At 39.3% G+C, this 72,089-nt stretch overlaps 1 long non-coding RNA gene across 1 annotated transcript; it reads right to left on the bottom strand.

Moving 5' to 3' along the window:
• Positions 1–15,861: 15,861 nt before the first annotated feature.
• LOC148126025 (uncharacterized) lies at positions 15,862–71,511 on the bottom strand. The gene is made up of 4 exons (XR_015742546.1): positions 71,459–71,511; positions 44,038–44,093; positions 23,899–23,930; positions 15,862–16,152 (listed from the first exon to the last, which is right to left on the bottom strand). It is a non-coding gene; the product is annotated as an uncharacterized LOC148126025 (long non-coding RNA).
• Positions 71,512–72,089: the final 578 nt, after the last annotated feature.

Here is a 72,089-nt window from a genome sequence, read left to right as displayed (position 1 = left end):
CCTGTTATTCCTGTTTGGAGTCTACAACATCATGTAAAACAATAACACTAAATAAACCTAATATCATGGTGATAATTCATCTGTTTGTCTCTTTCACTGCTCATTCTTCAACTCCTCCACTTGCTGCACCCAGAACAAAACATTTGGCATGTGCTAATTCTCACCTTCAAGTTTGATCACTGGTATTCAAATAAATCTTGTTGATTTCCCAATAATAGCAAGCGGGGAAAAAACTTGGAGAGAAGATTTATATACAGAAAATTCCAACAGGACCCCAATATTTGTGGGTCTTCTCTATTGGTTCCGAGTGGAACATTTCCAATCTTTATGAAATTCATATTTTAACTTCGGGATGATTAATTTTGGGAGACTAGACTAGACTAGAATACTTTATTGGCCAAGTGTGATTGGACACACAAGGAATTTGTCTTGGTGTAAATACTCTCTGTATACATAAAGAAAAGAAATACAGGCAGGCAAAGAAGATTCAGAATGGACAAGGATATAACAGCAGAGAGCAAACAGCAACATCATCTGCCATCTCACAATGATAAATCTTTCATGACTGCATCCTGCTCTACCCCAAACTATCCCTGTTTTAGATAATAGCCAAGAAGAGAAGAGGAATGATAAATCCTATTTTAAATAGTGCTTCTTAAAAAAAGACATGTAAAGAAATCTATGTTATACCAAGACCTGTTCTTACATCTCTCCATATATTTTACTTCTTGCAAATGGTTTTGCTTACATCTCATCAATGTACAACTTTATACATTGTCATTTGTTCTTGATGCTTCTCCTCTTTCTCTCTCCTTTTGAGGATCTCATCAATTCCAACCACCTGAACCAATTCTCTGCTTTCTTTGATTATGATAAGAGTTCACTGGAGTTGGGTGGCTAACAAATTAAAATAAATAAATACATATTTTTTTGCAGCTTTCTTTAAAATTGGTCATATTTTTTTCTTATGCTCGATATACAATATTGTATTCTCCTTCATAATTCTATTCTATTATTGTGTCAGATGGCTGCTGTCCATCAGCCTAGTACTGGGTGGCAAACTCTCTCTTAAAGAAGAAACAGTTTTATGATCTCCCACCTGACTGCTGTGACCATTTTGCACCATATTTTGCCAAAGGTTTTTTTTTTTTTAAGAAGGCTGTTGAGATGGTGGTGGATCAACTTCCCAGCACCTTAAAAGTAAATGGATTATCTAGACTCTTTCCAATCAGAGTTCAGGTTGGTTTTGGGATGAAGATGGCATTGGTAACCCTTCTGGATGACCTGTGTCATGGCATAGATGGAAGAAGTGTGGCCTCTTGGCCCTATTAGACCTCCCAGTGATTTTTTTATTCCATTGACCATGGTATCATTCTGGACTGTCTAAAAGATATGGGCACAGTTCATGGATTAACAGAAGCTCTAGATGCAAGTTAGGAATCTTTTAGAGCCCAGCCTAAAAATTGCTTGAGGCTTTGGGAAAATGTTGCTCTAAGACTTAGTTTTAATCTTTAAACATAATCTAACAGGGATGAAATAGAATCATATTTATCACCCCATTCCTTGACTTCAACACGTTCTTTTGATCTTCTCTAGAGGCTCTATATTCATACCAAAGCTGTTAGTGCATCGGCTAAACCCGTATGACCTACACTCTGCCTATTCAATCTGTTCATTAAATTTCTTCCATCCCACTGAGTTTGTTCCCTTGTGTGGACTCAAGAACCGCAGTCACAGCTAGAAGTGAAATCTGAGCCTTCCCGCTTCCAGTCTTGTTCTTCTAGTTGATTCCTTTTCAAAATACATAGAGCTTTTCATTCTCACATTTCAGCTACTGACTTGTTTCATGTTGGTCTGATTATATCAACAGGAAACAGGGTAAGATGCTAAAATCCCAAGCCCATGTCTCATATTGTTATCCGATCTCCAATCATTTTCAGCTTTCAGCTCGAGGCGCATGTAGCGAAGACTGGTCATCTCATGTCAACAAGGTCAAGCTGCCTCTCCAAATAACTATGTTACAAGTAACAAGCAATGCCTATATTGCTAAAGCTCAGAAGCCAAAATAAATAAATAAATAACCCACTTTTATTTTGCTAGAATCTCAAAGGCCAATTATTTACTAGGGCCTGGCAGAGCTGGTATCTCCTTGCTATGTTGGTGTTTAGAATTAATTCCCAGGTTTCTCATCCAACATGGCTGTTCAACAGGTTAAAAACAAACTTATGCAGGTGGAAAGGAGGCAATGCTGACATCTGCAGGGAGGGGAATCACACACTGAAGGGCCCAGAAAGGACAAAGTATACTTCTGAAGTGGGGATGTGATATTCTGGAAGTTGAATTCCACAAGTCTTAAAGTGCTCAAGATTGGAGACCGTTGGTATAAAGGATATTCAAAAACATTCTTTTGCTATCTTACTATTTAATAAGTACAAACACATTATTTCTTATAGGTGTTCTTCATAAAAACATAGCCAATACACACTTCTTTTTTTAAAAAAAATATTCATACATTTACCTGCTTATATGTTTTCTTTAGCATATATGTGTTTAGTAAACAGTGTATTGTCTGGGTCATTTTACATATACATAATAATAATAGTAAATATATTCTTTGCTTGTATATAATGGTATTCTTCCAACTTCTACTTTCTACTCTTCTTTTTTCATAAGCAGTTTTGTCAGTTTCATCAAATTGGATGAGAAATGACAGCACCAAAATGTATGTGTTCTTATGTCCAGCACAAGCACATAGTTTGGTGCCATGTTTGAGGCACCATGCTAGAAAGCAGGAGATCGTGAGGTTCAAGTCCTGCCTTATTTGTGAAACCAGGTGGGTGACCTGGGGCCTGTCACTCTCTCTCAGTCCAACTCACCTCACAGGGTTGTTATTGTAGGGAAAATAGGAGGGGGAAAGTGTGCTGGATATGTTCACTGTCTTGAGTTACTTATAAAATAAACAAGTAAGTAAGTAAATAAATGAAATATACAGTAATCAGCTGGGGCAGCCTTCAGTACTTGAAACCATTTATCTGAGTAACAGGCTCACAGACCATAGAGGCTGCCATATTCTGCATAATGATAGAGTTGGACCAGATATCACTCCACTTGCACACCCAGCCTATGTTTTTCATTCTGTTCAACATAACTTTTGACAGGCAGCTTCAGACTGTGTTCTACCTTATTTATGTTCAAAACACAAAGGAATTGTCCAGTAGTGGTATTCTACTGGTTCGGCCCAGTTCAGGCGAACTGGTAATAAAAAATGTTACTGTTTGGCTGAACTGGTAGTAAAAAAACAGCTACTGGCTCAGCCAAACTGATATTTCTTTCTTTTTCCTCCCGATGATCAGCTGTTCCAATGATCAGCTGTGCCGGGATCCCCCTCGCTGTCTTACTACTTTGCCCAGGAGGCTTCCCTGAGGCTCAGGAGGCAAAAAAAATGGAGCACGGGGGGCGGGGGGTGTGCTGCAAAAAAAGAAGCCATGCCCACCCAGTCACATGGCCATGCCCACTTAGCCACACACCCTTAGGCATGCCCACAGAACCGGTAGTAAAAGTATTTGCATCCCATCCTTGGAATTGTCCCTTTGAGTGGAGTATGCCTTCAAAATACAAGAGTAGCTTCTCATCATCTTCAAATAAAGCACTGTCCTTGATAATATTCCACAGATTGTGCTTCAGTCTCCACCAAAAAGTTTATGGGAATTTCCAAGGGGAAGAGAGTTCAATGCATAATGTAACTGGGCAAAAATACAATAAAAAAACAACCAAGTAGGCTTTACAGTTTTCTCAAATATTGAAATGACTAAGCACTGAGGCATTCACAGTGTTCTGAGCCCCAAATGACCCTAGATGTTTCTAAGTGTCTACGTGCAACAGGCACTCTGGGTTGTTTGCCTTTGTTTCTTTTTCCTAAGAATCACACTCCTATATAATTCTGTTTTTCTTACAAGCTGTGTTCCATTTGTGCACATACATGCACAAACACTCAACGACAGCAGGCTTAGGAAAAGAGCTGGTGGGTAAATTGGAAGATACTCCAGGAAACGGAACAAGAGGTGACAAATAATTTCATCTGAGTAAAGTCATTTCTTTTCTGGTCTGATATTTTCCATAAGGAGCTATGGTTCCTGGTATAAAATTACCTACAAACATCAGCATGGAAAGAGCAAAATGGTTTTTATAAAATGAGGACACCACTTAGATAGCAAAAATAAAAGGAGTCCCTGCAGATTTTACTCCGCTACTCATTGCCTATTATAGTGAGCAGTGCTCATCTCTGTTTCAAGGCCATTGAACCAGTGCTATCCAAAGTCATTTCTGCAGTCAAGTGGCCAGCATGATGTCATGGAGCACTGTTAGCTTTGCACCAAAGTGGGTACCTATTTACCTACTTGCATTTGTATGCTTTCAAACTGCTAGTTTGGTAGGAGTTAAGGCAAGGACGGGAGCACATCCTGACACATGGTGCTTGCGTCTCAAACCTGGGCTGATGGCTTTCCAGTCTTAAACACTGAGTTACTGCACTGCCCCTTTTAGATATGAGTCAATGTCTATTCAGTCGCTTTTTCCAATTTGGAAAACGATGGTTAATCTCTGAGGGAGAACTGGCCATGCCAATATAAGGGAGAGGCAAAAAGAAGAAATGGGATCAAGGAAAGCTCAGAAGTGCAAGTGTAAAACATTTGGTCATGTTCCAATTCTTATGGACAAGAACTGAATTTGAAAATAGTATTTTTCCCTTATAAAATCAAGTGCACGTGCAATTATGGCATCCTGCAAAAATGGTTGTTTGTTCTCAGAGATCTTCTCTTGCAGCTGTTTATAATTTTGGTGGACAAAAATTAGTTCCATAAAAGTGTTTGGGGGTTTGTTTGTTTTTTGTTTTTTTTCCCCTTTTAAAACCTCTTGTCAAACTCAGCCTTTTCATAGGAGACTTTGTTTATTCCACTTGCTTTCATCTTCTATGACCTAAGTCTAAGGATGTATGAATGGATTTGCTGAATCACTTAATTAAAATCAAATCTTATACCTGAATGAGATGCTAAGTTTAAATTAAATGTGTGAAAACATTAGTTCCAAGGACAGCTTTCTTCTCAGACTCATTATTACCATTAGAAAGGCCATTTTTATTAGACTTGTTTATATGTGTGTAGGTGTGTGCATGTGTGACACTGTTCCTGTTTGTATTCCAAGTCCCTGTCTTGACTGAACACACACTCACACAATATCTTATATAGCCTGTAGTAACAACTGTTGTTTGTAAAGGCTGGGGCATATTGTTCTATAGCAGATAAATTAGATTACTTCTTAGTTGATTCATTAGATTAGTTTTAATCAATTACTTCATAGGCTAATTGACTAGTTCTCCTGAGCTCAGTAAGGGCTTTAATTTCCCATTATTGAAACCTATTTTTTATTTAATTTATAACTTTGCATACAAATATATTAATATAGCTGAATGGCAAAAAAAGATGCTTAGATCATAGGTGGTAAGCATGTAAATTGTACCAGGCACCATTCTGGGGATGCGGGGGGAACCCCCCCTTTTCTCCTGTGTTATAAGAAAGGGATGTGGCCTGTTGTGCCAATTAATCATATTAATAAAATATTCTTTTAAAAATGATCTGATTAATCAAAGATACCTTTTAGTTTATTTGCTTCTTTGGTAAATCTAAATATAGTACGGTGGAATGACTTGCCTTCAGAAGTTATGGGTGCTTCAACACTGGATGATTTTAAGAAGAGATTGAATAACCATTTGTCTGAAATGGTATAGGGTTTCCTGCTTCAACAGGGGGATGGACTAGAACAGGGGTCTCCAACCTTGACCGCTTTAAGACTTGTGGACTTCAACTTCCAGAGTTCTTCAGTCAGCTTTGCTGGCAAAGCTGACTGAAGAACTCTGGAAGTTGAAGTCCACAAGTCTTAAAGCGGTCAAGGTTGGAGACCCCTGAACTAGAAGACCTCATAGGTCCCTTCCAATTCTGTTCTGTTATTCTGATTACTTGCAAGGTCTCTTCATCCCCCATAATCTGTTTTCAGCTTTGCTATGTTTTGAATTTTCATTCCATAATCCGCGTTCAGCATGGCCAAGATTAATGAAAACTCCAGTACATATAGAAGCTGCCAAGTTGAGAAATCTGTTTTAGGTGTTTAATTTTCTAGAATAAGTATATATTCTTCTCTTTTTCTAATAAACTGCTCCATATGCCATGGCTCTCACTATTGTTTTTAAAGTGCACTGACTTTTATTTTCTATAAAGAAGCCGACATTGTTGAGAATTTCAGCATTTTAGAAAACAACAATTTTCCAAATCATGATTTTTTCACTGAGTTTCATCATTTTATCATTTAGCAGACTCTGCCAGCCTGCTCTTTTTTCTGGGCATTTTGCATAGTTGACTTTAGGATTCAGATTTAAGGTTCTGTTCCTTCATTCAATATATTAAAGTGATATTGAAAATAAATTCAAACAGCCTAAATCAAGGTTCTCCAAAGTGGTCAATATTGTCCCGTAGGGTCAATGGGACCGAGCAAGGGATTGTAGTAGTAGTTATTAATAGTATTAGGTAAAATGGCATTTATTAAATTATTTTCATATAATAAATATTTGAGGGTTGATGAATTACCTGAAACTTCATGAAGGGTTTAGGGACCCTTGGCTTAAATCAGGGGTGTCAAACTCAAGTCCTGGGGCCTAGATACAGCCTGTGGAGTGCTTAGATTTGGCCAGTGGTACCGCCTTGGAAACAGCCCACGGTGCCTCTGACAGTGAAAACAAAACTCGAGAGGGCTGCTTCCTGAGCTCCATTTTCACTGACAGAGGGTTGCAGAAGGCCACTGCAGCCAAAAACAGAGCTCAGGAGCCCATTTTCTCTGGCAGAGTGCTTGGGCTACACCACAGGCGCCCCCGGCATGAGTGACGTTGAGCTGGCCATACCCACACTGGCCACGCCCACCCCAGCCTTCCGAAGTCAATTATAACCCTGATGCGGTCCTCAATGAAATCGAGCCACTCAATGAAATCGAGTGGCTTAAATGAATAAAAGACATGGTCATTGGTGGGATTCAATTTTTTTTACTACCGGTTCTCCGAGCGCAGCTTGGTGGGCGTGGCTTGATGGGCGTGGCAGGGGAAGGATACTGCAAAATCCCATTCCTTCCCCACCACACTAACCTGCTTTCCAGCTCTGTTCTCCTGTGTAGGGCAATAAAAGAAGACCCTGGGACTCAGGAGGCAGAGAATAGATGAGAATGGGGCCAGTCAGAGGTGGGATTCCAAACTACTCAAAATTTCCGCTACTGGTTCTCCAGAACTGGTCAGAACCTGCTGAATACCACTTCTGGGTATGGTGTAATTGTATGCTTGAATTTAATAGGTTTTATTCCAAGCAAGTTAGTATAAGATTGCAATATCAGATTTCAGGAGCAAAATTATGAATGTCAGAAAAGAAAAAAAAATTAATCTTTGTTGGGTGGAAGATGATACTCTGTTAGCATTTGTTATTAAGACAAATCAAAACACAAGCAACAAGTCCGGATGGTTAAACATTACAATCAGTCTAACTTCTATTGTAACACAGTGAGCTTTCATGCAACTTAAAAAGACTCATATGCATATTTGGTATATGATGAACATGGGGATATTCCAATCAAGAATCATTTAAGTTTTTTTTCCCTATAGCTCCCAAAATGCAACATTTTGAGGAACCCAGCTTGTAAATCTGGGGAATTCTAGGAGGAAATATGAGACCAGTCATAACATGGCAAGAAGTTCTCCTTTGGGATATGGTGATAGCTACAAGGAAGGGCGAAATTCTGCTTGCTATCTTTCTAGGTGCAAAGAAATACATTGGGTTGGGTGGACCTGAACCTTAATTGGGTGGAACTGAACCTTAATTTGATTCGGGAACATGAAGCAAGAACTTTCTGAACCACTTAATGACACATTACTCCGAAGTGATGTACTTACACAGAGAGGTGAAGGATAAAGCAGAGGAGAGCTTGTACTTTCCCTTCTCCCAGTTCTACATCACTCACGTCACTTGGCAGAGATAAAGCATCCACGGGCAGACATCTGTTTCATGCTCACAGAGCAAACCACCCCTACACCAACGCTCATTCCATGAAAGAGGGATGAACCCACATTCCTGTACTAGCTAACTGCGAGGGAAAAAGAAGAAGAAGAAAGAAAATGACACACAGTTTCATTGTGGCTGATGAACGCTTTGGGCATGAGGAACACAGGCATGCAAATCAGACCAACTAATCTGAGCTGGAAGCAGGAGAAGTGACATTCCCAGGAACCATAGAAGGCTGCTGCTAGTCATTCATGGACAGAGGAAAAGAGTGGTGGATGGGAATTCCCCCGTCCAGGCTTAAATATCCTTAGCATTTCCTGACCGCTAAACCTCACACAGCACCCATATCTGCCCCATCCCATCCTCTCCCTGGAGGCCAGACTTGCTTTCAACTCAAGACACATGCTAGTTCAGCGTTGGCAATCTGGTCCTTGCTCCAGTGATTTCATTCTTGTATTATATACTTTTATTTTAAAAGAACCCAGATTTTTTTTTTCTGCAAATGCCCCTGGGACAGACACAGGCACTGTTATGTATTCTTAGAGAATCTAAACGGCAAGCAGCTGTAGACCAATGTTTTGTTTGGATGGATGCCCAGTGGCTGAAAACCAAAAGTTACTGGGGGCAGAGGTGTAAAAAGTATCCCCGTGGGGTCTAGAAAGAATGGCATGGAATGACTTTATTAGTTTGCCTTCTGGTAAATGGTACACGATTGATCAGGGTCTACTGCAGCAGACATTTGGGGTGTGTGTGTGAGTGTGTGTGGAAAAAGCACCTTTCCTCACCAGGATGTCTCCTTTGTGAGTGGGACACCATGGAAGTAAACCTCACTTACAATCATTCAGTTAATGACTGTTCAAAGATATGATAGCCCTGAAAAAAAAGTGATCAATGACCAGTCCTTGAATTTATGACCATCACAACATCCATGCAGTCATGTGATCAAAAATTGGGTGCTTGGCAACTGGCATATATTTAGGATGGTTGCAGCTTCCCAGGGTTATGTGATTGCCATTTATGCCTTTCTCAGGGGGGGCTTCTAAGAATCAGTGTCAATGGGGGGGGGGCAGATTCATTTAACAACAAAGGCCTTAAAATTGGGTATGACTTACTTAACGGCTGTATTGCTTAGTGATGGAAGCTCTGGTACCAATTGTGGTTTTGAGTTAAGGGCTACCTACATAAGCGAAAAGTGCCCACAAGGTTAAAAAAAAAAAGCTCTCTTCCAGAGGTGAGTTTGTTCCAAGTTGTTCCATCTCAAATTTCAGGTGATGCTGTCTTTACATAGCTGAAGCAATACAAGGTGAATTTCCATCTATTTTACCCTTCCTTCCATGTAACCAAAGCTTAGAATAGTCAGGGAGATTTCATGCATATGAATATTTTATCACACCATGTTCCAAAATTGGAGGGGCTGCCACAGGGTCAAGCTATTTTCTAAAGTACCCAAAGGCCGGACAAGGAATAATGGATGGAAACTGAACAAGGAGAGATTTAACCTGGAAATAAGGAGAAACTTTCTGACAGCGAGAACAATCAACCAATGGAACAGTTTTCCCTCGGAAGTTGTGGGAGCACCATCACTTGAGACTTTCAAGGAGAGATTGGACTGCCATTTGTCAGAAATGGTGTAGGGTCTCCTGCTTGGGTGTGGGGTTGGACTAGATGACCTACAAGGTCCCTTCCAACTCTGTTAATCTAATCTAAACAAAACCTGGTTGAGTGTGGAGGGACATTTTTCCTTTTCGGAAATATGTCCTCTTGAGTTTCTGGTCGTGCAGCAGGCATGAATTCAGGGGACAGGGTGTGATGTGATGTAAGACTCTGTTAGTAAGGTTGGGCTCTAGGGACAAGGTGAGAATTCTGCTTATATACTCTCCTACCTGCTGCAAGCTGGCTTCCCTACCCAAACAATTGGAACTTATCGCATGGGTGGTTCTCAGGGATCAATCTGCTTGCTCTGGGAGAAGGGTGGGAGGCAGCTCAGGAGTTCATGGATATCTTGACAGACATGGATCTGTCCCACGTTGTGAAAGACCAAACCTGATGGATGCCAGAGGCCATATACTAGAGTTGGGTTTTCTCTTGGGGCTGTGGCAACATTAACTTCTGCTCCTTGAATTGGATCACTCCCTAATTGTTCCAATGCCACAAGCCTGTTTGATTGGTCCACCCCAGATTTTAATAGAGCTATCTGGTTTCCACAGAGCAATTTGGGAATTTCTCAAGCAGAAGGTAGGCGGTTCCTCTGAGGGCTTAACCATCTGCTGGAATAAGGAGCCTTGGACTTGATAACCCAGGGGACTCTTTGGTTTCCTCAGGGGTTTCAGGGAATAAAGCAAACCAAGAGGTGCCTTGATCAGAGTGAATCTGATCAAGTAAGAGCTCAGGTCCAATGCTGATAAGAACAGCGGGATATCAATGTTTCTCTGCTTTGATCTGACTGGACTCATAAACTGCTGTCCAGGGCGCTCAGTGCTTTCAGTACCATCAATAAATGAGTCATATTCTACTGAGTAAGAACAGACAGAAATATCATCTTAGGGACTATTGTGAGGAATTTTCCAGGCCACTGGAAGACAAAGATTCTCAGACTTGCTTGGAGCCTAGATGCCACCTATACAGATCCAGAGAATATGACTGGAGGTTCCATCATGCAGTGTTATCTGGGATGCATTGGATCCTTTAAGCTTTGAGGAAGCAAAGAGGATTTCTTGAGGTATCAGCTCAGACACCTGTTGTTTGAATCCCTGCCTTTCTTGGTCTATGAAAGCTTCCATAAGCTGGGTAGATAAATGCATCCTTGAGAGATGGAATGTTGTATCATTCCTTGAAGGAGAGGTGCTGCCCTTTCTCCTCAAGAAGTCATTGCTTTTTCTAGATATATTGGATATGACCTTGGAAAAGATAGAAGAGAGCACATGGTTGGGTTGTAAGTGCAGAGACCCTAAAGGAAACAGATTATCTGGATCCATTTAAATTCAGTTTTAAGGTCAGGTTCATCCTGGAGATGGTGTTGATCACATATTGATAATCTCTGGCATGACTAGGATAAGGGTGGTGTGACCTTTCTAGTTCTAGTTCTGCTTGATCTATCACTGACTTTCAATACCATCAATAATGGCACTCAGCTGTTATCTGAAGGTGAGGACTAGGATGAATTGGATGGTTCCAGTTGAAGTTGGGGAAAGAAATTGAGACCCAGATCAATCGCTTGACTCAATGCTTTCCCTGCTCCTATTCAGCACCTATATGAAACCACTGGGCAAAATCATCCATCCGTATAGGTCTGTTTCACCTACACCCTATTGGTTCCCTAGTTCTACATCTCAACCACTGATGTCAAAGTGCTCTCCAGATCTCTCAAGTCTCTCTTGGTCGGGAAGGAAAGGAAGTGGTTGAAACTGAACCACAGCAGGACTGAGCAACGAATTGAAGACTGGTTATTTCCATGTTAACTAACGCTGGATAGAGATATTTATAATTTGGGTTTCCCCTGGGACTCACCACTCAAATGGCAGTAATGGCTAGAAAGGCTTTCACTCAGCTCAATTTTGACCTTTCATGGAATGCCAGGTATCGCTCATGCTAATAATGCCTTAGCCGCCGTTAGACTACTCTAAAGACTCACTCTACCTGGGTGTCTCTTTGAAAAGTTGTAATACACTACAGTTGATTCATAATGCAATGGCTTGGGCAGTGATAAATGCACCATCAAGAACACATCCAACAATGAAGAACATATCCAACATGAAAGTTGCACTGTTGCCAGATGGCTTCCAAGGGCAATTCCAGGTGCTGGTCATCACCTTTAAACCCCTTCATAGTCAGGGCCAGGGTATCTGAAAGGCTACTGTCTCCTGTCCACCTAATATTTAGTGTGGGCGGGGGCTTGCTATATGATCCTTCAGTTAAATAATGGTACTGTCATGGGTACTGTAATTGTGTTTTCTCATTGGTACCATCATCCTCTGGAAGACTGCACCCCAATGTGCAATTGGTTCCTATGCTCCTGACTTTAAGGAACTACTAAAACCCTGGTTGTTCCATCAAGTGAAGCAGGCTGGTCTGAATTAGCTGACACTGAGACGTGATATCAGGGATGATAATGATGATGAAGATGATGATGATGATGATGATGATGATACATACAAACCCTAGTTCTAGAGGAGCATTTTAAGTTCCTATTTTTCATTGGCTGCATGTATGATTTTAATTCCAGTTGCAGTGGTATGCAGCTTAGTCAGCAGTTTGGAATAGCCTATAATATATAAAGAAATAAGCAAATTGAAGCTGCACGATGAAAACTGGATGCGCAACAGAAATTTTAGCAATCCATGTTCATATCTGAATACTTGAAACTATAAAGTGAAGTAGTTTTCTCACAACAGTTGCCCACCATGTGGGTTGACCAATTATTGTTAGGGATAAAGGAAAGTATATTCAATATACCTGGAGAGATCCAGCCTAGAGAAATCTGCATGAAAGACAAAATCCTAAACGAAGGCAGTTCTGTTTTCTAAATGTGTATTCTGAGTGAGAGAAAAAGTATGCACATTCTTTAAAAGCAAACATTTCTTCACTGAGCTGGAGGAACATACTCCACATATTAGCAGAAACAGTCCTAAAACCATACTTATTTTCTGTTTGAGAACAGTACTTAGAAAACTCCATGGGATGCCAGATTTTCTTTTAAGGTACTATTTGCTGCTTCCTACAACTGAGCACACACCAAGCGGGGTGGGGGGAGGAGTTGCTCAATATATCAAGTAGGAAGCTCTTGCTGCACTACAGAAAATTTAACTTACACAATATGCAGTAGGAGACTCCCCCTTACCACAACACACAATCCTGCCCACCCCCAATGCACCTGTCAGCTTTAATAACTGATAGGCATGGGGAGGAAAATTCTGTACTGTAGCAGGTGGGCAACCCACAATCTGTCTTCAAGGCTATTTTTACAGACTAGTATAGTGTCCTACCTGAAGAGTGCTAAACCCAGGTTTCTAACAGATAAAAAGGGTAGTTTAGTCACACTGCCAAATGCAACTAAGCACAGTTCTTCCCTCAGGCCTGTAAGCTGTTAGGATGGCTACTTTTAAATCTGGACTTAGCAGATTTATCTGTTTCTGCAATCCCCTGTCTGTCAAATAAGATCTGGCTTGGTTCAGAAACAGGTCTGGGGCGTTTCAAAGGACTAGACTCACCTACAGGGTGCCCCAAGTAGAAAAGACCTAGAAAGGAGAATTGTTGGAGACCAGAAAGGAAGGAAATGTTCTGGTTGCACTAGCCTCAAGTATCCAAAAGGAGATGGGCCAGTCTAAGGTTCACCTCGCCGTGCCATCTTTGTAGTGACCAGCGAAGTATATCAGATTGCATCCACAACAAGTGTTTAGGCAAAAGGAGATAAAAACTATTAAAACACTGCTAAAGACAGCTTACAATTGCTCAGGTATGGGCTGGGCATCGATGAATTTAATAAGGAAAAAAAAAAAAAGAGGCCGCTGGGGCATGTTTCTTCTGTGATTAGAGGCTAGTGAAGAAAAACTCTGTGAGTCATCAGACTTATTTGCCACAAACAGAACCTGCAGAATTGCACTGTCACGATGGAGCCCTCATAGAGGAAGTTCCTGATGACATGCAAACTTTTAGCCAGAAGAGTTATCTGACCTTTTCACCAAGCATCCTCTAGAGCTCTGTTTGTCAACCTTAGCAACTTTAAGATTGTGTGAATGTCAACTCCCAGAATTCCCTAGCTATCAAAGGAGTTCTGGGAGATGAAGTCCACACAAAGTTATCAACTTTGAGAAACACTGCTCTATAGGCACAAAGGAGAGAGATAATCAGATACCACAAAGAACTTCCCTATTCAAGTATCTGGCCACTTGACCTCATTGCATTTGAAGTGCCTGGCAAATATCTTTTTATTTGTCTAAATGTTTTTATTGTTTAATGGTTGACTAAGGTAAATTCTCTCACGCAGTCTGAATATTAGTATATAAACTAGAGCATATAAATGTACAGTACGCAATATTGTACCTGCAAAACTGATATATGTGGCCTTAAAATCCTTTTCTAGGTTCTATTTTCTTTTTCACTTTATGTTCAATTGTTTTGCCAGAGTTGCTTTCATTTAATAGAATGGTTATGTTCACAGAACACGATTAACTTGTTCAGTAAAAGACTTGGCAGTTGCATTTGCACAGCATGTAGAACTTGGATAGTTCAACCATAATTATCTTGTTTATGTTCAGCAAGCTGTGCAGACCAACTCTGACTGGTTAATTTATGGTTTGTACAAACCTCAAAAATCAATGAATTCTGCAATCAAATTAGTATCTACCACATGAATACTAGTAAGTAAAAACATGACACTGCATTTCATGTACTATGGGTGAAGAATACTGCTGATGATCTCCTTCTCCTTCTCCTCCTCCTTCCTTCTTCCTTCCTTCCTTCCTTCTTCCTTCTTCCTCCTCCTCCTCCTCCTCCTCCTCCTTTCTTCCTTCTTCCTTCTTCCTTCTTCTATCTTGCCACTAAACTTCTAGAATTGTTTAGAACTGCTCCCAAAGAAAACTCAATGCAAGTGGATAGAAGAGATGGATTATTTATTTATTTGATTTGATTTTGGGTGCCACCCAATTTCATAACAATTCTGGGTGGCTCACAATATAAAGAAAACAAGATAGAAATACAATCAAGCAAATAAAAATACAATGATGGAAATAAATAAGATAGAGAATCCAGGCAACCAACTATAAAAATATATGCGACACATATCAAGGACATCTATATCCCCCCACTATCTTCCCAGGCCTGGAATAGCAACTAAGTCTTCTGGAATGCTATCAAAGTGGAAGCCATTCTAAATAACAGAGGAGACCTCATTCCAAATGGCAAGCTCCATCTAAGAATGCTAAAACACCTGAATGTTACACATTCCTGGGAACCTTTTTCTATTTGTTTGTTTTATTCATAATGCACATGTTTACTTGTTTATTCAGTTTCTATAGATACCCATTCTCAACCAATGACTCTTTGTGTTGCTATGCTAATGTAGATTTTTCCTGCCTAATTTAGGGATCAGAAGAGTAAAACTCTCTCATGCTACTGGACCTTATGATTACAAAGATACCGTAGATCTGAATGAATACAAAGAGGATTTTAAAAGAAGGAATGTATTGGATGAAACATGATTGACGAATGTCAGGAGGTATGTTTGTCCTACAATCTGTAAAATATTATCTATTATTTAGGCGAATTATTTCAAGACTATAGATCAGGGGTGTCAAACTCAATTTCATTGAGGGCTGCATCAGGGTTGTGTTTGACCTCAAGGGGCCTGGGTGGGCATGGCCAGTATGATGTCACTCATGTCAAGGGGCACCTGTGGTGGTGCGAGTGCCCTGACAGTAAAAATGCACTCCCAAACTCCGTTTTCAGTTGCCCATGCTCTCCTGCAACCCTCTGCCAGTGAAAACGGAGCTCGGGGAGGGGGCTGTGTGAGGCTCTTGTGAGCTTTGTTTTTGGCTGGGACCAAAACAACCCTCTAGAAATGAAAATGCAGCTTGGGAGTGCTGTGTGCAGCCCTCACAAGCTCCATTTTTGCTAACAGAGGCCCCACAGGCTGGTCCTTCGCTGTTTCCAGGGCAGCCCTGTGAGCCAGATCTAAATGCCCCATGGGCTGGATCTGGCCCCTGGGCCTTGAGTTTGACACTCAAATGACACTCTCATTTGAAATTACGACAGTGCCATTTGTGACTTTGTAGCTGGGTTGAGTGTACGTTAAAGGTCTAATCTGGAACATCTGAAAACATTTTTAAAAAAGAAACTGTTATGTACTGATCTCCCTTGTCAATGTCACCCTACATTTAATACAATAAAGAGATTCCATGTGGTTCAACAACGCTGTCCTGTGATCAAGTGGTGTGATGATGGAAGCTCATATATTCTGTAGGCAAAAGCATTACAGTTGATCTAAGCTTCATACTTGCTCCCTCCTGACTATGTTGTTTAGTCCCAAGGCCAGTGGCAAGTTGAGCAAGAGAGCTGCAACCAGTGTGATCTGGATGGGTGGAGAAAAACCAAAATCTAAATGGCAATGTCTTTAAATAACAACAAAACAGAAGTGAAACCAGTAATATCAATAAGCAAAATCTCATGCCAAGATTCACACCATTATGCTCCATTCTGGAAAAGTCCATTCTGGGGACTTTTCTCACTGCTGAACTGAAGTGCTATTTGCCTATTCTTGAAGAAGCAGGAAACAACCCTGGCAGGAAATTTGCTTTCTCCATTGCTGAGCCTCTCTTGCCTTTCATGTTTCTGATTCTGCAATTGCCAGAGTGGCCTCCCAAACAATGGTTTATATGTTTTGAAGCTGATTTTGGTTAGATTCAGAATAGGAGGGGGAGCACTCTTTGAACAGCTGAGGCCATTCTCTCACCTTTGAGATATATATATATATATATTCTTAAGTTTTCGCGGGTACTTACATGTATGGCATTCGGCTTTGCTCGGGTATTTTCCCACGTCATAGTAGCTGTGCTTTTAAAGTTGTAGCGATGTTTCAGCAGAATCTCATCTGCCATCATCAGGCTTCTGGGCAGATGAGATTCTGCTGAAACGTCACTACAACTTTAAAAGCACAATTACTATGACATGGGAAAATACCTGAGCAAAGCCAATGCCATACATGTAAGTACCAAAACTTAAGAAAATATATATATATATATATATATATATATATATATATATATATATATATATATATATATATATGGTTGTTCGGGTTTTCTCCCAAGATTTGAAGTATCTAGGCAACGTTTCGATGAAGTCTCATTCATCATCTTCAGGCTTCTCTCTTCGGCTCTTGCTTCTCTTGCTTCTTCGGCAAGAGCCAAAGACAGAAGCCTGAAGATGATGAATGAGACTTCATCAAACGCGCCTAGATACTTCGAATTTTACGGGAGAAAACCCAACAACCAAAGATCCACATACAAATACCCGCGAGAACCTCAGAAAACATATATATATATATATATATATATATATATATATATATATATATATATATGTGGATCTTTGGTTGTTCGGGTTTTCTCCGCGTAAGATTCAAGTATCTAGGCAACGTTTCGATGAAGTCTCATTCATCATCTTCAGGCTTCTGTCTCCGGCTCTGTGCTTCTCAGAGTGATGTGAGATTGCAGCTGCTTCTTCCTTTTAACTGCTAGTGGGGGTGGGACTTGATTGGGTGGGGGCTTGGCTGTGTTCTGATTGGGTGGGGTGTGTTCTCATTGGTAGGGGGTTTGGCTGTGTTCTGATTGGTTGGGGGTTGGCCGTGTTCTGATTGGTTGGAGGCGTGTTCTGTTCAGGTGGAGGCTTGGTTGTGCTCAGGTTAGTCTTAGTTGCTGGGGGATTTGAGTTGGTGAGCTGTGATCTTGCTGTTTGGCTTCGAGTTCGTGGTCGTGCTGCATCTTCATAGTGGGTGTCGCTTTGCTTCATGTATGGCTCGGAGGGGTTTGAAGTGGGTAGTGATGCAGCTGCAGTGCAGCTTCTGGTCCATGGTCGTGTCTCATCTTCTGAGTGGGTGTGAGTCTGTTTTCTACATGGAAGTGTGGTGGTGGCATCTTGTGTGGCTCTCATGGGTGTGGGTCTGGTGTCCTTCTTCATGTTAGGTACTCGTCTGTTCATGAGGGTGGGTTTCCAAATGGCTGGAAGGCGGGAGGTGTCATCTCGTTTGTTCATGCTGTGTGGGCGTTTTTCTATCTCTATGGCTTCTCTGATTATTCTGCTGTTGAAGTGTTCGGTTTTGGCGATAGTTCTGGTATTTTTAATATCAATTTCATGTCCTGTGGCTTTGAGGTGTTGGACCAGGGAAGAGGTCGTTTCTTCTTTTTTGATTGAGTTCTTATGTTCTTCAATGCGTGCACTTATTCTTCTGTTAGTTTGTCCAATGTATGTGGTAGGGCAGGCAGTGCAGATCAATTCCGTAGCCAAGACACTCATCTCCAGAACAAAATGCTTAGCCGATGAACAACACCAAAAAACCGAACTACACACTCTCACCAACGTACTTACAGCCAATGGATTCCAAAGAAAGAAGATTACCCACCTAATCCAAAAAGAAACCCCAACCAAAATCCAAGACAGAGAACAAGAAAACGGCAAAGCCCTCCTCCCATATATAAAAGGCACTACAGACAAAATCAGCAAGATCCTCCAAAAACACAACATCAAAACAGCATTCTGCACAAACAGAAAAATATCCACCATCCTAAGAAACCCCAAAGACAAAATCGAATTAGAAAACCAAGGAGTATCGAAATCCCCTGCACTGCCTGCCCTACCACATACATTGGACAAACTAACAGAAGAATAAGTGCACGCATTGAAGAATATAAGAACTCAATCAAAAAAGAAGAAACGACCTCTTCCCTGGTCCAACACCTCAAAGCCACAGGACATGAAATTGATTTTAAAAATACCAGAACTATCGCCAAAACCGAACACTTCAACAGCAGAATAATCAGAGAAGCCATAGAGATAGAAAAACGCCCACACAGCATGAACAAATGAGATGACACCTCCCGCCTTCCAGCCATTTGGAAACCCGCCCTCATGAACAGACGAGTACCTAACATGAAGAAGGACACCAGACCCACACCCATGAGAGCCACACAAGATGCCACCACCACACTTCCATGTAGAAAACAGACTCACACCCACTCAGAAGATGAGACACGACCATGGACCAGAAGCTGCACTGCAGCTGCATCACTACCCACTTCAAACCCCTCCGAGCCATACATGAAGCAAAGCGACACCCACTATGAAGATGCAGCACGACCACGAACTCGAAGCCAAACAGCAAGATCACAGCTCACCAACTCAAATCCCCCAGCAACTAAGACTAACCTGAGCACAACCAAGCCCCCACCTGAACAGAACACGCCTCCAACCAATCAGAACACGGCCAACCCCCAACCAATCAGAACACAGCCAAAACCCCTACCAATGAGAACACACCCCACCCAATCAGAACACAGCCAAGCCCCCACCCAATCAAGTCCCACCCCACTAGCAGTTAAAAGGAAGAAGCAGCTGCAATCTCACATCACTCTGAGAAGCACAGAGCCGGAGACAGAAGCCTGAAGATGATGAATGAGACTTCATCGAAACATTGCCTAGATACTTCGAATCTTACGCGGGAGAAAACCGGAACAACCAAAGATCCACATACAAATACCCGTGAGAACCTCAGAAAACATATATACTGTCCGTGTCCTATTGTTTCTTTATTTTTCTTATATGTATCCATTTCATGTATTCATAACTATGTTTATACTTATACCTATTATCTTGTAAGCGATTGACAAATCAAATAAATAAATAAAATCTCAGAAGGTATAGAAGTCTGTATGCCTTACTCTTATTTTGGCACAATGGTGATTGGATGACTTAGAAGATGTTGTACAAAGGTAATGGGAAACTTCACCAAGGATCCATTAAGCCTCTCTCACTTATGTTTGTGCTGTGGTTGTTGGGGAAGTCTAATGCAAAACTTCCCATGGGCTACCAGATGTGGCTGCTAGCCCACTTGCTATGAAATATCGCACTGAGTAAAGTAGATCCAGGGATTGGGAAGTAGGATAGGTAAACAACTAGGGGATTTCAGGCAGTGTCAGCAGTTCCGATTTCACGATACTCCTAGTCAACTACTTTGAGGCCCCCTCCTCTGTTAGGCAGAGCATTGTGAATGCAGCTGACTGAGGAAATAGAGCTCTAAGAGGCCTCTAAAATTCCTCACTGCAAGCACTGCAGCTATAAGAGAAATGAATTAGGTGGCGGGTTCCTCTCATTGCCATGTTGGCTCTAGATGCCAAGGTAGATGGCACTTCACTTGCTCCTCAAGAGCATGGCTGGTGGTTTCTTTCCCTTTCCCCCACAACCATATTCAAGGGTTTCCAGGAGGGAAGGGAAGAAAAGTAATATCAAAGACAAGCTGAGACTGCATGATTAAAATCCCTCTCCTTTATAGTGACTTCTTTGACTGAGAGATCATACATCCAAGCAGGGGTGGGATTCTAGCAATTCTGTGCAGTTCAGAGAACCAGCAAATCATGCCCCTGGCTGGTTCCAGGGAAGGCTTCTGGGAGTAAAAACAGCCCAGAAGGCCCCCAAAATGGGGAGGGGGAGTTGCTGCCAAAAAAAACCCCTCAAAAAACAAAAGAAGCCACGCCCACCCTGTCACATGACATTTTATTTATTTATTTATTTTATTTATTTTGTCAAGCGATGATAAGATAACAGGTATAAGTATATACATAGTTATGAATACATGAAATGGATTCATATAAGAAAAATAAAAAGGAACAATAGGACAGGGATGGTAGGCACGTTGGTGCGCTTATGCACGCCCCCAACAGACCTCTTAGGAAAGGGGTGAGGTCAATAATAGACCCCAATAGTTTTGGGGGTTTGGGGAAGAAAGTCAGAGTCAGATAGAGTATTCCAGACATTGACCACTCTGTTGCTGAAGATCGTATTTCCTGAAATCAAGTTTGGTGCGGTTTACTGTGAGTTTGTATCTATTGTGTGCTCTTGTATTGTTATGGCTGATGCTGAAGTATTCATTGACAGGTAGGACATTGCAATATATAATTTTATGTACTATACTTAGATCGGACTGAAGGCAGCGTAGTTCTAGGTTGTCTAGGTCTAAAATTTCAAGTCTGGTGGCATAAGGTATTCTGCAACGAGTAGAGGAATGGAGAACTCTTCTTGTGAAATATTTCTGGACTTTCTCAACTGTGTTAATATCAGATACGTAATGCAGGTTCCAGACTGATGAGCTGTATTCAAGTATTGGTCTAGCAAATGTTTTGTATGCTCTAGTTAGTAGTGTGATATTACCGGAGAAAAAGCTACACAGGATTAGGTTAACAACTTTTAATGCCTTTTTGGCTCTGTAGTTACAGTGGACTCTAGAACTTAGATCATTAGAGATGAATACTCCAAGGTCCTTGACAGAGTTTGGATCATCAGCAAGGTCTTGACTATTCAGTTTGTATTTTATTTTCTGATTTTTTTTGCCAATATGTAAGACAGAGCATTTATTTGTTGAGATTTGAAGTTGCCATTTGTTTGACCATTCTGATACATAGTCGAGGTCTTTTTGAAGGATAGCAGTATTGTCAGTGGTGCTGAATAGGTTTACATCATCAGCGAAAAGAATGCAGTTGCTCTTAATATGATCACAGAGGTCATTCATGTAGAGTATGAAGAGAGTTGGTCCTAGAACACTGCCTTGAGGGACACCACTGTTGACAGGTACAGGATTTGATAGGATGCTCCCAATTTTGACCATTTGTTGTCTGTTTGACAGGAAAGCTTCTATCCAGTTATGCAGATGTCCAGAGATATCATATGATTTTAGTTTTAGGAGTAGTTTGTTGTGTACCACTGAATCAAAGGCTTTACAGAAGTCTATGTAAATTGTGTCTATTGCTTTGCCCTGATCGAGTTTGTAGTCCATATGTTTTTGCAGTGTAAGAGTTGCAGATTACTGGATAGTTTTTTTCTGAAACCAAATTGTTTATTAGAGAGTAGGTTGTTTATCTCTAAGTGGACGATAATGGATTGATTAGTTGATTCCATGACTTTACAGGTGACACAGCATAAAGAAATTGGTCTGTAATTTTCAACTAGGCTGAGGTCTCCCTTTTTGCCCACCTAGCCACACCCACAGAACTGATCGTTAAAATTTTTTTTTATATATAAATTTTATTGAATTTACAATTAAAAAAATAACATAACAACATTACATAAGAAACAGAGAGAGAAAAGAAGAAAGAAAGAAGAGAAAGAGAGAGGAAGAGAAAAAAAAAACGCTGGTCTTGCGACCGAAAAGGGAGAAAAGAAGTATAAAAGAGAGAAAAAAACAAAGAGACGGAAGAAAAAAGAAAATACGTTAAAACCAGACAGATATTCTTTTTGACAGTTTACGAGATCCAATTCTCCTACCTTACTTTAAATATACACATCTTATCACCATTTATGGTTATTTATGCTTATTTATGCTCATATTGAACAGTTTATCTCTGATATAACCAATTATACCACGCATTCCAATTATTATCAAATGCTGAAGACTCTTTATTTTTAAGAGCTATGGTTAAATTGTCCATTTCTGCGCAGTCACATATTTTCTGAATGACCAATTGATCTGTAGGTAAACGGGATGATTTCCAGCACTGGGCAAATGCTAATCTGGCCGCAGTTAGAATATGAATTATGAACTGATCGTTAAAATTTTTTAATCCCACCCCTGAATCCAATCATGTATGTCTTTGGAATGTCTATTCCACCATCCAACTGATTTCCATTGTTGTTACTCATTCTTTTCCAAGGAAAAAAGGAATTCAAGTATTGGGAGGGAAGGAAGAAAGGAAGGAAAAAAAGAAGGAAGGAAGGAAGGAAGGAAACATTTGTGCAGGGTTGTTTTAAGTAACTTCCAAAGTGTGCATTTATGAGAATACTCAGAATCCAATGAGCATGGGAATATAACTTATTGAGTCAATGGACTAGCCAAAAAGCATAGATGTACAGTTTATTTTGTCATCTAACCTGAACCAAAATGCAAAGTATCTGGTTGCATTGAATGACTTTGAGAAAATTCAAGACAATGTGATTTCTAGTTAATATAAGACCTCGAAGAGAACTTCTCCAGTCAAGAGAAGGCAGGAGGGCCCTTGGTTAGTTTCAAGGATAAACATTTAAATGGTTGGTGTGGAAAGGTAAACACAGAACGTCTGCACATAATCTTTGAGGTTTTAAAAAAGTAATATTTTTCCTGCACTACTACTAAAATATTAAAGATAACGTTCTGCTTATATCTCACTTGCAAACTCTCAATACAGTAATCTATTGGAAGTGATTTCTATTTTTCTGCTGTGCTCACTGAGTGCTGAGCACTTGTAAATTAACAGTGGAAGAGATGATCATTAAAAGCTGGGCTATTGCTTTGCATAAAGTAAAGGAATGGGCTGCATTAGCTGGATTCAGATCCAAAATAGGAAAATAACAGAAGAGACAGAAAATGGGTGTAACTGCTTTTATCTTGGGATTGTTGATTTCTCTTCTCACTGTCTTGTATGACATTTGCCTGAATTATTGAACATCTAGACTACTTTAAAAACACAAGTTACCAGCTTTATAATTAGCACCAACAGAGGAAAATCACATTGGAAAAAATCTTATGATCACTCTATAAAGGAAATCAAAAGGAAACAAGGCCTGCCTGCTTGGTCATGCCTCATGCATGTGAAAAGAATCTATTTTTCATTTTAAGGGATTAAGAAAGAAGAAAGTTCAAAGAAAACACAGTCTTAACTCTCTATGTTGCTATTTCTTCAACTAAAATAATTGCCTGGAAAAAGTAGCAAGGGGCTGGATGTAGAAGGTATCATTCATAGATATAGAGCCGGTCTATAGAGCAGTGCCTTCTTCAGTCTCCAATTCTGGAGTGTGAATTGAGAAGGACAAAACCTTGCCTTCAAATTATCTAGTTTAATGGCACCAACCCTTTTGTTTTATCAAACTAGGATATTTTTTTTGAAAGCAAGCTCATTATGAGGAGATAACACATGCAGACTTGTATAAATCTGTACAAGTCCTTTCAAATTGCACCGTTATTGAATTATATTTGTATTAATCCTTTGCCAAGACAATTTAATTGATGCCTTCCTCCCTTCCCCCACTCCATCTTTGTTCTCTCTGATGAAAAAGCCAATACACTGCTAAAACATACCTGCCAGAATCTCTGGAGTGGACAGCGTAGACCTAGGGCATATCATAAGTCAAAGTTAGATGAGAAATAATGCTTAAGAATGACCAAAATGTTATTTGCCATTTTGCATAGTTAAAAATTATGAATGATTTATGGGAGACATGCATGAAGAGGAGGACTAAAAAGTGCACAATTGTACAATTACCTTTCAAAAAAATATGTATTACAATATAATAGAATCCTTAATTCTGTTGAAGGAAAGGGAAAGGGAGACAAGGGAAGGGAAGGGATAAGGGAAGGGAAGAAAATGAAAGGGAAGGGAAGAAGGAAAGGAAAGGAAAGTTGAGTGAACTATCTGAAGGAGGATTCAGCTAGAATAAGTCAAGCAACAATAGGAATTAGAATAACACAATGGAGAAAAAAAAAGTGTCTCACAAAAGAGAGCATGGTCAAACATAGAAATTTTAAGAAGAAGTCTGGACAACAATTATGTTTTTAACCAGAGGTTGAGAAACATTTGCTGCATAGAGGAACAGGTTAGACTCAGAGGCCTTCTCAGTCTATGATTCATACTGAGTGATGTGTGACTGTGGTGACAGTGGGAACCACAAGAGATGGCTTTAAGTCTACTCTGAAAGTGAATTGAGCCCAGCAACATCTAGGAAGAGGGATCAAGCCCAGGACCCTTTAATTGGCAGGTACCAAAAGATTCCACACTGACTTCATCCCTATTCAATATCTACATGAAACTGTTGGGCAAGATTATCTGCTGATATCAGGCCAGGTTTAATCTATATGCTGATGATACCCAATTATACATCTTGACCTTGGACGTCATTGAAGTGCTATCCAGCTCTCAATGGAGAAGAACAGGTTGGGACTCAATCCACAGCATTACAAAATGGTTTGGGTTTGAAAGCTTGCCAATTCCAGTGAGATCCTTTTGTTAATTCTAAATAAGGTTGCACTCCCATAGGTGGAACTACTGGTTCACAGTTTGGAAGGCCTTTGCATGTAGGATCATCACACAAAGGAAATTTTGTGTCAGAATGTGATTACTGTTTAAGTCAACTTGAGCCCCTCTCCTCTGCAGATGTCACTGACTGAGCTTCTCAGTGAAATCACTAGGCAATTTCCACTGCACTGGAGCACACTGGATTTTACTGTGATAGCAAGATTGTAGACAGATATCTTCAATATGCACAAAACCTCACAACTGCATCAAGAGGAAGCCAAGATTATTGAAAATTGCCCAACAAATCTGTTAATTAATCAGTGAGACTCATTTTCCCCACTATGGCTCTAAAGCAGGCCTGTTAAACTCCTAGCTTGGGGACCTATAGCAGTGCCTGTGATAGCAGCAGCAATAACATTTAGACTTATGTACCTATTTATAACCCTCTCTAAGTGGCTTACAGAGTCAATTATATTGGCCCCAACAATCTGGGTCATCATTTTACTTACCTCAGAAGGATGGAAGCCTGAGTCGACCTTGAGCCTGGTGAGATTTGAACTGCCAAATTGCAGACAGCCAGTAGTCAGCAGACGTAGCCTGCAGTACTGCACTCTAACCACTGCACCATTGTAGTTCATAAGGACAAATCCAAATTGAGGACAAACTGTATTTTAGTGTCATTTCTTCACTAGGAGTTAGAAACTTGAACTATTAGAAATACTAGAATGATTGGTTTGCATTTCATAAACACTTCAATATATAATTTCCATTTATGTATTTAATATTTATTTATGATTCATCACTTATATCTTTTATGTATATTGAGAGCTTACACACTGAAGACAAACTCCTTGCATGTCCAATCACATTTGGCCAATAAAGAAATCTATTCTATTCTAATATACATGAAATAAAATAATGTTTGAAAAAGTAGTTCTAATAATTTCATGGACAAATTATACCGTTTCATCACTAGAATAACACAAATGATCTAGCAGTATTAGAAGGAAGGGTTTTTTTTTTTTGTAATTTCCCTCTGATACAGAAGTATTTCTGAATGTAAAACCCCAGTTATAGCATGTTTATGTGTTTATGCAATGTATATAATATGTGGTATATTTAGCTGTGGTCAATCTGATAATTTCACTTTCATTCTGATTGGCTTTTTGCTGACTGAAAGTTCATTCTGGCTCCATTTCTACAGCTCACATCCCAGATGCAAAGCACATAAACAATTTTTAAAAATGTGCTGTGCATGTTTTTTTTATAATTCAGTTATAGGATAACTATATGCCCAGCTTTTGGGGACTGTACTCTGCCTTTGGGAGATATGTAAGGGGCTGCAGTAGAAAGAAAGATAAGGTAAGGTTAGGACAACAATTGCTCGACTTAAATTTAACCTAAATTAAATTGAGATTCATTATTTAGTCATTCCTTACAGTTAGTCTCCGTATACTTACCAAATTTTCCTTTCGTTCACATTCTATAATTTCATGACTCATTTTAACAGAACCTGGGTACTCGTCTCAAAGCACTGGGGGATCATGATGAACCACGGTGGCACATTGGATAGAGCACAGTACTACAGGCTACTTCTGCTGACTGTCAGCTGCCTGCAATTTGGTAGTTCAAATCTCACCAGGCTCAAGGTTGACTTACCTTCAAGGTCAGTAAAATGAGGGCCCAAATTGTTGGGGGCAATGTAATTGACTCTGTAACCCACTTAGAGAGGGCTATCAAGCAGTATAAAGCAGTATATAAGTCTAAGTGCTATTGCTACTGCTATCACAGGCACTTCTGTAGTTATATTGCCCTGATCTATATGTTTTGGAGAACACCTTAAGCAAATTCATGTACTTCAGGTACTTTCAGGAAGCAATTGGTCTGTGGGTCAGGATTCTGCTGATACCTCCATTCCAAATTCCCCCTACTCCTGATCATGAGGCACAGATTTGAGTTACTACAGGGAGGCCTTCACTTATAAATTGAGCCTGGCAATGGTGACAGGCTCAATTATATTTGTGAGATTTGTCATGCAGGCCACCATATGACTGGGCCTGTTTTTATGACATTTTGGTGCAGCAGATATTCAAGCGATCACCAAAGTCATTGGCTGCCATGATCGTTAAGCGAACCTGTTGCTTACTATGGGCTGGTTTTTGCCATAGACTAGAAATAAATGCCAGCTTCCAGCAAAAATACCATGAATTGTGGTTACTTGACCAGTGATGGGTTTCAAAAAGTTTTCCTACCAGTTCAGTGTGAGTGCACACTTTGCACATGCATGAGGGCTTCACACATGCACAGCATGTGCAACTCACCTTCTGCTGCAAGCCCTGTGTGTAAAACAGCTGGTGCATGACAATTGGCTGTGCCGTGCAAAGCAGCTGAGGTTGAAAAGCAGGAAATAAAAATCAGTATGGAGCCGGGGAGAATGGGAGGACCCAGCAGCTGATCGTCAGAGCTACCGGTTTGGCTAAACTGGGCTGAACCGGTAGAATACCTGTTATGACCCAGGCTTCATCGAACATAATAAAACACAAACTGAATTTAAAAGTAAAACCTATTTTGATGTGACACTTGGAATTACTTACATTCCCAGCCAGAACTAATTATACACAATTCTTCCAGATAAGAGCATACTTTTCAGTGCTGTAGAATGCTGCCAACAAACAGACATCCAATTAAGGCTTAACATAAACCAACCAAAAAACCCAGAAAAAACTGACCAGAGTACAGAGCTTCAAGACGAATTTAGAAATTACTGAACTGCTTTGCTTCCTGCAAAGCTTTTCCTCATTAAGGTCTGACTTTTATCCCTTATGGGAGGGGCAATCACCTCCCAGCCTTACTCCTGAGTCACCCCTTCTGCTTCAGCTGCTCTCACCTTCTAGCAGCTCTGCACACACGCGCACTGGGAACAGGCTCCCCTGGGTCCTCTGCTTCACTGCTGCCAGACTCCAAAGGCTCCAAAGGCAGCACCCCACTTTCAGTTGGTCCTGGCCCCATCCCTGCATTGGAAGCAGGACCCTCATCCAAGTCCTCTCCAAACTCCCTAGCTGGTTCCCTTTCTTCCTCACTGTCTGATACCTCTGCCGTCTGCACCGGCTGCTGGCGAACCTCAACAATACCACCACTGCACTTAACCCTGGAACTTTACAAACAGCCATCAAGGCGGGACAGTTTATAAGTGCTCCAAAGGTGAGCATATGATCACAGGATAGGGGCAACATCAGAACTCTGAAACTGGGTCATAGGTCCCCTTTGGGAACGTTTGTCATAAGGTCACTAAGTGACCAGTCATAAGTCAAGGACTACCTGTATTAGGAATTGGAAAGAATTCTGGAAGCCAGGCCTGGCGTGCTTTCCCTCCTTTCTTCATATTATCAAAACTGTCCAGATTACGTGAAGAGCCAGTTCCTGACCACTTGGAACCCAATTCCTAATTCTCAAGTGCAGTAGAACCTCTGGTCACAACCATAATTCATTCCATAACTTTGGTCATAACCCAATTTGGTTTTGACCCAAACCTAATTTTGGAAATTTGGCACTTATAAAAAAAAAAATTGGTGCGGAAGGGAAAATCGGCTGCAAAAAAAAAAAAAAGTGAATTTTTCGATTGGAAACCAATTTGGTCGTGGTCAGAAGCATTTGTGACCAGAGGTTCTACTGTATTATGCTTGATGCTGGCCTCTTTCAAGTGTTGGGATTTCTTTCTTTCTTTCTTTCTTTCTTTCTTTCTTTCTTTCTTTCTTTCTTTCTTTCTTTCTTTCTTTCTTTCTTCCTTCTTTCCTTCCTTCCTTCCTTCCTTCCTTCCTTCCTTCCTTCCTTTCTTTCTTTCTTTCTTTCTTTCTTTCTTTCTATTTCTAGTAAATAATCAAAGGAGCAATCAAAGGAGACTCTTGACAGTTTACACTACATCCATAAAATACAATAAAGGAATCACAGTATGACTATAAATATAAAAAAAACCAATTGACCCTCAATTTTTCTTTCATTCAGTCGAGTCCAATTCTCAGACATTGCATGAGGAAGTCCTGGCAGTTTTCCTGGCAAGACTTTTCAGAAATGGTTTGCCATTGTCCTTCCTAGGCTGAGAGGCATTGACTGGCCCACAGTCACCCTGCTGGCCTTATGACTGAAATAAAACAGGTCTTGGAGTTTCCCAGATTCTAGCCTTAACTGCTACTCCAAACAGGCCTTGTTTACCCCAATTACAGATCAGCTAATTAGTAACCAGTGGCAATAATTCATGCTCCAAAGGTGATCTGAAATAACGTTTATTTTTTTAGTATTCAATAGGTAGTCTTTGACTTACTAACATAACGAAGCTTGGAATTTCCATTGTAAGTTATCACAGTCATAAGTCGGGACATCCATGTGACTACACCCAATTTTATGAATTTTTTTGCAGCGCTTATTAGCAAATGCCATAATTGTTAAATGAATGCATGTATTCTGCTGGGTGTATTTTGGCAAAAACTGCTGAAAAGGCCAGAAACCAGAAAAAAAAAAAACCATCACAAATTGCAGTCATGCGACTGCAGAATGTTGCAACCCATTGTAAAGGTGATCCTGTTGCCAAGTACTCAAAATGTAGTCCTATGATCATGGAATAGAGGTGGTATTCAGCAGGTTCTGACCAGTTCTGGAGAACCAGTAGCAGAAATTTTGAGTAGTGCAGAGAACCGGCAAATACCACTTCTGATTGGAGATTTTACAGTATCCTTCCCCTGCCATGCCCACCAAGCCACAGAACCGGTAGTAAAAAAAATTGAATCTCACTACTGTCATGGATGTGTGTGTGTGTAGCCATCAGAACACCAGATCTAGTCCATACATAGCTTTTGAGAGGTTCTTCATAACTTTGAACAATCACTAAGCCATGTATAAGTTTTTAGTTACTTACAAAATGCTAGCAGTGTTTGAGCTGATTGAATTTTTGGAGCAAGGTCATAGCAAAGAATAAGTAAGTAAGTAAGTGTCAACTAAAAAGATACTCCTTTTGTCTTTTTGGCTGCCAGAAAAGGGGAGTGGGGGAAAACAAGGCATTCTTGAAATGCCTAGATAATCACCCCGGCAGCCCAAAATTGTCAGAGCATAAAGTTATTGGAGAGCATGATGGATGACTCTTGGAGATGGAAGTGTCCCATTGGAGAAGTCACATCCAGGGGATGGGGAAAAGACCAGGGTCAAGGAGAAATGTATGATGTAATTTAGTATCAGCTGCACCCAGTCACACACCAACATGGCAACTTCTAATAAACCAATTTACTTTTCTCTGAGATGCGGCTAGAGACCTTTGATTTGAATGAGGGTGGATTTATTGGAGCCCTGACAGTAAGAGTAAGTAAGAAGTGCAGTAATAGAAAAACCACTCCTGCAAGCCTCCATACCTCATACCGTAGAAGTGGAGAACCACACACTAATTCTTCCTGAGACATATAAGTCAAGCAAATCAAAGAAGGTGGTCATATATGTACTCCAATGCGGAGTCATGTACAGCTTTGAAAGTTATAACCAGCACTTTGTTGCACCCAGAAGATGATGGGAAGCCAGTTCAGTCTTGCGTACGTGAGTACACCAATAACTGGACTGCTGCATTTTGGACCAACTGCAGCTTTTAGATGGTCTTCAAAATCATCAAGTACATTTCAATAGCATGGTGATGAAGGTGTGAATTCCCACCTCAAAGTCCTCATGAGAAACTTCCCTTAAAAAGAAAATAAGAAATTCAGGATGCTGAATCACAACATTAACATTACTTTTTGGGTTATTTTCTGTTCTGATTCCTTGCAAGAGGTGAATGAATAGCTGGAGAAACAATACTTGCAAAGACTCAAGGAAAGGGTTCATGGAGCTTAACTCTTCTGCATCTGTGTCAAAAGTCACTAGGCCAGTTCCAAAGATTGCCAAACAAGCTCTACTGCTGTGTGTCGTGTGTGACTGTAAACCGCACCCTAGCAGCCTGTCGGTACAGCACACAGTGTGCTCAAGATGAGTGACATCGTTCTCTCACACTCAGGAAAAGCCCAGCAATGCTGCAGCACACACAGCCTGGATCTGGCTTTTTCAGGGGAATTTCCCTTCTTGAAGCATCTGCCGCAGCTTCTTGTAAACAGCCACACATGACTCTGATTGAACTCTCTTACTGTCACTGCAATTAAGCCTGTTCCTAGCTGAAACTGCTCCATTTAATTCAAATGATCCCAGTATTTTTGTGTGTGTTGAATTTATGTTTACTGACAAAGAAATAAAGGGAGACTAGAACAGAAATTCAACACAAAAAAATAGTTTGTCACAAAAGCGACTGCCTGCGAAGGCTCCTGGATTGGGACTGAAAGGTGAAAGAGGAAGCAGAATGCTTTGTCCCATAATTGGGTAGACCAGGTTGCCTTGATATACTGGTCCCACTGTAAAAAAAAACACTTAATAGTCCCAGTAGGTCTCTCGTGAGCTGAGGCCCACTACTATATCACAGCCTTTTCTAGAAGCGTTAGAGCTTTGCATTGCAAATACAAGAATTACTATGAGAATTTTGTAGTTTCCATTCATTGGTGAATAGACATGAGGGAATAAGCCAACTCTTCTCAGTTGCCCACTTTGGGGGAAAGCCATTTGTTTTGTTTTGTTTTTAATTAGAAGGACTGGATTGCAAAATTAAGAGAAGTGTGAGTACTGGTGTTGATTGCATTTCAGTTTGCAAAGGGTTTGGGCAACTCAACAGATTCTCCTCCAATTAATTAATTGATTCTTAGTATAAAATAGTGCAGACTTCATTAAGCTCCCAATGCTCACGTAAACCCTGAATCCAGTAATTAATGATCAAGGATGATTTGGGTTGCATGTAAGGGGAGGGATTTGCAAGCCAGTATAGAGGGGAGAAATCAGCCAATTATTTCAGCAATATGCTGTATAAGTGACACTCTTGAGTTTCAACAGATAATCCAGTTAATACATATAATTTTAAGTTATCTTCACCGTCAGTAAGAAATATTATTATATAAGAAGCAAGAACAATATTGACTTACGACCACAATTGAATCAAAAATTTATGTTATCAAGCGAGAAATTTGTTAAACGATTTTAGCCCCATTTTACAACTGTTCTTGCCACATTTATTTAAGTGAATCACTGAAGTTGTTAAATAAGTAACATGGTTGTTAAATGAAACTGGCTTCCCCATTGTTTTTGCTTGCCAGAAGGCTGCAAAGGGTGATCACATGACCCCAGGACACTGCAACTGTCATAAATATGAACCAGTTGTCAAGCATCCAAATGCAAATCACGTGGCCATGGGGAGGCTGCCATAGTGATAAGTGTGAAAAATGGGCATAAGTCACTTTTTTCAGTGCTGTTGTAACTTTGAACAGTCACTCGATGAACTGTTGCAAATCAAGGGCTACCTGTCTCTTATTTCATAGTTGTTGAAACTGACGCTGGAATTAATGCTGGAACCACTCCAGAGCACTTCCTATAATAAAATTGGTATCTTCCATGCATCTGACTTTGAAGAGTTGGGGTTTGAAACTGATTTTGAAATACAACAAACCATTTTCAGGGCTGGTACAGATCAAAGTACATTCCATTGCATTCCACTATCTTGTCTTTTGCAGTAAAGCAGTGACTGATGCATCAAAAAGACTAACCACTCCTTTGCTGATGAATCCCCAGAATTGTGCAACTGTTCACAAAGAAGAAAACAAATCTCTGTGTCTAGTACATTACTTGTTTTCAGCCTGTAACATAATATTCAATTCATATGATCTTCTTTTCCTGGGGTTAGAGTCAACCATCCAACCTTGGTATTAAGCCCTTCTTGGACCTCTGAGCCACACCAAGAGTGGCAGGACAGGTCACTTTCCTTCAGCCTGAGTTTCTTATTTTTGTGAGCTTGTCAAGTTCTATTTATTTTGAGTTTCTTCTGTTTTGCAAAAGGGTCAAATTCAATTTGTTGGGACTGAGAATTTTTTTTAAGTTCTTTATAAAAAAAATTAGCATGCATTTCTCCAAATACATCCTTTTGGTTTTGTAATTTTATCTAATAGAGCATTCACTCAAAAGCAAGACAAACTTGATGTTAAAATTGTCTCCCCTCAAAAAAGAAAGATAGAATATAGAATATATATACACAACACAGACATACACTGCATGAAATGTGAAATGTTTCCATGTAATATGAAATACATCAGAACTCATTGGAGTTCAAATTAGAGATTGAAGTTCTGCAATATCATGTATATCCACACACACACACACACACACACACACACGGATGCACATATAGAAAGAGACACAGACACACTGACACACACATAAAAGCCCTGTAACACTTGCACTGGGCATCTGTATTTTTGTGTACATACACTATTATTCCCTCACTTTCTCCAAAGAAACCCCAACCAAGAAGAAGAAGAGAAGTTAAAACTTCTAGCTCCGGTCTACCAAAAATGGAATAACCATTAATTGGAGGTGCAGGAGAGGGTTATCCATATTTCATTGTTACTATCCAGAGGTGGTCCAGAGTGGTTTGTTTTTTTTTTAGCTAAGATCTGGTAAACCTAGGTGAGAAGACAGGAGGAAAGAGAAGTGGAATGGGGAAGTGGAGAAAGATGAGGTGAGCAGAAGAAGCAACTGAATAGGGAAGGAAAGAGAGATAAATTCCGTTGAGGTGTCACAAGGAGGGTTAAAATTCAATAGCATTCAGGGATGAGTCAGTTCCGTCCAAGTCACTTCTGAAGCTGAGTTTCAAAGACATCGTGATGTCTGCAGCCATTGGTATCTCTCACTTATTTGCTCAGTTTCAGCCACATATATTGTCGGTTTATGACTCCTTCAAATTCATAGGCAACATTTTTGTGTGTGGGAGAATGGGGTGGAGAGAATCTTGCCTTCCTTCATAATTTACAGATTAACAGAATTGGAAGGGATCTTGTAGGTCATCTAGTCCAACCTCCCACCCAAGCAGGAGACCCTACACCATTTCTGACAAATGGCAATCAAATCTCTTTTTGAAAGCCTTGAGTACTCCCACAACTTCTGAAGGCAAGCTGTTCCACTGGTTGATTGTTTTCACTGTCAGAAAATGTCTCCCTTATTTCCAGGTTCAATCTCTCTCCTTGATCAGTTTCCATCCATTACTCCTTGCCTGGCCTTCAGGTGCTTTAGAAAATAGCTTGATCCCTTCCTCTCTGTGGCAGCCCCTCAAATGTTAGAACACTGCTGCCATGGTCCTTCTCTTCACTAGACTAGCCATGCCCAGTTCCTGCAACCATTCATCATGTTTTAGCCTCCAGTCCTCTAATCATCCTGGTTGCTCTTCTCTGTACTTTTTCCCAGTCTCAACATCCTTTTTTATAGTGTGAACCTGTGAATTTATGTTATAGCTTTGCATTTTATAGGGATATGTGCACTTTTGTGCAGCTTTTCCATAGATAGCTAGATAGAATAGACAGACACAGAGAGATACAGATAGAGATACATATGCTCCCAACTTTTGCAAGATATAGAAAACCAGGGGAGTAGAATCAAATGCTGTGCTGAGGTTTGTAATGGCTTAGTTGCATAAATGCATTTGCAAAAAAAGTATAAACAACAAGGAAAAACTCCTCCCATGTCTCCTGGGTAATTGCATGCCCTCCTGAATCCGTTTATTCCGTTCAGTTAGCAGACTTGGACAATTAGTAGAAATTAAGTATCAAAAGAAGCACCATAGTTTTATAGGCTTAGGGCTAAGAGTCAACCACTCTCTCCACTTTCAGCTTCTATCTTGATGGTTTGTGACTTGCGGTGAGTTTTCAGTCACCTTCTTTGATATACATGCATTAAACATTTAGGCAGCTTTACTGCCAAAGCCTGTTTTTGTACTTAGCACTAAACTGGTTATCTAACTGGCTGGAGGCAAGCAGCCATATTTGACTCTGATAGAAGATGTCACTAAAAGAGCACAGTGAGCACACATCTTACTTTGGGATGCTAATCTGCTGGTCATACAAGGCTGATACAATGCAGTAGCTGACTGTTGGATCACATGGTTGAACACAGATCGCTGATGCTTCATTTAACATCTTTATAAACATAATAAGTAGATTTTATAAACCAGTTGTAGGTTTCTCCAACATGGAGCAAACTCAGACAGAAACATGTTGCAAGTAACTTCAGAGCAGAGCTCGAGTCTTTAGCAAGCAAGTTAGTTTCTCTTTTACTTTAGTTCAGTAGGCAAACAAGAGGAGAGAAGCAGTTTCATTTTCAATAGACAGACTCAGAGCTCAACATAGCTTCAGAACTGCAGAGCTTAACATAGAGCCACACCTATGCTACTTTTAGTTTCAGTTTCCAAAACAGTTCTCATTGGCTGATTTAGTTGCTATGCCTGTTCATTGGCTGACCTTGTTATCATGCTCCATTCCAGTTCATGAATATAATCTGACAAGCTCCTTGGATTAGAAGCAAAACATCTTCAAAGAAAAACCAGAAAGTCCAGTTGTCACTTGAAAACATGGACAAACATGAACTGAGAATCTTCACAGACATAAAGAAATGAGATTTTTTTGGGGAGGAAGGATTGTTTCTCTGGGTCCATGAACCCCATTAATGGATCAAGAGAAAGAGTCTCCCTCAAATTTTTTTGAAAATCCCTCAAAATTTCCCCTTTTGTGGTTCCAATGGATTGATAAAGCATGGATGGAATAGTTGCTCATCTCGTAAATGAGTGATCTTATGCGCCCCCTTTCAAAATGTCTGAGCAATATATAGCAGAAGTGAAGCCAGTTTTAATTCTTCAGTAACTATATTTGTGCTTGTTTTATTCAGGATAGATGTTTTATACCAGCACCAAGAAGCCACTGTGGTGCTGCAGAAGCATAGTGTTATAAGAGATCCTGCCTTTCTGTCTTACAACATGCACGTATTTTGTTTAGTAGCCACTTGAAGTTAGAATGACACTGAAAAAGTGACTCACAACCAATCCTCAGAGCACTTAGGACTATTGCAGCTTCTCCCCACAGTCATGTAGTCCAGATCTGGGCACTTGGCAACTGGTATGTATTTATGATGGTTGTAGTGGCCTGAGGTCCTCAACTGCATTTCTGACCTTCCAATAAGCAAAGTCAATGGGGGGATGCTTAATTCTCCCATGATTCTTTTAACAGTTGTAGTGAATCACTCAGCAATATTGTTGAAGAAAAGGTCTTAAATTTGACTGCAACTCACTTAGCCTTGCTTGGCAATGGAAATTCTGGTCCCAAATGTAGTCATACATACTTGTGCTGGAATACTCTATAAAATAAAGATGTCAACTCATAAAACATTCCTGTGCCTGTTTTAGTAATTGCCATAAAAAGCGGGGGGGTTATGAAAATACATTCCAACTCTTATCTTTAGTTTAGTTTAGTTTAGTTTATTGTCATTGCACCTCGTACAATGAAATGAAACACCATCTTCAGTGCACACATCATGATCATAAAAATAAACACAAACACACATCCTTCACACTCCACACGTTGAATTGAAAACCCCGACACCACACCAACACTGCACTATGCAGTAGAATTCAACAGAGTTACTGCCTTTGGATAGAAGTTGTTTTTCAGCCTGTTTGTTTAAAAGACTGTAACTAAAATACCAGAGTTTTTGCCGGCAAATATTGGAGAACGTGAATGATGACACCCAGCCTCTGAACGTGCTCAATCTCAATTGGAGAATCTGGTTTATTAGACACCTGGGGGGAGGAAACAGGGTCACAGATGACTGTAAATTATGTATGCCAGAGTTGGCTTCATACAGGGCAGTGCCAGTATGTCACCTCTAATGAATCCTTTAAAGTTGGTTGAAGTTTGGCTTGAGAATCATGATTTAATTAGAGCGATTGCTGGAATCCTGACAGCAAGTCAACTCTGGCATACTCTAGCAACTCTTGGCAATATTTTTAACTCAGAGGTAAAATGAGAGGTCCTTGGTGCTTTCTGAGCTTGCTTGTTTTCTTGCAGGGGTTTCATTGCCCTCACTAGGTAACATCACCAGTGCTAGAAAGGAGTGTTGTTTGCTGTCAGTTTATATTCTGGTGTCTTGGTTAAATCTGTCTATATTGTTGTGAAATTAAAGAATTTTCATCATCCTAAGAAAATCAAAATACGCATCAATCCCAGAAGAAAAAACAGGAGTCATCTACAACATACAGTGTAAACAACGGCAACAACCACTATGTAGAACAAACAGGCAGAACACATCTCTAAACACCAACTGGCAGTCAGAAGGCATGACAAAAATTCTTTAATTTCACAACATATAGACAGATTTAATTGTCTATATAATAGTTTCAGTTGGGACAATGTGACAATCCGAGACCAGGCCAGATCCAAAAATGCCAGGAATTTCTAGAAGCCTGGCACTCTGACCAATCAGCCATCAATAGACACATAGACATTAACAACATCTAGAAACTATGCAAAAGAGATAATCAACCAGCCCCAAAGAGAAAAGGATTCCAGCACCTCTCCAACAGTAATCGGCCCCCAGATCAGCATAGATTAACTCCAAGGTCAATTTCAGACTGACAATCAAGTAAGCAATAACCCAATCAAGAAATGGCCAAAAAGCCATCAGTAAAAAGCCCAACCAAAGAATCTCTAAGACCACCTCCATCCTCACACAGATAGGCAAGTCAGCAAAATATAAACTGACAGCAAACAGCACTCCTTGCTAGCACTGATGATGTCACCTAGTTAGGAGTAATGAAATGTCTGCAAGAAAACAAGCAAATTCAGAGAGCACCAAGGACCCCTCACTCTATAAAATTGCAGTGATGTTAAAGCTCAGCAGGATAATGGCAGAAGAAAGATTAATTCATTTACTCTGGTTCCAATTCTAACACCCTTGGCCTTTCCATAATGATCAGGGTAGTCTACATGGAGTATGAATTGTGTTGAAATACCCATTCCTCCATGGCCTGGAACTGCAGAAACTTGTGATACCTAGAATTCACATTGTGTTGATTTCACAGAAGGTTCAGTTTGTGTTCAACAGAATGTAGGCATAAAGCTTGCTGCAGACTTCTCAAACACCATAGGGAGGTTGAGGGTCTTAAAGGCAAAGAAGTTAGATAGGGGTTGTCTGCATTGCTCCATACTTCTTTTCCAAATTGCTTTTATTGTGCTCAAAACAAATCAACAATTAAGTGACCTGATTTCACACTGCTTTATTCTGGCAATACTTCAAGGAATTCTGTGCCTTGGAGTCCACAAATCATAATGAGGCCATAGTTCTCCACTTCTGGTCTTCAAGGGAAAGGCATTATATCACAGCACAGTTATGCTATAACCTGGCATCTCCATGGAAATGTTATCATGCACTTGCCTTTTAAATCACACATAAATCTTTGGGGTACACCATGAAACGTAACATGCAAAGTGGTTCTTGGACCTTAGATGGAGAGAGGAGATATGGAGGACCATAAGTTTACAGTTTCCTTCTTCTCTCTTTAGACCACAAAGGGAGGGGGAACTATGGTCCTTTTATGACTTGTGGACTCCAACTCCCAGAATTCCCGAGCCAGCCATATTTTCCCGCCTACCCCTGCTTTTAGACAGTAAATCTAATAAGTCTTAATTTATCTCTGTTGCTAATTTGAACCAAAAGAAGAAAAGCAAAACATTCAGGATGAGAAATTGTTCTTTCTAAAATGTCCCTGAGTTGCTCATCATCATATAAGAAGCATGTGTTCTTCAGAGGCTGCAGTGATTAGCTCAGAGTGAATAATGCCCTAATGGTGTTTCATGGCAATGGATTATATGCAGTGAGGGAGGTGTATCCAGGGAGAGGAAGGAGATAGGCTGCAGGCGTCATCTCTTTCCTGGAACCAAGGGGCTTCACTTCTCTTTTCTTTCCCTATCACTCCCCTGACAGGAAGACCACTTCCACCCAAAGCCCGGATGCCAAACTGTTGACACACACACACACACGCACACACACACACTCCTCAAGGCTTGCACAAGTTTTCAAGGGGTTCTCCTCTCACTCAGTCCTCCACCTTAATGGAGCCCTGCTGCTCCCTCCCACTGCCTGATCTCTTTCTTCCTCTTTGGCGCCCTGCTCTTGCACAACAGAGACGAAACCAAAATTGAATCGTGCGAACAGTGGCTGGGGGACTCCAGAGAGGAAAGGGATATCTGCAGATGCCGCATCACTGGGAGGAGCTGGGGATGGGCAGTTCTAATTTACGGGATATCTTGTCAAGCTTTTGCTAACTGTGGCATCCTAAAAGCTTGGTTCACATCCGCTTCCTTAAAACAGTAGCAGTCACTCTTGTGTAAGGACTTTCCTGGATGATATTCATCACTTTTTATTCCCAACTAAAACTGAAAGCTCTATTCATCAAAATTGGAGGAGGTGGAGGACCAGGTTCTTTATTTGGAACTTAGAGCAGAAGTTGAGGAGGTCTTGTAGAGTTTAAAACATTTCTGCATTGTTAAGAGTCAAGGTCCAGTAAAAATGGGAGAAATGCCATCAAATGGGGTGGATTGGCCAAAGCAGAATCTGTGAATCCTGACGCTTTTTGACATACTGTAATAGCAGTTTGAATATACAGGAGCAATTTGTATAAATGTGGAGTGCCCCCTGAACTTGGTTGCTTTGCTTTGTAGACGTTCCATTACCCAACTAGATAACATAATCAGTGCACTGATTATCAACTATGATGAGGTTACCAAGTTGGGTGATGAACTTTCTGCAAGTAAACAACCAAGCTCAGACAGCACCAGGGACTTCACAGATCATGTAAGCAACAGGGTGCACTTTCTCTATAAGTGGGCAGATCAACAGACTTGAATGAAAATCACACACCCAAATTTGCATCCCATGTGGATGTCATGCTGTTACAGAAATCCATCTTTTTGCCCAAGGCTTGGTTTTTAAGATGAGAGCCAGTAGTATCTGATTTCTTTGCCCATAAATACAGATGTGCAAACTGAGAGACTACTGTTAGTAACCAAGGATGAAATAATTGTTGTTCTCAAAAGCACCTGGAAAAGACTTTGACAAATTTTATTTTTACTTAGAAACCATTGTTGGGCTATTTCCCCCCCCCCCCCAAAAAAACCCTGAAAGAAATGGTAAATTATTTTAGGATATGGTGATTAGAATTATATTCATGAAAATAATTAGACATATGTTAATCTTAGAGTAAGAGTTTGATTTATTTTTTATTTATATCTGTAGAAAATCAAATCGGAAATCATTTTTTCTATTTTTATTTTCTTTCTTTTTCTTGCTTGCAGTTTCACGTTTTCTACTTAACTGTAGAAAAAGACAATGTTCAGGATTTTCCCATTCTTTCTGAATCCTTTTTATTAAAATCTTGTTACAGTGGCAAAAGGCTTTCTTCTATGCAGCTTCCAACCAACCACATTTCTTAAAATGTTTTGGGAATGAAGTGACATCATAAATCAGCAGAATGCTATCAAAATATTTTGGGAAATATGGTCGGGGGGACAATACAGGGATTTCCCTATAGTCTTGCTGGAAGTGCTGCTTGGGATGCTTTGAGAAACTCCAGATCACTCCAAAATTTTCTCAAAGAGCAGCAAGTAGATAAACCAAGGGTGTCCAACACTGGCAACTTTAAAACTTGTAGACTTCAACTCCCAGAATTTCCCAGCCAGCATGGGCTGGCAATGGCTGGGGATTTCTAGGATTTGTCCACAGGTCTTCAACGTTTATGATGATTCTCAGTCATCCAGGTCATGGTTGTTCCAAAGGTGCTTTTCAAAAGGCAACTGAACTTTCGTTGTTTTTCTTTGAAGAGAAAGCTAATGACCAACCTTCAGAGTGCCAGAATATAAATGTTTCCACTCCCCACCATTCAGTCAGAACTGAAGAAGCTTCTTGAATGAAAAGCAAAGCATCTTCAAAAAAAAAAAAAAAAAACCCAAAGCAAAGTAAGTCCAGTTGCCTTTTGAAAAGCACCTTTGGAATTTAGGTCTTAAAGTTGCTAAGGTTGGACATCCATGAGATAAACATGAAAAAAGTAGTCTAGTAAATGATTCAGGGCTAGAAGAAATCTTTTGAAAGGAAGAAAATAACAGAAAGAATCTGTTTTGTTATTTTTTATGGAAATTTGGAAAGTTTGATGGTTTATTCCTTTTTCAGATTTTAAAGAAACCGAAGAAAACCAATCCCTATTTTTGGAGAACAAGAATATTTGAAGGAAAACTAAGATGGGAATATTTTATTGCTTGAGTCTTTTTCCAGTTTCTCTTTACTTCCCAGGTATTTATTCAGGCATTTCACCATTTTATTCCACTGAAAAGATAAATATTACCAGTATTTTGATTACACCATGCATTAATTCCACCATTAATCCCAAACAAAATAAAAATAAATTTATATATAATGTCTAAACTTACTTGGCATTAAAACTTTCAGTGTCTTTTCTACAATATAATGCAGTTTTAATAGAATTTTATACACCATTGATATAAAATAAAATCATAAGGACTACCAGAACTATAAGCCTTAACAAGATTAAATACAAAATGTTTGAGAAGATACGTCAATAATCTACTCAGGATAAAATTGTTTGAGTTAGCATTCTAAGATCTAAAATGTCTTTGGTATATTAACACCCTGATAACTCTGAGATAAGATCATGAGTTAGTCTTAAATCAATACTGCTTTAACTCTTCCTTGTGCGTTGCCTTGAAATAAAACAAAAATTTCAATGATTCAGCAAATATCAATATGGAACATTCAATTTTGCTTATCTTTTGCGTACTCTAAACCACTTAATAAAATCTATAAAACAACAAACTAGATGCACATGTTAGAATCATTAATTTTTTAATGTCATTATCAACAAAATCATTATAGACTGATTATGAGGCCAGATTAAGATAGCTTTTTAGAATTTATGCTGCTAACATAACATGTTGGGCCCATGGAGTATTTAGTAACAGATATTTATATGTGTGTCACAGGCACGGGTTCTTGCTACTTTCATTAAACTGACACATGCATTAAACTGCATCTCAAATGATCCATCTATTAAAATACTAAAGTTTGCTGATGATACAACAGTGATTGGTCTCATTCGAGACAATGACGAATCCGCATACAGACAGGAGGTTGAACAAATTGCCTTGTGGTGTAACCAGAACAATCAGGAACTGAATACACTCAAAACTGTAGAAATGGTGGTAGACTTTAGGAGAAACCCTCCCATACTACCACCTCTTACAAAACTACACAACACACTATTAACAGTAGAGACCTTCAAATTTGTAGATTCTATCATATCACAAAACCTAAAATGGACACCTAACATCAAAAATGTCATCAAAAAAGCACAACAAAGAATGTTCTTTCTGCGCCAACTCAGAAAGCCCAAACTGCCCAAGAAACTGCTGATACAGTTCTACAGAGGAATTATTGAATCTATCATCTGCACCTCTATAACTGTCTGGTTTGGTTCTACAACCCAACAAGACAGACACAGACTCCAGAGAGAAATTAGGACTGAAGAAAAAACAATTACTACTAACCTGCCTTCAATCGAGGACCTGTATAATGCAAAAAAAGTCAAAAAGAGGGCTGTGAAAATATTTACAGACTCTTCACCTCCCAGGCATAAACTGTTTCAACTCCTGCTTTGAAAACGACGCTATAGAGCACTGCACACCAGAACAACTAGACACAAGAACAGTTTTCCTGAAAGCCATCACTCTGCCAAATAAATAATTCCCTCAACACTGTTCAACTATTATAAAGTCTGCATTACTATTACTATTAATCTTCTCATCACTCCTTATCACCCATCCCCTCCCATTGGCTGCAATTTTGTTGCTTGTATCTTATGATTTATATTGACTGTTTCCTAGTATGATTTGATTGCTTATTGTACCCTATGACTATTATTAAATGTTGGACCTAATGATTCTTGACTCTTGATGAATGTATCTTTTCTTTTATGTACACTGAGAGCATTTGCACCAAGAGAAATTCCTTGTGTGTCCAATCATCCTTGGCCAATAAAGAATTCCATTACTATTATTCTATCTATTACAAGCAGCACCATAACTTTATTCCTTTTGTACATGTGAGTGACAACATGGCACATGTATGAAAGATATGTGGGGCTTATGTTCTGATGGTGCAGCACTGCTTTCATCATTCTGTCTACCCTTGTCATTCCCCCCAGATGCTGCTGATAGATAAATAGACAGACAGACAGATCCTGTATAGAGATAAATATAGAAATAGAGATGATAAGAGTGCACCAGTTTAGTGTACTTGTGACATTGGCTATTTACTTGTGACATTTTGCAACAGTCAGAAGTGCTTTACAAGTCATGTAGCTCCTTTCTGAAGACGTCAGAGTTTTGAATGGTCATTAAATGAAGACTATCTATATATAAACAGGTAGGATAAAAATCTAATATTATTTATTTATTTGATTTATATAGCCATCAATCTTATTTTTACAATGACTGTAGTTGGTTTGCAATAAAAATGTGAAATATATAAAATGTACAATATAAAAAATAAAAATAAAACACATTGCTGCCTGGCCTTATCCAAACCTATTATCCACATAGCCAGAAGAGATCCATGCATATTTAAATGGGTATTTAAAATTTGTATCATCCCTTTCTGCCCATAAGACTCATAATGGCTAATACTTAAAACCAAAAAACATTTTAAAAAATCTCCTGAGAAGAAGTTCTTGAATGCTTCCTTAAATGCAGAAAAATGGGGACTGAACACAATTCCAAGATAAAATTATTCCCAAAGTTTCATAGCTTAGGAACAATGTAGGAAGAAGACATGTTTGTCTGTATGTCTGTATGTCTGACAGCAGAACTTGAAAAGTCAGAGGTGGCCTTCCCCTCTTGAACTGAATTATGGAAAGGTTGCTATCAAGATAGGCATTATTGATAAGAACACCACCTACCGGTATTTAGAAGAAGAAAACATGAGAAAAGATGGAAAAATACAGAAAAACTCCCAATGAGGAATAGATTGTGAAGATGATGAAGTTAGCAGAAATAGTAGAAATGACCTTTCTGACTAGGGACAAGACGACAAATACTTTTACAAAAGACTGAAAACCTTTCATGGACTATTGCTGAAAAAATGATTTTTTCCTTGTTTGGTGATTTATGGATTAAAAAGTATGGTTACATTAAAGATACTCAGAATATAGAATCACTGACCTGGAATAGGTGTACTTTTTAGGTTTGGAATCTTCATATTCACCTCCAGCAAAATTCTGCAACACAATACAAACACTGGGTATATTCTGGAGGGATGTTGCTCAACTGTTTGGTATAAGAACAAATGAATTAAATAATACTTGTTAAAATAATGGTGTTTTTCATGAATTTATGGAAGTTGAAGTGGCCAAAGGGCCCATGTCCCTTCTTTATAAATTTGCAAACTTCCTGACTTTCCACTTTTCAAGTAAGTTTTTTATTGTTATTGTTGCTGTGGGAGTATTTTTCCAACTGGGCAGAGTAAACAATCAAGGTGGCTCCAGAGTGATGGAAGCATTTGGAAGAAAGGTGCATGGATTGCTTGTATTCTGTATTTCAGTGTTTCTCAGCCTTGGCAACATTAAGATGAGTGGATTTCAGTTCCCATAATTCCCCAGCCAGCTATGCTTTCACTGTCATGAATTCTGGCAGTTGAAATCTGTCGATCTTAAAAATTGCAAAGTTGAGAAACTGTGATTCTGTGCACCAATGTAATCCAATTCTGTAGTTTGAATGATTATGGAAAATTAGTTTCACCCATTTGGCAAAAAAAGTTTTTTTTGAGCAAAAATCTTTCTAAATCATCAAATTAATTTCTCACAACAAAATCTTTGCATACTCTTAATACAGAAGAAAAGATACGAAATAAGCAAAAATAGTCACTATTCCACAAAAGTAAAATTAAAAATAAACCATCGCTAAGAGAAACTTGAAAGTCAAGCACCCTGATAGTAAGAGAAGAAACAGAAAAAACTATAAAACTGCGAGGTATTTTTTCAGTATGACTTCAAATTTTTGTTCTCAGTTTTGGACAATTAGATGTTAAAGGCAAGCAGCAATATTTGCTCAAGACTTCTAACAAGGGGCCATCAAGCCTGAAGTGAAAATTCTCCACAACTCTGAGATAAATTAGGGAAGTCCTGAGGCCACAGTTTAGCTGGCTTACAATTATGTGTATAGAGAGGAGAGACCTTGAGACTGGTGTGTCCAACACTAAGTCTACATTAGCTTCTACTTCCATTGACCTGGAGGCATAGTACTCTAGGTCAGGGGTGTCAAACTCAAGGCCTGCAGGGTGAATCCCCCCTGTGGGGTGCTTAGATCCGGCCCATGGGACTGACCTGGAAACTGTGAAGGACCTGCCCGCCACAAAAAATGGAGCATACGGCCCTCCCGAGCTTTGTTTTCACTGGCAGATGGTTGCAGGAAGCTGCCGCAGCCGAAAATGGAGCTTGGGAGCCCATTTATTTGTACCTATTTCATGTATTCTTACTCATGTTTATACTTATACCTGTTATCTTATAAGCGATTGACAAATAAAATAAAATGAATAAAAATAAAATAAATAAAACGAATTTTCTCTGACAGAGTGCTCAGGCCATTACAGGCACCCCGAACACGAATGATGTCAAGCTAGCCACGCCCCCTGGCCAGGCCCCTCCAGCCCCCTCAAGGTCAAACACAATCCTGATTGGCCCTCAATGAAATTGAGTTTGACACCCCCTTGCTCTAGATGAACATTCATCTTTATGGGCAGGGGAAAGCAGCAGTGAATACATGCTATAAAAGTTAAAAAGGAGAAAATGTTAAATTGACAGTGCATTCCAAGCCCAGAATAGGGAGGAGGACCTTTTGACAAGCCCCAAATCCACTCAGCCTCAAGCATTTTAGCAAACACTGGATGCTTTCTTTGCAATTGTGCAATAACGAGGCCTCTATTGCTATTGTCTCAAGATGAGCAAGATTGTTTCTGTCTATTTTTGGCTCACGTGGCAACTCTCATTACTCTGATTTATAAAATCTGCTTTGGCACCCAATCCACCTGTATAAGGCATAATAAGGCAATTTGCCCTCCCTTTTCCCTTATGGTTGTGATAAGCCCTGTGGGTACAAGGAACGTGTGTGAACATCGCTAAGAATAACAATGGCGGTACTGTGGCAGCAAAGAGAGGAAGGAGTGGAGCGTGAACAATGGGACCCATTATTGCCAACTTCAATCATTCACAAAGTGTTTGGGAAGATATCTGAATGGAGTTTATATTACAGGTCAAAGTATACATGCCACCTGCAAGAGTTGTTTCAAAAATGCACCCAAGCCGGCCTCAAGTATCCTCATAGGAAACACCCCTTGGCACTGTTTTGATTCTGCTGTCCAAGAGCAGCTGCATTAAAAATTACCTAATACTTTTTTCAAGTCAGCTAAGCCAGTGACCATCATGAGATCTTGCAAACACACAGTTTATGACCAATATGATGAAGATCTCCTTTCTTTTCTGTTCAAAATATTTTATCACTCACAGCATTGGGTGATTCTGAATTCTACTTTTTAAGTGAGAACAACTGCCTATTCATTTTCTCTGCCTTGCATCATTTTACACACTTTTCTTATTTCTCCCCCCCCCCTTAGTTTCTCTTCCCTACCCAACTACAAACAAATATAACCCTTTTTCTCCTGAGAGCTGCTGGTTCAGCTTATTGTACTTGTTCTAATTTTCGGTTTCTACAGAAAGTGTGACACTTTCTTTAGTGGCCGGCGTTGTGCAGTTTTCTTATTTGGCAATCGAATTAACCTGTTTTGGGGGGTTTGCACAATATGCTAAATTTGCTAAATCATAATCTATAATCTATTCATACAAAGCACCAAGCACGCATGCACATGCACACACACACACACACACACACACACACACACACACATGGACACTTTAAAACTAATCAAGCTTCGGAGGTTGTGCCACTGGGCCTTTAATCTCTTTAACCGTCTTGTGTAAGCCTAGCCACAAAGTGCTGCAAGATTGGTCTTTTCAGTCATCATAATTTGGGCATTATGATTGTTGTTATTATTATCATTAGCTACATTTCAGCTTTTTCTTTGCAATATTTGGGGTAAAATACCCTAACCATCTCTTACCCTTAGAGTCTCAGCATCCACAGTGGCCTCTGCTGGCTTCAGAGAAACAAAACACAAAAAAAGGTTAGCAAGAATGAGATATTGGAGAACAGCAGTTCTGTTCTGCTCTTACTTGTCCATTCTTCTGTCTCCTAAGCCTTTTCTGCTGGCTTCTCTGAGTGAGCCAGGCGTCAGGAAGCTCACCTATCCTTTCATTACAACTGGCAATTTCCCGAGTCACAAGAAAGGACTCCTCTTTTAAAAACAGCAGTCTGTTGTTTTTAGGATTTGATGTCTTCTTTAAGGTTTCTCAAGATTTTTGAATTTTCTGCTTTTGGAATGTTTGGAAGCCATCTGACTTGTGACTCATAAGAAGAGGAGCAATTAAAGATGCATGCAGTTGACTGATTAATCAATCAACAACAAAGGAGTTAAAGTGTCCCATGCTGGCAACTGTACAGCTGTATTTGTACAATTGTATTTTTATTTATAGTTATGGGCCCTGGGTTATGAGTCTGCTCTGTTTTAGAAACAGCAGATGTATGAGCCACATCTAGTGCTTTATCATCAAAACTGTAAATAAGTTTTCTACTTGGCTTACAAGAATTTGTTTAAAAGAGTTTAAATCTGCTCTCCAGTATAGCTGTTGCTCAGATCTGAAGTTTCCCTCCCTCCCCTAGCTTGTAGGTTTGGGAATGTTGCAAACCCCAAAGAAACTAATAATTTTATACTAAATTCTTCACTTGTGGAAGCTTAGGTGTGGCAACTTTCTTAATTTGTGTTTCAGTGTTTTTCAGGTTTTTGCAACTTTTCTTTTTTTGGTTTTGCATAAACATTTATCCATGAGTTTCAACTCAGTTTTAAGATCTACCTCAGACTCATTTGTTTTTGAAGCTCATTAATCACAACAATTTTTGACTCTGACCTGTTGGGCCAAAGGTCTTTCTTTTCCTATTTTTGAACCACCTAGCTGCTTCATTGTAACTTTCCAAATTAAAAAATATTTTTTGCCCCTACTAAAATACAGTTATATGCAAATCTTGCTTCAGTACCAGAGGTTATTTTTTTATTTTGGGGGGGTTTATTGGATACAGATATTCACATTTTCCAGGACCAATGCTAACACTCAAAATTTAAAGCATGATGGAAACAATTACATATAATCAAGATTTTTTTTTAATTCTGGAGTACTTCTGGAGTAATCCAGGTCCTCCTGTGTTTCTCCTTTCCCTCAGATTTCCATGTTTGTCTCCATATTTATTAATTTCCTTAATAAAATAGTTTTATTTAAATTTTTATTTTCAAACCTGTTTGTTTTGTGTTCAGGTCCTGAAAAGCCTTATTGTTCAGTTTATTGTTCTTTTCATCTTTAATATAAAGGCTCAAAGTTTAACATTCCAATTTATTTGGGACATCTGTTTTTTTCTTGGGCAAGTTAGTATCCAATTGTGCTTAAGCCACATGAGTCTCTCACCTCATTTTTAAAATTGATTAAAAACTGAAAATGTTTCTCTGGGTATCTGGGATCAATAGATCCCCCCTCTCTTGTTCAGAAGCAAGCGATTTTGACATATTTACTTGCGATAAGCAAATGAGTTTTAATTAACAAATGAAGACAAACTATTCTTTTATCCCAACCTTGAAAAGTATTTTAACTCAACTCTTACTTGCTGTGTCATTATTTTGGGTTTCTAGAAAAAGGAATGAATCCCAGCTTAGTAAGTTCCAAATGTCAGCTGTTTCAAGTTGGGCAGCTTGGTAAAGCCACAAAGCTGGGTTAGAATAGAATAACAGAGTTGGAAGGGACCTTGGAGGTCTTCTAGTCCAACCCCCTGCTTAGGCAGGAAACCCTACACCACCAATGGTTATCCAATCTCTTCTTTGAAACTTCCAGTGTTGGAATATTCACAACTTCTGGAGGCAAGTTGGTCCATTGATTAATTGTTCTAACTGTCAGGAAATTTCTCCTTAGTTCTAAGTTGCTTCTCTCCTTGATTAGTTTCCATCCATAGTTTCTTGTCCTGCCTTCAGGTGCTTTAGAGAATAGCTTGACTCTCTCTTCTTTGTGGCAACCCCTGAGATATTGGAACCCTGCTATCATGTCCTTCTTTTCATCAAACTAGATATACTCAATTCCAGCAACTGTTCTTTATATGTTTTAGCCTCCAGTCCTCTAATCATCTTTGTTGCGCTTCTCTGCACTCTTTCTAGAGTCTCAACATCTTTTTTACATTGTGGCGACCAAAACTGGATGCAGTATTCCAAGTGTGGCTTTACCAAGGCATTAAAGAGTGATATTAACACTTCATGTGATCTTGATTCTATCCCTCTGTTTATGCAGCCTAGAACTGTGTTGGTTTATTTAGCAGCTGCAGCACACTGCTGGCTCATATTTAAGTGATTGTCCACTAGGACTCCAAGATCCCTCTCACAGTTACTACTATTGAGCAAGGTACCACCTATACTGTATCTGTGCATTTTGTTTTTCTTGCCTCAACCTTACTTTTTTCACCATTGAATTTCATTTGGTTAGACAGTGCCTAATGTTCAAGTCTGTCAAGATCCTTCTCTATCTTAAACTGATTAATAATCTTTATATAACCAGAGGTTTGAGTATGCTCATTAAGCAAGGTTTCTCAGGTTCATATTTAAAAATTACTTATAAGTGTTTATGGTTCCTTCTTTCAAACCCATCTGTGTTTTTTTTTATACTTCTCAAGTCTGCTATTTTCCCTAGCACTGAAGTTTTCTTGGTATATTTATTTATTTTATTTTTGTCAAAACCATACAATATAACAGAAACAAGAATAAACATAAGTTTAAATATAAGAAATAGGAACTAATAATTGGGGACAATAGGACAGGGACGGTAGGCATGATTGTGTGCTTATACACGTCCCTTACAGACCTCTTCGGAATGGGGTGAGGTCAACAGAGGTTAGTTTGAGGGTAAAGGAGTGGGGGTTTGAGCAGGTGACAACAGAATCAGGTAGTAAGTTCCAGACATTAACCATTCTGTTGCTGAAGTCGTACTTCTTGCAATCGAGTTTGGAGTGGTTTATATTTAGTTTATATCTGTTGTGTGCTCTTGTGTACAGCTTCCCTACTTCCATTTTGCTATTTGCACAGCACTTTTTATGCTCATCCCTTGTTTGATAAGTGTCATCTTTAAAGATGTTGTCTTTCTCATAGACTATTAGAAGTAAGGTACTCTTAATGGTTAATGTGCCATAGGCTGATGTGCTGACCAAAATAGTTTGCTCTTTATAATGTGATGATTTCAAAGGGAAGGAGGGAGAACGTATCGCTATACATTAATGTACTTTTTTTCTTTTTCACTATAGAATCTTTTTAAATCAAATATAGCAATCCTTTTTTGGTACCACCTTGCTTTTTTTCTACTTTATAGTTCAATGTTCTAACAACAAATGTATAGATTTGAAGGAAACGACGACTTTTTGTTTCCCTGATTGATTTCTGTTTTTCCCCCACTCCAGCTTTCTATTCCCATTTTATTGCAGTCATACTGAGTGTTTTTCTGACAACATCATGGACATAACTACGTGCGGTGGATGTGGTTTGCCATTTCTTTCTGGGATGCAGTTTTGATTTCCAGTCTATTTTACAGCCCCTCCCTGGAGATCTACTATTAACCAGGACCAGCCCTGATTAGGTTCCAAGTCCAGACATGGTCATCTGCCATCTGCTAAGAATGTGTTGCAGTACAACAAATAAATTGCTGGGGTGTGTACCAAACTCCTACACACAGCTTAGGGCATTTCCACATAGCCATCAACTGGATCCTCAAATCCTCACAAGCATTTTTGAACCATTTCATACGTGTGCTTGCTATTATGAATGTCCCCACTATTGCTTCTTGCTACAGCTGTTTTTCATTGGTTAGTTTTTGCTCTGAGATGCCCTAATCAGCTCTGTGATCTAATTTTGCATTGCTTTTATAGGTAATCGGCTTGTATTAATGATTATAAAGAAAACAACAAAATTTATTTTTCCTCCAGTTTTTGTTAAAAGGATATATCTAAATATGTCTGTATTTGCATGCCTGTTCTAATGTATATTTCAGTGCTCAAATGGAATAGATTCCACATGCTTATTTTTATTAATTTAATAAATTAACCGATTAACAGAGTTGGAAAGGGCCTTGTAGGTCATCTAGTCCAAACACCCCCCCAAACAAGCAGGAGACCCTACACCATTTCTGACAAATGGCAGTACAATCTCTTCTTGAAAGCCTCCAAACGACTTCCGAAGACAAGCTGTTCCATTGGTTGATTGTTCTCACTGTCAGAAAATTTCTCTTTATTTCTAGGTTGAATCTCTCCTTGATCAGTTTCCATCCATTATTCCTTGTCTGGCCTATAGGAGCTTTAGAAAATAGCTTAACCCCCCTCCCCCCTCCTGTGGCAGCCCCTCAAATATTGGAACACTGCTATCATGTCTCCCTTGGTCCTTCTTTTCATCAGACTAGCCATGCCCAGTTCCTGCAACCATTCTTCATAAGTTTTAGCCTCTAGTCCCCTAATCATCTTGGTTTCTCTTCTCTGCATTCTTTCTAGGGTCTCAACATCTTTTTGATAGTATGGTGACCTAAACTGGATGCGGTATTCTAGGTATGGTCTTACTAAGGCTTTATACATGGTTGTCCATACATGGCTAACAATTTAAACAAAAATGGGATAAAACAACATTTTAAAAAAGACCAAATAATTATTGAGAAGATCTATAACATCCTATATTTAATTTAAGCATGAAATGCGTTCACCCTTACTGTCAGGGCCCCAGGCTAGATGGCATGCCAGGTTTTTAAATCCCTTATAAAAAAAAAACCAACCCAATAAAGTTGGGTCAAGGTTCATCTTGGGAAGATGACATTCCAAAAGGTGGGCATCGGATCAGAAGAAGCTCTCTTCCTGGGGCCAATTTCTCTAGTGGATGGGACCACAGCATGCCTCTCATTCTGGATCTAAAAGGACAAAAGATCCCATGGGGTAGAGATGATCCTGCAAGCAACCTGGCCCCAAACCACAAAGAGCTTTCAAGGTAACCTTGAATTGCATCTGGAAGCACGCTGGTTTATCAGTCTTGTTCTTTGCCTCTTCCAATTCAGTCTGGGATTACAAAATAGCAATAATTATTCTGTAAAGCTATGGTCCTACTTGCAGACTTTATTTTTGCTAGAACACCTTATACTCCAATATCAGTTTGGACTGTTGACAGAGCCCCTTCCACAGCTCCAAGATGATCTGCCCCAGCCTTTAAATTTGGAATATTTTTCCAAAACAAAAGAAGATCCAGGCAAGATTCAAAACATTCCACATTTCAAGGCTTTGCTTAATAAATCAGCCAGGTTTATTCAAGGCTTTGCTTAATAAACCAGCCAATGGATCTTTGTTCCAAGGAATAGAATCTTCCTGTAACTGAAGTACAGGATTAATAAACTAGGAAGGATATGCTTTAATTTTAAGGGCAACATGAAGCACCCTCATAATGCTGTTTACGCAGATATTTTGTATAATATCCCTGGTTCAGTCCTGGATATTTCCAATTACCAAAAAATATCTGGTGATAATAAAGACGTCTGCCCAATGATTTTGGAATGGACTCTGCTATGTGGGACATAGCAGACCTCAGCTGTTTATTTGACAATGACAACAAAAAACACAGATACTGCTTGGCTTATACCCGCAATTGGAACCTTTTGTGTCGCTAAGCAAGGCAATTGTTAAGAGAGTCACGCCAGATTTTATGACCTTTCCCACCATAGTCTTAACTCATAAAATATTTCTATGGTCTTTTTAGAGTTGCCAACAGAAAGGGAGGGGAGAAAGGGGTTTGAAAGAGCAGTGCGGCAGCTTGGAAATCAAAAGTGCATTCCATAAATAGTTTTCAAAGATAGCAACTAGGTGATTGAAGTTTCTGCCATGCAATATGCTAACTGGAGTGCATGATTGATGACTCTTGGCTATGGATGTGTCCCATTGGAGAATATGAATTACGATACACCCAGGGATTAGGGGAAACCAGGGTCAAGGCTGACAATGAATTATATGTCTTAGAGTCGGCTACTCCCAGGCAGTGCTGGACATGTTAACTCCCAAGTTTTGGAAGTTTGGCTCGAGATTCATGAATTAATTGGGGTAACTGCTGGAATCCTGACACATAGCTGTTAAGTGAATCTGTAGTTGTTAAACAAATCACACATTTATTAAACTAGTTTTTTCCAGTTTTTCCCATTACTTTGTTTGTCAAAGCCAGCTGGGAAGGTTGCAAATGGTAATGCTGCAACCATTGTAAATACATGCCAGTTGTTAAGTGCCCAAATTTTGATCAAATGATCATCAGTATGTTGTGATAATGGTAAGTGCAAGCACTCATGATAAGTTACTTTTTTCAGTGTATCCAGACTTTGAACAATAACTAGAGGAATTGTAGCAAGTTGTGGATTACCTATATATCATGATCATTAGTACACTTCAGTTGAAAGCTTCAGAGGCTTCATATCTGAACCATGTCAAATAAGCAAAGATATTATCTAACTAAAAGCTTTTGAATGCAGATATATTACCAGTTCAAATTGTTGAGCACAAAATTAGAAATCCACAAATATTAATTTCTACTATACAATCTTTGCCAAAACAAGTTTGGCCATTTCTCCTGGTTGTTCATATCAGTTCTAGCAATTTTTAGTCTCTAGGCCCCACATTAAAAATAATAATAATAAAACAGGTTGTTGAAGTGGTGGTCACAAAAGTATGAGAGGCCAGACCTCGCAGACTTTTTCTGGAAAAATAGAATGTTGTTTATATGGCAAAAGAAGGTTAACACCTCTTTGTTCTTCTGCAGAAAACTGGCAGGAAACTACTGATTCTTGGCGGTTAGTTATGAAATTGAGAAAAAAACAGAATTTGTGGTGGCTCTGGAAGTTACTTAGAAGGACTTTGGGACACCTCTTGAACAAAAGGGCAGCATAAAACATATTAGACATTGTTGGCATAAATTATACCAAACTTTACATGAAGTTACTGTTCATAATTCAGTGAGGGCCAGATGTTTCTCATTATGAAGACCTCATTCGTTTCAGTTATATTCTATGTCTTTGGCTGAGAAGACACCAAACTCTTGCTTCAGATGGAGGGTTTTCCACCATTCTCAGACAAGAAATGGAGGGATTTTGTGATTTCACTTCGGGAGTGATTAAAATAGAGAAATTCAGCGTGGGAACTGTAGATTCTTCAGAGCCTTCCTTCCCTATTTCTCTAGCATTTCCTACCTTTGACTCAGCCATTATAAACCTGCCATCTGGAGGGAATTGTCAATTGAAAGAGTCCTTTGCCAATTGAAAGGGCTATTTCCTCAGACTCAAAAAGATTAAATGTTTCCCCTGTTCAGTCATGACCATCTCAAGGGGGTGAGTCTCCGCCAAGGAAGTCTGCATTGCTTGAGAGACGTTTCTGTCATCATTTGGTCAGCATGAAAATATAGGTCATGCAATAAACTTTCCTGTTGAATCAATACCTATTTATCTACTCGTATTTGCATACTTTCGAACCACTAGGTTGGCAGAGCTGGGGCAAGTAATGGGAGCTTCACCTGTTGATTCCTTCCTTCCCACCAAATATCACTAGCTGGTACAAACACATCCACCACTCATTTTCTTTAACGTGGATGGAATTAGAACTGGGGAGAAAGAAAATGTTGGCCAAGGTTAATTGTAACTAGTTCTGCTTTTATGCAAATTTGTCTTATGTGGGTGCATTCAAAAACTAATTCCAGAAGAGAGCCAACCCAAAAATACCCTACACAACAGCTAACAGGTGCAAAAAATTTTAACATGAAGAGAAAGGGAGAGGGAGGGAAAGAGAGAGAGAGAGAGAGAGAGAGAGAGAGAGACTATATCCCAATTTCATAATAAGAATCCACTTCTCAGCATCACTTGTCAACTGCTGTTCAGATTGATCCATGTATATGGACTGAGAACTGGTTTGGAAACCTAACAGTTACTGTTCCATACTAGCAGGCTTGTAGACCTGCATTCCTATTGGTCTGGAAGAGCCGGGCCGTGATTGGACGATATACGCATTCCTGATTGGTTCGTATGGGGTTTGCCGCGATTGGGTAAAACCAAGCGCAGCAAGCTTAAACAACTGTCATAGGCTGCCTGGCCATGGCCAGCTCCATATAAAGGGCTGCTGTGGCTAGGCTTGCTTCGTCTCAGAATCTGCCTCCTTAATAAAGAGCTGTTGTTCACTACTCGAGCCTCGTGTCTTAATGGGACCCACCGACCATACTTAACAGTTACCAAGGAGTAGGGAAAGTGTAGTGTGAAAGAAGTAGACTCCTTCACTGCCTAAAGCAGAATGGTCCTGAAAGATAATGTCCAAGGACTAGAGGCATGGACCAATTTAAAATGACCACTTGGTGTTGGATTGGCCCTTCTTTCTAGGAATCACCTGACTGCACTACTAATGGCGTAGTCCAATGAAGTGCACCAGATTGTATCTGCAGCAAATCCTGCATTAGAATAAAGAGAAAGCACTGAACACTGACAGATCGAAGCATGATTTAACGAAAGCTATTAACTAAGCATGATTTAACTATCAGATGATGGCTTTGTTGTTTGAACCCAGCATTAAAAAAGGGGCCACAGCAGCATGATGATACTGCCATTAAATGCAAGCAAGGAAAGGTTCAAAGTGGGTGAACTAATTCCAAAGAAGCTTCTTGGTGAGATAGCAAACATTATTACTTTTTCTTTAGTGCTAGCAATATCAGCATTATACATTTCCACCACACGTGGTTTCCAGATTGCATGAACCAAATTCGCAAGGCATAAGAAGAAGAAAGAAATTAAAACCATAAAGGACCTTCATTACTGAAGACCATGTATTTCCTAGCTCAGTCTTTCCCTGTGAATAGTAAAAGTGCATTAAGAATGGTCTCAAGTTTTTGAGCAGGAGTGGAACACGGAGTTCTTCAGTTTTCAGCTGCCAAAAGTGGCCCAGAAGTACTAATGAGATGCATAAGGTCTAATCCAAAACTGGGAAGTGTGTTTCTTTACTTTTGCCAGAGGTTTGATGCATGTGCCAATAAACTTATGCCTTTGTGTCAAGAATCTTAGTGCCATGGTTACAATCAAGTTTACAACAGGGAAACTATGGGTTGTAATCAAAGCTGTACTTCCTCCAGAGGAAGCTCCTTCTACTACTGGAAGGGAATTTATGGAAATAACTAATTTTTCCTTGTTATCTTTAGCCTGCTTTAATGTTTCCCCATCTGTTTGCTGGAGGGCTGTATTAGTCTTTTTAGAAGGAATAAGTCCAGCCTGGTAGAAACAGTTAGATATTACTATATTATGAGTTCTACAGAAACAGTAAACCTATTTCAAAAACTCTGTGTCATCCAGCCAATGTCAGTATTTCCTGTTTCCTACCAGGTAGCCAAATACTGTAGCATGGACACTTCAAAATTATAGAAGAGTGGGTTCTTTGTGCTGTTTATATTACATTAATGAGTTTTGCTTACATATGATTCCAATTTACTTTTTGGGGTTGCTTTGGCTTTGTTTTTGCTTCCCTTATTTTAATTTTGCTGGTTGCTGACTGCAATAATATTGTTATTCATTCATTTTGCAAAGGAGCAAAGAATATTTGCAAAGGAAGAAAGAATATTGTCAATTTATTTGTACATTTTAGCTCAGGGGACATGGAGATGCGGAAAGACCTGGCCATAGAATCACTAAGATTCTATGAATGGATATCATCATCATCATCATCATCATCATCATCATCATCCTCCTCTAGAGTTTCAGATCTGAAATTTTGCAGCCCTACCAGGAGATTTCTGATCTGCCTGCAAACAGGACCCCATTTAGGCAAATGGTAACATAGATATTTCGGGAGCTCACAAGGAACCCACGATTAATTATCATAACAAAATCCTACCATTTATTGTCAGGGTTGAGACCATGGCATGTCACCATTTTTTTGATAACCATACTTTGCTGCAGATGTCAATGCATCCTAAAATCAGCTTCCAGGACCCAGCTAGTTCAGCCCTTCTTACTGTGGATCCTGTGGATCTTCCACTATCCTACCCTATAAAAAGCAACTTTTTCAAATGAAGGGAGGAAAGGATGAGATGGAAGAAGGAGAGGCAAGGAGGTTATGGATGGCCAAGAAAAGAAACCTGACTTGTTCTTTCCAAAAGAATAGACATTATAAGAAAAGGAAATGTATAAAAGGAGACTTTAGTATGGTTTTACAAAAAATAGTTCTGCAAGAGAAAATTTAAAATGGAATGAAAACAAGATACATTAAGAAAATAATCGAAAGGGCTGAAACAGAATAGAGACAATTCCAAAATAGCTAATTCATTTACTCTTATTCATTTACTCTTGCCTCCCTTGGGCAAAAAAAAAAAAATAGGGAAAGACCCATTGCAAAGCATGCACTACTTCTCCCTCCCTCCCCCCATCATCCATCCATCCATTCATCTATCTATCTATCTATCTATCTATCTATCTATCTATCTATCTATCTATCTATCTATCTATCTATTATATCATCCATCTACCATCAAACTTTTTAACTGCCCATCTCCCTTACAGCCATCCTTCCTGTCCCTGACTTGGGGCAATGCCCCAAGAAATACATTCTTTTAAGTAAGTAATTTTTAATTAGCAATAGCAATAGCACTTAGACTTCTATACCACTTCATAGTGCTTCACGGCCCTCTCTAAGCAGTTTACAGAGTCAGCATATTGTCCCCAGGAATCTGGGTTCTCATTTTTCCCACCTCAGAAGGGTGGAAGGCTGAGTCAACCTTGAGCCTGGTGAGACCCAAAATACCAAACTGCTGGCAGCCGGTGATCAGCAGAAGCAGCCTGCAGTACTGCAGCCTAACTACTGGGCCACCACCACTCAAATTAAGTAATTTAAAGTAATGACACAGGCTAACTCTGCTCACTGCCAGCAGCTAGATCCTGACTGGCTCAAGGTTGACCCATCCTTCCATCTTTCCAAGGTTGGTAAAATGAGTAACCAAATTGCTAGGGCCAATATGCTGACTTTGTAAACCACTTAGAGAGGACTGTAAAGCACTGTGAAGCAGTATATAAGTATAAGTGCTCTTTCTATTGCAAATTGGATTCAGAAATGTTAGGAAGCTGACTCAGGATTTCTTTTTTCACTGCCTTGCCTCTACCTACAACATTTGTTCTTCCCGTTTTTCTTTTGAAGAAACCCATGGTAACTTCACTCTAAAGGAAAGGTTGAGAATGGATGCTGTTTTAAAGGCAGGACTGGCTTGAAAATAATAAAACCATATTAATCGTTCTGTGCCAACCCTTTCTCCATTTTGTTCATATTATTTTTTAAAAAGAGTTGAGTGGGACTTGAGGTTCTCCACTAGCAGGCAAGCAAAAAAAGCACCTGGTCACAATCTGCCCAATTATCTAATGATGTCATTTATTTCTATGCCATATGGAGTCTTTACTTTCATTCCAAAGTTGCTGTGGATCTGATTAGGTAACATCAAATGTTTAGGCTGATTTATTTTAACTCTTTCTGGTTCCTTAGAAAATGGACCAGAGCTGATTTTTTCCCATTGCAAACACGGCAACTCAGAGGAGCAAATAATATTTCATTGTTTAAGAATTCACTTTTACCTTTACACCATTTTCTGCTTGCTAAATTCCATGGTATTACATTTAACCCTTTCCCAAACTGGCAATGATGTGGAAGGAAGGCGGGGAGGGGGGAACTGAATGAGAAGAATTTAAATTCTTGAAAGGTTAATCAGGGTAAAAACTATTTAGAACTTCTTATCACCATCACCTTTTTGAACTACTATTTTTTTCTCTATATCTTCCCTCTTAGAAGTTACATTTCACATTCTTTACCATAATAGCCAAAATGAAAACAATTTGCAGTTTATCTAGCCAACGTTCAATGCCAGAGTTAGTGCTATCGCTGGAATAATCTATGCAATTTAAACAAAACAGTTTAAGATTTTTTCCATACGTTAGGGGTCTCGACCCAGTTTCTTACAGCATTACCTGTTCTGTGCCAACCCTTTGTTCATTCTGATCATATTAGTTAAAAAGAAAAAGAAAATTACCACATATGAACAGACAGAAAAAGGGAAGAATCAGCAGGTATGTGCAAGGGCTGTTTGGGGTTCTGGCACCAGTGTTAATGAAACATAGCTAAACTTCCAAAGTGTCAAGGTTTTATTCCATCATTATAGAGGTTGTTGTTAAAATTATGCTGTAACAACAGCCAAAGGTCTTGTAAAATGTATGAGACACATAATCTATTTCACAAAGCCTCAAGAAATTAGATTAATTCTTGGATTATTAAAACTTGCGTATATGCTCTAAATTTTTGGTGGTTGTTCAACTATTCCATGATTGCTACTTTCCCAATTATTCTTTCTCATTGCAGAAATCTGTATGGTAATTACTAGGCATTCAAATGAATTTTCCACTGTCCAGAATTCCCTCTGAACATTTTATTTTAACACATTTATTAGGGTGCTGTGTGCATTTCTATTATGCACAAGTTCTGACTGGTTTTCTTATCCTGCACATGTCACATCTGATTGTAAGTTAAGTTTGATACACACATGCATTCATTTTTCATATTTTACTCCTAGATTTCCAAAGCTTTCATTTTTCCAAGGCTATTGAGAATTAAGTTGCAACTGAGGGCCAAAGCACACATTATATGGCAGTTCTTATAACCTTATTCCAACTTTAATTCAAATAAAACCACAGGAGGCTGCAATCACAAGCAGAGGCAGGAAAGATACATAAATAATACTGGATATAAATAGTCTAAAAATTAACTTCTCCTGTCACTTTTCTACTTGTTGGAGAAAAAAAGTGTGAGATGACCATATATATATGAGAAATCAGAAATTATTAGAATTTTAAAAAATGGATTCAAGGAATTTAAATAGTACTAAATTGGTCTGATTACATAGAAATATTCTTCCTTTCCCCAAGATGCCAGCTTTGTCTAGTGATTAAGGCATCAGGCTAGAAAGCAAAAGACTGTGAGTTCTAATCCCATTTTAGCCATAAAAGCAAGCTGGGTGACCTTGGGCTAGTCATTCTCTCTCAGTCCAACTCACCTCACAGGATTGCTGTTGAGGGAAAATTTGAGGAGGAGGGTGTGTTAAATATGTTCACCATTTTGAGTTATTTGTAAAAATAATAAAAGGGGGATACAAAAAATAAATTAATGAACACTAATGAATTAATGATTTGTCATCTGCTCAGCAAGTTCTTATTGCTGGCTAACAACTCCATTGTCTCCTCCAGATTCCTTAAACTGAGGAATATATAGACAGTTCCTTCTCAAAGCAAGAACAGACAGAGGCTTGTGATAAACCAGGGTGTCAAACTTGATTTCATTGAAGGCCGCATCAGGGTTGTGTTTGACCTTGGGGAGGGCAGGGTGGGTGTGGCCAGCTCCACATTACTTGTGTGATCAAATGCCACTTTTACTAGTAGTTTGTTTTGCTAACACTCTGTCAGCAAAAATGGAGTTTGTGAGGGCCGTGTCTGGCCCTCCTGGACTCCATTTTCAGTTGTGACAGCCTCCTGCAGCATTCTGCTAGCAAAAACAGAGCCTGTATGAGGCCACATACAGCCCTCCTGGGCTCCATTTTCAACTGCAATGACCTCCTGCAGCCCTCTGCCAGTAAAAATGGAGTCCTGGAGGGCTGTGCACGGATCTGTTTTCACTGGCAGAGTTCTGTAGGAGGCTGTCACAGCCGAAATTGGAGCATATGGCCCACCCATTTTCACTGGCAGAGGCATTGTGGGCTAGTCCTTCACTGTTTCCAGGGTAGCCCCACGGGCCAGATCTAAGCACCCCATGGGCCAGATGAGTTTGACACCCTTGTGATAGACAATATTTTCTGTATGAGTGATACAAGAGGTCATGAACATCCCTTTAACAAGGAAAATTGGCAGTCAGGGACAAAGTAAGGGCTGTCCTCACATTCCCTGGCTTTTCTTATGCTTGCAGGTCCAGTCATTATGTGCATTTTTGCAAAGTGCAATTCTTGGGAACTCATAACATCGGAAGTATTTCTTTTCATTACCCTCATCTATTGTGCCATTGGCCTGGAAGTTCTTTTTTTGTTCTCTAACTTAATTCTTATTTTGGGAAAAAATGCTCAAAATATGCATTTGTCTTGCACTTCATATTGTTTTATTCCTGACCTGAAGAATATAGCTTAAGATACAGCTTCATAATCTTTTCAGGTGTTGGACATTGTTGTGTGACAATTAAATCAGTCTTTCCTTCCAAAAATGGAAGAAAATCTAGTGGGAATTTGATAATTTGCACCTCAAAGATGAGAGGAGATATGATGATCTGAAGAGATTTTGACTAAATGATTTTTATAATGTTTCTATTATTATTATTATTATTATTATTATTATTATTATTATTATTATTATTATTATTATTATTATTATTATTATTATTATTATTATTACTATTATTATTACTATTATTATTACTATTATTATTATTTTGGTGGTCCCACAAATACAACCTAGAGGTTTTGCAATCAACACAGTCTCTAAATTGGGTTCCAAGTTGTACTTATTTTCCCAAAGTATTTTATTTTTTTCTTACATTCTTTCTGGTCTTTCTTTACTCTGTGTGTTCCTGCTCTGGAATATGACAGTTTGTTCTCTCCAGTGCATAACAATATGTTTCTCATTGGATTTATGTACTCAGAACTGGAAAGTTTTACTAGAAACTCTTGTTTTCCTCAGCTGCCCCTAAATGCAACTTTGTGACGGTTTGTTACCTATCTGACTAATTTATGATGTGCCAAGGTTTTTTGCAGGACATCCATTCCACATTCTTGGCCTGGACTTTGGAACATCCACAGAAAGAACTGTGTAGCTTCAGGTTTCATATTACAGCTGTATTCTGGATAAATATTTTTCAGATCAACTGAAAAGGGATGCCTTTTCAAATATCCATGATTGTTATTTAATTTTTTTTCATTTATATCTTGTCCACTTGTACAGGCTCTGAGATCCTAACCTCAATGTACCCACTTCACAGGATTGTCGTTCTAGGGAAACCAGGAGGAGGAAGGTATATTAAGTATGTTCACTGCCTTGAGTTATTTATATAAAATAAATATCAGTGGTGAGATTCAAAAATTTTACTACTGGTTCTGTGGGCATGGCTTGGTGACCCTGGAATGGCTTGGTGGATGTGGCATGGTGGGCATGGCAGGGAAGGATACTGTAAAATCTCCATTCCCACCCACTCCTGGGGGAAGGATACTGCAAAATTCCCATTCCCTCCCCACCCCACTAACCTGCTTCCCAGCTCCGTTCTCCTGTGCAGAGCAACAAAAGAAGACCCAGCCAATCAGCTGGGACTTGGGAGGCAGAGAATAGATGGGGGTAGGGCCAGTCAGAGGTGGCATTTGCCAATTCTCCGAACTACTCAAAGTTTCCGCTACCGGTTCTCCAGAACTGGCCAGAACTTGCTGAATACCATCTCTGGTCTAGTTTCTTCTTAAAAACCTCCAGTGATGGAGCTCCCACAATTTCTGAAGGCAAGCTGTTCCACTGGTTAATTGTCCTCACTGTTAAGAAGTTTCTCCTTAAATCCAGTTGCTTCTCTCTTTGATTAGTTTCCAACCATTGTTTATGGAATAATTTGACCTCCTCTTCATCTTTAAATATAAATAAGTAAATATCACTTTGAAAGTTGAGTGTTTTCAAAATCCCAGGCCTTTTGCCAGCTTCTTATCAGAGCACTCAGAAATGATATTCAAGTAGTGGCTTTGAACACCCACTCCTCTTTCCCAAAAACTTAGTAACTTACTTTGGGAAAGGGAAGAGAGGCTAGCAGTGGTGCTGAAAACTTGATGTGTATTTATGTGAATCTATGCATCAGGCACCATATTTTAGGACTTAAGCTAGGATTTTTTTTGGGGGGGGGGATCTGAGCAGAAACAATGTCAACAACCATCAGAATTCTGTAACTCCAAGTAGCAAATATGATAGATATTAAATTAATAGGACAACTCCAAGTAACCATTTTGTTGAAAAAAATAAGAAAAAGAAAAATAATTAATTTACATGTAGTCCTCGGCTTACAATGGTTCATTTAGTGACTGTTCAAAGTTACAACATCCCTGAAAAAAGTGCCTTATGACCAGTGGTGATATTCCCATTTTTTTACTACCAGTTCTGTGGGTGTGGCTTGGTGGGTGTAGCTTGGTGGGCGTGGCAGGGGAAGGATACTGTAAAATCTCCATTCCCTCCCCACCCCACTAACCTGCTTTCCAGCTCTATTCTCCTGTGCAGGGCAACAAAAGAAGACCCAGCCGATCGGCTGGGACTCCGAACAGCTGGGACTCGGAAGGCAGCAAATAGATGAGGGAGGGTGCCAAGCAGAGGTGGTATTTGCCGGTTGTCCGAATGACTCAAAATTTCTGCTACTGATTCTCCAGAACCTGTCAGAACTGGCTGAATACCACCTCAGCTTATGACCATTTTTCACACTTACCATTGCAGCTTCCCTAACGTCGTGTGATCAAAATTCAAATGCTCAGGAACTGACTTCTATTTATGATGGTGCAGTGTGGGGGCTAAAACATTTAAAGAATGGTTGCTGGAATTAGGTATGTGTAGTTTAATGAAAAGAAGGACTAGGGGAGACAGGATAGCACTGTTCCAATATCTCAGGGGTTGCCACAAAGAAGAGGGAGTCAAGCTATTCTCCAAAGCTCCTGAGGGCAAGACAAGAAGCAATGGGTGGAAACTAATCAAGGAGAAAAGCAACCTAGAACTAAAGAGAAATTTCCTAACAGAACAATTAATCAGTGGAACAACTTGCCTCCAGAAGTTGTAAATTCTCCAACACTGAAAGTTTTTAAGAAGAAATTGGATAACCATTTGGCTGAAATGTTATAGGGTTTCCTGCCTAAGCTAGGGGTTGGACTAGAAGACCTCCAAGGTCCCTTCCAACTCTATTGTTCTATTCTATCCTATCCTATCCTATCCTATCCTGTCCTGTCCTGTCCTGTCCTATCCTATCCTATCCTATCCTATCCTATCCTATTCTATTTCCATATATGAACGTCTAGCTGCCTTTATTAACCTTCCAAAGGACAAGAATATTTGCCTTTTTAGGAGCGTCTATGGAGAGGGAATGGAAAAAAGAAATGACATCTTAGAGATGAATGCATGAGATTACTGTTATTATGATTTGTTTGGCCTTACATTGTATTGTGTATGTTTAAAAAAAAACACAACTTTAATTGTTATCTTAAGATTCGTAAGCCTTTCAAGGTTGACAGATTGGAGTGGCATAGAAGCCTGTGCAATAAATGAAGTATGAAGAAAACTCAATATCAATTGTAGTCAGTTTTGTTCTTTTAGTGGCATAGATACATTATTTGGGCTAAATGCACAAACAACCCCTAGTGCCAGTGGTGGGATTCAATTTTTTTTTTTACTACTGGTTCTGTGGGAGTGCCTTGGTGGGCGTGGCAGGGGAAGGATACTGTAAAATCTCCAGTCAGAGGTGGTATTTGCCGGTTCCACTGTTGATTCTCCAGAACTGGTCAGAACCTCCTGAATACCACCTCTGGATTGGACATAACATACACCATTCCAGGAAGCCCATTTCTTCCAGGGGGAAAGCCTTCTCAATAGGAAAAGAACAGAATAATAAAGTTGGAAAGGACATTGGAGGTGCTCTAGTCCAACCCCTGCTCAAGCAGGAAAACAAGTATCATATCAGAGAAATGCTTGTACAATCTCTTTTAAAAACCTCCAGTGTTGGAGCCATCACAACTTCTAGAGACAAATCATTCCACTGATTAATTATTCTGACAGGAAATTCCACCTTAGTTCTAAGTTGCTTCTCTCCTGGATTAGTTTCCATCCATTGCTTCTAGTCCTGCCCTCAGGTGCTTTGGAGAATAGGTTGACTCCCATTTTCTCTTTGCTTGGAATATTGGAATTTGTCATCTTGATTATATTCCTAACTCAGAAATATATTTCCTTTGAAGCACCTGTACTGTTGGTTTGCAATGGAAGCAGCTGAGCTTCCAGGGAAGGGAACAATGGGAAGAATAGTGAGGGGGAGACAGATTTAAGGGGAATGAGGTCAGTTTTACTTGATCTTACTTGCAACCAGCCTAAAGTAAACACGCAGGGCTTCTGTTTTGATTATTTGGGCCATGCCCAGAATAGTTCTGCTTATGGGGGTGAATTGTGGAAATATAGATGGAAGGAAGAGACACCAAAGAAGGTCATTTGGGTTTGGTCCTGACATAAACAAAGAAAATGCAGAAGTCATCTAAGCAGCAGTTGTCCTGTTTATATTTTGTGGGCTTGTGAGTAAGTCTCAATAAACTTCAGTCCGTGACTCATTACCAAAAACAAAATGAAGATTGTTTAGGGATAATCGCAATAACAAAATGGAAACATACTTTTCCATTGGAGAGGGAATAGATGATTGGTGAAATGCTTCCAGTTTAAATAATCAGCAGCAGGACCATGCAACCTTTTAGAGAATCAGAACAATTCCAATCTGGTGATTGATTTAGGATTCAATGCTTTTTGGTGATTTCCTGAGTTATGAGAAGTTATGCTGCAAGTTCAGTTCTTTAAATGGGAAATGCTGAGGGATGGGCCTCAAATGATGCAATCACTGCCTGACATTGACTTGGAAAATGAATTCTCATTCATCTCTCTGGTTATTAGAGTTCTATTGGAGTGACAAGAATCATGTTGCTTTGAGCTTCATCCACTCATGCATGCATGAATGCATACATGTAACCAGCGCAAGTCTCAACTTTGCTCTCTCCTGTGCTGAACATCTGCCTGTCTGTTTGCCCAGCCAATGCAACAAAGAAGGCAACTTGCAAATAGCCAGTGCAGCATGCAAATCAGGAACAAAACTAATTCTTACATTCTACATTGACTGGGACAAGGTTTAAATTAGTTGACAATGAGAGTTAAAAGCATAGACCCTAATCTTTACTGCTTTTAAGAATACAGGCTATTAATATACTTTCTGTGTTCTTGGCAGATTCTGCTGTTGTTAGATATTGGCCTAAAAACCATATCCTAAAAGATCCATATCCACCCAAAAAGGTCAAGATTTGCCAGTGTGTCCTGACATGCCTTCACGGAAACCAGTAATTAAAAGATTCTTGACATGAAGGACAATGTTCACCTAATTTTGCCAACTGTCCTGGCACCCCATCATATCCACTGACCAGAAGCAGCAAAACTATAGCAACTTATAACAGTGAATACAAATTGGCATTTTTGTTAGTAACATGTCAATTCTAGCATCCCAGAAAAAAGAATGGGAAAGCAAATCCTTTTAAACAAGTTTGAATATTTGCATTTTTAAAATTAGAATAGAGTACTCTCTGCATTAGTTCAGCATAGCACAAACTGCTCTTCTGTTCCCCCCTCGCTCCTTCTATTTCTGGCTAACAAAGGGACAGTTCAAACTTTTATTACATTGAAACTTTTAACGGCTTTGGAAACCTAGTTAGGTTAATGTATTTAAAAAGTTCTAATATGCAACTTCCAACCCAATCTGACATAATATCAGGCACTTGTAGGTATATTCTTGTTTCCATTATACTGCAATTTATGGACTGTTCTTTCTTTCTCTTTTATTGATATTTTCCTCAATCTTGAAGTAGCAGCTTGTTATCAGTGGAGGTAGTAATTAAATTCCAAGAGTATATCTTATACCCTTTCCTGCTTTGGTTGTAGTTTTATTTCTGAAATGTGTATACTGCCAATTTGTGGCAAGGTGGTATGTTTCAGCCTGGCTCCATGGTTAAATTATTTGTCCAATCTTGATTGCAGCTAACTGTCCAAATAAACTGGAGGTGATTTAATTTTAACTGTGCCTGTCCTAGTTTACCTGAGCACTGTATGCTAGCATGGTATATGTTATGTTAAGATAATGCCAGGCCCAAGGAACCAAAATTAACAAGTGAAGTTTCTAATAAGTAGATTCATTATTGTTCTTCGCCTACAAACAGAATCTTGCCAGATTAAGGCAAGTATCTGCAATAACTATAGATATACTCTGTATATTTGGATTGCTAGGGAAGGTCCATCTTCACCCTTTTCCTTCCTATCAGACATTCCAAGCTCCATTATTTCTAGGAAAGAGCCCCTCCTTTCAGACTGGACTGCCATCTATAAGAAATGGTGTAGAGTCTCCTGCTTGGGTGAGGGAGTTGGACTAGATGGCCTAAAAAGTCCTTTCCAACCTGATTAATCTGTAACATCCAATCAGATCTTTGGAGAAATCATTAGTCCAACACTGGTTCCAAAACCCAAGTTTTATAGGACTGTATGAAGGTTCAAAGGGATTTGTTTTACCTGATTAAGTACTTTTGACAAATACTGCAGGGCTGCAGTGCCCTTCTAGGTTGAATAGTTTCATGGCTGTGGAATTTGGTAAGGTCCAGAAGAGGCAACTGGTAGTACTGTTCCATAGCATTGTTTGCTGAAGTTCTTCAGTTCTTCTGAAATTAATCAGCTTGTAAGATCTTTGGCCAGAGCTGGAGGAGAAAACCGAGAGGAGCCTTAGTCCATAATATTGGCCCAAAGACATACAAGGGTACCTAAATTCCTTCTTTGGGACAGTTAGGTTGTCTCTTCACTTCAGAAAAACAAATCACATCATTGTCATGGTATGAATTGTTTACTTGAAGGAACCTAATTTATTTCACACAGTCTTCTCAAGTATCTTGTACCAGAATCTTAGATGATTATTACCTGTATATAGAGTCTTGTTTAACATGTCACCTAATCGCAGGTGAGAATTAAGGAGAAAATGTTTTTTTCCTGATTTAACTGCATAACCAGCTCATGTACGTCTCACACAGTATAGCAATTTATTCTGATGAACACATACACATATATTCTGATGAACAGATGCACATTAAAGTATATTAGACAACAATATTACAGCTTTGTTCTCCTTTTTATGACAAAGACAAAAATGGTCTTAAATTCAATTTAACTTCTGTTGACCGCAAGAGCATATCAAGATTGGTTTTTAAAACAACATAATAGAAGGGATTTGCTCTTAGTTTCCTCCAAGATGTTTTTCCCAGTCTAGCTACAGGTCTGTATGATCTGCAGTCTGAATATAAACTATGCCAAAACTTGTATAATTTATAGGTCCAAAAATTCTTGGCCAGGTGTTGCCACCTGTTAAGACCTTTTGGATAACCTTTGCCTTCCAATTGGGCAAGTGCTTCATCCTGATTAGTTCATATTTCATAGATTGTGGTTTCAAATATAATGTATGGGTACTTGTAACTCACCATATTGATCGATTATTCAGTAATTGAGGAGCAGATAAGGTAACTTAACATTAGATGTAAATTCTCTTTAGTTGTAGATATCTATAATGCCACACTGGGTTTAGACATGTGAAACATCTTTACCTTCTGTTTTCCTCTTCTTTCTATTTTTATCTCATTTCATAGGGAATAAAAGCCTTCTGAAAAAAATCAAGAGGGAGAAGAGAAGGACATTTTCACTTCCTAAAGACTTGTTATCCTCATTGGTTAAAAGAGCTTCCCTCTCTATGGAAGGCAAATGCACAACAGAGTGCTTCCCTCTTCTAACTTCCACCAATCATGATCATGCAACCCCCATCAGACCATACTGTGGTCAGATGAGAATTGTGTGGTAACATGACAATTTCATAAGTTGTCAACAGTGGGCGGTGCAAAGGGAAGTCTTCTTCCGTACTTCAGGGAAGAATAACCGAATAACAGAGTTGGAAGGGACCTTGGAGGTCTTCTAGCCCAACTCCCTGCTCAAGTAGGAGACCCTATACCATTTCAGACCTTCTGAAGGCAAGCCATTCTCACTGTTAGGAAATTTCTCCTTCGGTCTAAGTTGCTCCTCTCCTTGATTAGTTTCCATTCATTGTTTCTTGTTTGGCCTTCTGATATTTTTGAGATTAGGTTGACCCCGCCCCTCTTCTTTGTGGCAGCCCCTCACTATCAGAATCCTGCAATCATGTCACCCCTATTCCTTCTTTTCAGAAATTATTTGAATTTCTGAAAATTTATTTTCAGAAATTCAAAAAAAGCTATTTTTTTAAAGACAACGGCAAACTGTGAGAAGTTCAGTTTCAAAAATAATGCTGAAAAAGCAGATGAATGGAAAACTAGCAAAGCATAATCTTGAAGCATTCCTTGAAAAGAGAGAGAGGAGGGAGGGAGGAGAGAAAATTGCAGTGGTTTTGGGAATTTCCCTTCTTGCCACCTTCACCATTGTTTATTGGTTAGCTCCGGTTCAGTCTACAATAATAGTCATCCCTTCTTTTGAAAAGCACTCTTCTTTCCTGTTTGGTGGTCATGGTGATTGCATACACACACACACACACACACACACACACACACACACACACACACACACACACACAAATATATATATATATATATATATATATATATATTGTTTTCTGAGGTTCTCAGGGTATTTGTATGTGGATCTTTGGTTGTTCGGGTTTTCTCAGCGTAGATTCGAAGTATCTAGGCAGCGTTTCGATGAAGTCTCATTCATCATCTTCAGGCTTCTGTCTCGGCTCTGTGCTTCTCAGAGTAAGCACAGAGCCGGAGACAGAAGCCTGAAGATGATGAATGAGACTTCATCAAACGCTGCCTAGATACTCGAATCTTCGGGAGAAAACCCGAACAACAAAGATCCACATATATATATATATATATATATATATATATATATATATATATATATATATATATATATATATATATATATATATTTTTTTTCTTAAGTTTTCATGGTACTTACATGTATGGTATTCAGCTTTGCTTGGGTATTTTTCCACGTCATTGTACTTGTGCTTTTAAAGTTGTAGCAACGTTTGGGCAGAATCTCATCTGCCATCATCAGGCTCCTATACACACACACACACACACACTATCACTTTACTTTTAGGAATCCAGTGCATACTATTTCCTCACTCTAGAATCTTATCCCACCAACAAACTTATGAAATTGTGTGACCTAAGAGAAATGGTGTCTGCTCCCCTAGCCTCCTATCAGTTTTGCAACTCAGTGTGGAATTGAACTGAATCTTCCTTATCCTAGTTTAACCCCCAAAACACTTAATTACACTCTTCATATAGTGAGCAAAAGCACAGGCAGATGATGGTATACCTATTCCAATATGCTATCATATTCTATTAACTAGTAATGGGCAGCTTTGAGGCTGGGTAACTTAACCACCAAGTTACGGATGGGCAATTTTAACTATTAAGCTGTTGACAGGCAATTTCAATGGCTTAGCCAAGCTTTGGCAGTGACTGCAAATCATTTAACAAAAAAGACAGGATGCTGTTCGGAACAGTTTACATTTACTCAAGAGCAGAGACCCTATAAACTTTTCTAGGCAGGAGAGAACCTTGGGTCTATCACACATAGAACTGCATAGAATAACAAGGTTGGGTGGGACCTTGGAGATTTTCCAGTCCATTGTCCTGCTTGAGCAGAAGACCCTATACCAGGGATGTCAAACTCAAGGCCCAGGGGCCAGAGGTTAGTGGTTTATTAAATTCATAAATAAAATGAAAATATGTTGATAACACATTATCGTAGGTTTAATATCTCATCATCCCGTCTCCCCATTCATCATTTTAATGTTGAAGGAAATGTAGTGTTTCATTTCTCAGCAATCTGAAAGTTGAAGTACATTTTGAGGTTGCATAAAAACAAGTCAAAGAACAATCCACCGTATACATTCCCACAAAACCACTAATCTTGACATGTTGTCAAGAGCCAACTCAGAGCAGAGACTCATGACAAAACAACAGGGAGACTCTCTTCTTAAGGATGGGTGATTCTTCTATTTTTCTTTTCAAGGAGGAACTCTATTGGATCCTATCAAATTTCATGCAAGGTAATGTCATCTCAGTAGCCTAGCTTAGTGCAAATAAATGAATCACATAAGGATATAGTATCTCAAGGTCGCCCTCTTGACAACACCCTTGTGAATAGGTTAGTCTGATAGGTAGGGAGTGGCTCCTGATCACCCAATTAATTTCATGGTGTGAGCTGGGATTTGATCTCAAACTTTCAGTTAGAAATGTAATACTTTAACATTTTAACATTTAGCAACCATCCCACACTACATTTCAATATCTGTTAGTTCTTCAATTATAATTATTAAAGAATAATAGTATAATTATTCTTCAATTATTGAATATATTTACTTCAAGCAGAATGTTAGAAACGTAAGCAAACTGAATGACCCCAAATGTCTGAAATCATAACAGCAGGAAGTAGGAATAACCTTGACCAAACTATGTAAGGCACTAAGGATTTAGATAAATTTTTCACTGTTCTCTGAGCAGATTTTTTGCCATGGGTAATTCCATTCTGCTTACCTAAAATTCCCGGTCTATTTTTCAGACATCTGCAAATGCCTTCACTTCCTCACTGAATCTCTGTTGAGTCTTTCAACAAATATTTGCTGCTTCTCAATATCACCTAAGATATTTAGTGCTGGGAACAAGATGAGTCTTTACATAGTGGGGGCAGAGTCTATATTCCCAGATTCTTGACTAATGTAGATTTGGGAAATTCAATGCTCAGTTTCTACTTGTGGCTTATATTAAAAAATTATAAACTGAAAGTTAAGAAGCTGATCTAGAAAAGAATTCTTGCTTTATTCTGAGAATCAATGTTTAATAGCACTTTTATTGGGGTATCTGATAATGTGAGTTGTTGCTCATAAGAACTTCTGTCTTGTAATAAAATGTGTTATTCCGAAAAATTTGTTAATCTACTAACCTCTTTCTGAATTTTAGTTTACTATATATTAGCATGGCTCTCCTTTATAATGATTTATTCTGAGAAACAGCTGGTAGTTGTTACTAAAAATTAAGAGACAAGAAAGCAATAATTTTGAGCTTTTGATAGCTACAATACTGACGTGTTTTTCCACTTTTGTATAGCCAAGAAAGCCCTTCAGAATCAAACCGTGGTCCTGCAAAGCAAGGGGACCAAAATACAAAG

Source organism: Pseudonaja textilis, chromosome 3, assembly GCF_049901715.1.
Source record: "Pseudonaja textilis isolate UNSWEBS1 chromosome 3, rPseTex1.2, whole genome shotgun sequence".
Classification (NCBI taxonomy): domain Eukaryota; kingdom Metazoa; phylum Chordata; class Lepidosauria; order Squamata; family Elapidae; genus Pseudonaja; species Pseudonaja textilis.
This window is presented reverse-complemented; position numbering and strand designations above follow the sequence as displayed.